This window comes from Adiantum capillus-veneris, chromosome 3 (assembly GCF_014529385.1).
Source record: "Adiantum capillus-veneris isolate H3 chromosome 3, ASM1452938v2, whole genome shotgun sequence".
Taxonomy (NCBI): Eukaryota; Viridiplantae; Streptophyta; class Polypodiopsida; order Polypodiales; family Pteridaceae; genus Adiantum; species Adiantum capillus-veneris.
The window spans coordinates 27,071,734-27,143,822 of record NC_140933.1 but is presented as its reverse complement, the minus strand read 5'-3'; the positions used below and the strand labels follow the sequence as shown (position 1 = coordinate 27,143,822).

At 42.1% G+C, this 72,089-nt stretch overlaps 1 protein-coding gene across 1 annotated transcript; it reads left to right on the top strand.

The window, feature by feature from the left end:
- Window positions 1-46,079: 46,079 nt before the first annotated feature.
- On the top strand, window positions 46,080-49,676 carry LOC147460641 (kinetochore protein SPC24 homolog). The gene is made up of 5 exons (XM_086499105.1): window positions 46,080-46,338; window positions 47,295-47,436; window positions 47,591-47,692; window positions 49,024-49,097; window positions 49,178-49,676. The coding sequence occupies exons 1-5, from the start codon at window positions 46,155-46,157 to the stop codon at window positions 49,285-49,287; spliced, it is 612 nt and encodes a 203-aa protein (XP_086355231.1). The 5' UTR covers window positions 46,080-46,154; the 3' UTR covers window positions 49,288-49,676.
- The last annotated feature ends 22,413 nt before the right edge of the window (window positions 49,677-72,089 follow it).

Here is a 72,089-nt window from a genome sequence, read left to right as displayed (position 1 = left end):
TCAGTCTCCAAGTGGGAGATTGTTAAGTATGGAGCCTGATTTACCCTTGTAATTTTCTGTGGTAAAAGCGCACATTTGTAAGGCCCCCATTATGAGGAGAAGCCATCGTGCGTGAAGGAAAATCACTCACCAGAAACCAAAATTTTCACAGACAAGAATCAAAGGCAACTTTAAAGGCCTCGGGGGCGGAGGCCCTCGAGACTTTTTTTTTCGCCGGAATATTATGGCCGGACGGCGGCTGGAAAGTGGTCGGAAAACAACCGGTCGGTTGGCCGGTAGTCAATGGCCGATGGCCGGTGGTTGGAAGTCAATGGCCGGTGGCCGGTGGTCGGAAGTCAATGGCCGGTGGCCGGTGGCTGAATTCAAAATTGGACTTGTCTTCTCAAGGGCGTCCACACATGGGCGGATTGGAGGGTCCGATTTGGACTTATTCGCACAAGGGCGGCTACACATGGCTGTCTCTCATAAGAGAGGGCAACCCTTTTGGCCTATAAAAGGAGGCCATTTCTACACACATTTCATAGTGTGAATTTGATGCAACAAGGTGAGTGTGAGGTGGTGAGAGTGAAGCAAGGTGGGAGCTCCATTAAGGGTATAATCCCTTTATAAACTACTTCTTGTTTTGAAGTACTAAAGCCATTCAGTAGCTGCTTTCCTGTGGACGTAGCCCACATTGGGTAAACCACGTATATCGTGTGTACTCTCTCTCTCTCTCTCTCTCTCTCTCTCTCTCTCTCTCTCTCTCTCTCTCTCTCTCTCTCTCTCTCTCTACTCTATAATCTCGTGTATATAAATCTGTCTCTCTCCATTAAGTAATCTACTCAATTATCTATTTAGCTACTTCTTATTTCCTAACAGTTCTCGTGGTTGCTTTGCTTCCTTTGTTTGCACTTTGGCATCATGCTCTAAGTCATAGCCATCTGTCTCAACTTTTCTGCTTTCACACTCACAAACTTCATTAGCTTCCTTCAACACCTTTATCGTAAATAAGGGAGTTATATCATACCTATCTCCATCACAAAATTTAGTCAGGGTCACCTCATTCACACACACATCAATAGTCGCCAGTATTTGATCCCATCCAAAGGGTTCAAATAAATCCTCTGGAAATGGATCTGGTACATATGCCTCGTCTTCTACTAAACGCTCTAGGATGCAATCTTCCTTTCTAAGACTTCCACTCTCAGGAGCTCCATACATCCAAATATGCACTTTGCTTTCCAAATTAGTTTTGGAGTTGAAGTCCTCCCGCGGGGTTCGCACTACATCTCTATAAATATGATCTTTGACACTGATTTTTGTAGTGACCTCTTTGTGTCTCAAGTAGATATAGTCATAGCCCCAGTCTTGTACCATTTTGAGCTGACGCATGAATGGTCTGCCCAATATGATATCAAAGTTGCTGCTCTTGTCAAAATTCATTATGGCAAATGTATGCTCATACTCGATGCCACACGAGGATACAATGATTTGTTCTAATATTCCAATCGGTTTCTCTGTGTATCCATCCACTAATTACAGTATCATTCGAGTTTTCCTAAGAGCAGGCTTTCCCAATTTTTTCCACATTTCTTTGGTTGCAATGGCAATTCGTGTCCCACTATCTAATATAGCAACCGTCTTTACTCCTTTGTACCCAAGTGGTAAGGTGGTGTTTCCTTCATCTCCTTCATAGTAGTCACCCACCTTATTTATCGGTACTGGCTTTGTTTATGGATTCTTAGGCTTGGTGTCATCCCTGTTTTCGTCCGCAAGTTGGTCATGTGAAGGGATTTTCAACCCCATCTTTTCTAGGTTTTTGCCCATTTGACCCCATAGATGCGGTCTAATTTTTTGTAGCTCTGAGAGATAAAGTGTGCATTTTATAGGAGAAGAAATCAATTCATGCAAGCTCTTGGTATCCATCATTTTTGGTGTGGCTTTCCACTGAGAAAGTACCATTTTTAACGTCAGATTTTGTCTCGTGTTCTCCTATGAAAGATGGCAAAGTCTTTAGAGAGTGTGGTTTACTATCTTCAAATGTGATAGACCCGGTGTCTAAGTTGCTCTCTTGTTTGATTCAGTTAAGTTTCCAAAGCAGCTTTCTCCTGCAGCCTCTTCAATTTCATTTTGTCTCGTCTACCTTTCCATGATCTTCTTACGAAGCTTCTCACCGGTTTGATCTCAAATTCTGTTTGAACAAACAATGTGGCTTTTTCAGCTGGTTTGTTTTTGGCAGCTTCTTGAGCTTGAGCTCGAGTCATCACGTTTAAAGGAATGGCAGGTTCTACCTCTCATCCGCTTGAAGAAGGCATTACGCCTACAACATTCATCGTTGCTTTCCCTTTGAAGTCTGGATTTTTAGCACAGTGTTGGCGTGGATGGTCTATACCACAACGTTCACAGAATACAAATAATTCAATTTGTGGACCCTTGTTTGGACAACTTTGTGCCCAATGATCACCTCCACACTCATAGCATGGACCTTCTTGTTTCACAGCTGGTGATCCAGTTAATGGTTGTTCTTGCCTTGTGAGGATGTTCTTTGAACCATACTCCTGATGATTGGCTATGAACATGAGCGTATTTGCATCCATGGAGTACTGATTTCTCATGGGTTGTGGAACATACGTTGGTTGAGTGTAGTCGACTACTACTCTCCCATCATTCAAAAGAGGTGGTTGTTGCCCTGCCACATGTTGTGGCTTTGGTTGAGTGCTACACCATGGAGTGGGATGATCCCCTCCACAAGTACTACATATCCTCAATTGAGGTTGTCGTACATCTAGGTTTTGTTGGTAGCCTTGGTTTATTCTTCTACTCACCCCTCCATAGTCAATGATTGGTTCCGAAGGAGTTTGAACATCTCTCCTTGTTGTTGATTCACTCTTCGGAGATGAGGTACTACTAGTCGTGTTGTCTATATCTTCACTCACCTCTCCGTAGGGCTTGCAATTGTCAACTAGATTTAGAGCTTCTCTAGTGACTTGCTCAAAAGTTGTGCATCCTTTCAAATGTAGGTCCTTTTTGAGAGTTGCATTCCTCAATCCCTCTATGAAGAGAATTGATAGCCTCTCATCTAGCGGTAGCTCTCGTGTAGGACATCTCTCTATGTATTGTTTGATGCGAAGCAGAGCTTCCTTCACTCTTTCATTCGCTTTTTGCTTGAAAGCGTAGATGTGTGACACCGTGTTATGTTTGATTCCCCTTTTTGAGAACTCCTCTACAAACTCTTGTAAGAGTTGTTCTATGTTGGGAAAATCATCCCTATGCAATGGTTGGAACCAACTCAAAGCAGTTCCTTCCAATGTTAACCCAAATCCCTCATACTGAGTATGAAAATCCGCAATTCGTTCAGCTCTCGACACTTGTTTGAAGAGTGAGACATGAGCATATGGATCCCCTGACCCATCGTATTTTGTCTTGACACATTGAGCCACTTGATATGGTCTTAATTGTTGGGGTTTAGTCACTAATCTAACCAATTCGTGGTCTCTTGGAAAGACATCTCTTGCTCTCTCCTCTCGTCTTGGAGAGAATCCCGGTGGAATCGTCTCTGAAGTGTACGCTGGCATCATTTCTTGCTGAAAGTAAGTAGGGATCTGAGTACCCTTGTACGTGTATCGTTCTAAGTCAATTGGATCAACAAGTTTGTACTCACATCCATACTTATCTACCATTAAAACTTGTACTCCATTGGCATCTGTATACGTGAATGCATAGAGGTTCTTATGGGTGGTCAACTCCCTGGCATTGGGCTCTACACACCTGTAGAAGATGTATGGATCCCCGTTTGTGAATCTATATAAGCCCTCATGAGCGTAATCTGTAAGCACTCTCATGGATTCATTGGCTTTAATGAATCTCACATTTGGCTTGTCGATTAGAGGATGCTTCTCCTCTATGTATTCTCTCAATCCCTCTATTGAAGGCATTGCAGCGTTTCTTGTGTTTTTCATGTCTCTGAGTGGAGTAGAGAATCCTGGAGGTGGATGATTTGTCATGGTTAAGGCTCACTCAAAGTCTCAAGATAGTCCTTGACAATCCCACTTTGGCTTAGTGCAACCTATCCCCTTTTGCCCTTGATGAGGTCTCTCAGAAGTCAGGAATTTGTGACTTTTTGGTCTCTGGAAACTGGTTTTGGGTACCCTAAAAGTTTGGATTCAGGAAACCTAGTAAAATTCAGCTCTAAAACCAAAACCAGGTGTGTGCTATTGCCTGCAAGCTTTCTTCCTAGCTATACCTGACTCAATTTGGAGTTGTCTATCAAAAGTTAGAGCACTTTTAGTGAACTGCACTTGAAACGGCACTCAAAACAGTTCCAGGACCAGAACACAGGGACTTTGGCTTGTATCTAGGTCTCTAGAAGGTATTTTTAGCTCAAACTTGAGATTTGGGATGTTCTCAAGTATGTCTACAAGATCACCAAGTCAGATACCCCCACTATGCTGAGAGGTACATGGACCACGATCCATGTTCCCTGTCAAATTTTTTTTTCCAAATTTTCCCAGATTTTGACCGTGTGTAGACAAGGTCATATGCAAGCTATATACCAAGTTTCAGCAAATTCTGAGGTTGAGGTACATGGATCGCGATCCATGTTCAACCACATCTGGACTTGTCCTCTTAGGAGTTCGTTCCTAACCATGTCCACAAGCTAATTCTCAAATCTTTTTGGATTTGGACTTGTTTTGATAGGTCAAATGGTCAATACAAGGTCTACATTGCGATTTTCAGTCTGTCACCTGTTTTGTTTCCTTTTGACCCAAATTTGCTCAATTTTGTCCAAAATTGGACTTGGGGATATGTTTTCTTGTATAAGCACTAATGATCTGGAAAGTTTCAGGTCAAGCTGTCATTATGGGTACATGGATCGCGATCCATGTTTGGAACCCAAATTGACTTTTTTTGGTACCATCAGATTCACCATGATTAGGAGGTCCTATGGCATCAAAATTTTTGAAAATGGACCTCTGGATTGAAAATTAGGTCAATTCTGACACTTGCACAAAGTACTTGGCAGTTCTGGGCTTTTGGTTTGGTTTTTGGTATCCAAATTCAATTTTGAAAAGACCAATAGATTCCTTGTGATGTCCTCTAGCTATGGTGCAAATATGGTATCAGTTTATGACAAAGGAACATGGATCGCGATCCATGTACCTATGTGTCAAATGGTAATGAAACTTGCCACACAGTTTGTCCTTGGTCTCCTGATCCCTGCTATATGGTTTCTATGTGATTTGGACTTGTTTAGGTAAGGCAAAAGTCAATTCACAGGTCTGTTTTAGGGTTTTTCCCTTTGCACTGTTTTTAGCACTTTTGACCCAATTTTTGATGTTGTTTGACAAAATTTCTTTGGGGACTTTTGTTCACAATGGTCTTTGCTATAGGCTTGAAAAGTTTCTGTTCAAAAATTCCTCTGGGGTACATGGATCGCGATCCATGTTCCACCACTTTTGGATCTGAAAGTTTGGTGTGCTAATAGCTTATGATGTTTGTAGATTGCCCACAGGTTTTTTTGGATTTGGATCAGTTTTGCCCAACCAAAACTGACTTCTACAGTCTGCTGCGACAGTTTAGAGAATGTTCTATTTATGGCTCTTTTGACCACTTTTTACAACTTTTTTGCATATGGTTCTTTTGGGAAAGTTGTTCCAAATGGCACCAGCTACCTATTGCTCAAATCTCAGCAGAAAAATATTCAACAAAATTTCATGAGGTACATGGATCGCGATCCATGTTTGACCACATTTTGACATCAAACTTGGTCAGCTTGTAGTCCATGTTATGGTGATACTCTTCCCTAAATCTTTTTGAATTTGGCCAACTTTTTTCTAATAAAAAGTGAGTTTTTATGTCTGCCCTGCGATTTTTGACTAATTTTTGTATTAGGGTATTTTGACCAACTTTTTTCAATTTTTTGACATGGTCCCTTTTGGGAAAGTTGTTCCAAATGATATTAGGGATGTACTAGTCAAATATCAACCCAAAATGTCAAAAAGGTACATGGATCGCGATCCATGTTTGGCAGCATTTTTTCATGAATTTTGTTCTGTTGGTTCTTTATGCCCTGTAGAAGCCAAATCTCACCCCTTTTTGAATTTGGATCCCAAAATCTCAAGATTTGCTCAATTTTGTGTCTACAATGCCTGTTTTACTAATTTTTCCCTGACAACCAATTCTAAAGTGATTTTTGAGTTTTTCTTTCAAGCAAACTTGATCATAGCAATATCCCAATGATGTACAGTGTCACTGATCACTTTTCACCAAAAATGATCTCTGCGGTACATGAATCACGATCCATGTTCCTCCACAGATTCTTGCCAAACTTTCCAGATTGATTCTAGCGAGTATGCTAATGCCTTTGATCCACAAATTTTTAAATTTGGATCACTTTTGAGCTCTTTGCCATCAAATTTTCAGAATTTCAGAGTTATGGTCATTTTGACCAAAATACGATTTTCACCCTTTTTTCCCTCAATCTTTTAGCCCAAATTTGATGGTTGTAGTTTCTACTTACCCTACTCCTAAGTACTGAAATGAAACATGAAACAAAAACAAACGAAACGGTACAAAATAAAGTTGAAACAGAAAACGGAACAGCACTCTGAAAGTAATGAGAAAATCAAAGAATGAAATGCTTTTGGCTATCTCACTCACAACCCTCTTTACTTCTCAAGAATAGATCTAGCAAGTCCTCGACTTCTAAACTCTATCAAGCACTAAACCACGTGTCTAGCTGTTTCACTACTAAAGTGTAATGGAATGGAGAGACAAATCTTTAGAAAAAGAACGCTCTAAATACGCACTAGGTCATTCACCATCTAAGGATCATATCCCCGGTAGCGGCGCCAATGTTAGCGGGTCGCCGTGACGGACGTCTGTAGCATAGCTTTGTGGCACTAACATAATGTCAATACTCAGGGAAAGTGACTCGGATGGGGCACGGAGTCTCTATGAGATCGTCAATCTCACGAAGTGAACCTTCACAAGCAAACACACTAGCTCAACAAGCAAACCAACACTCAATGATCAGGGAAATCTGCCTATGTCCTTTCTCACAGCTCTAGGTCATCACGCCATTTCGGCACTCGAACGGACTCAAAATGCAACGGAACTTTAGGAGGAGGTCTAGGACACCTAGGGGCACTATCCTAGCAAGTCTGGTAACAATCCGACAAGGTAGCAAAATCACAATCCATCATGAAAAAGGTCTTGAAAACTGCAACAGAACTATCCAGAACTATCGTCCTATGGTCTAAGAACACTCTCCTATGGTCAAAATGACTAAAAACAACGATTTAAGCACTCAAATCTGCAATTATAGCTCACAGACGCGTAGTCACGAACCACAACAAAACTGACAATGCTTACACTTAAATTAAAGAGCAAAGAGAGAGGAACACAATGCAACTTTTGGATTTGAAAACTGATTACCCATTCATTAGTTGCGTCGATTACAAATTGGAGCAGCTCGTAGCTTGAGCGTACGTTTTTTGAGCTCCCTTCTTCTTCTAATCATAAGCCTCCTTTCACATTAAGGTTATTGACCTTTATACCTAGGGCATTCTAAATGGCCAATGGCCAGCTCACATGGACCTTTCCATATATCATTACAGTATTACAACTCAGGGATTGACTATTACTCTGGAATTGGGATTTACACAGAGTATTACTACACTAGCTCGGAAAACTAATAGAGTACAAATGTAGCGTCTAGCTTCGTGTCCGACTAGTTAGGCATCCGTTTGATCTGTCATCAAACACACACACACAACCCTATGTTATTGTCAAGGCGGGGGGGGACTTCTACTCATAATTTCAGGTGATTGAGCTCTGCCATACTTTGTATCAAGTCCGTTGTTAGTAGTTCGGGCTTGAGGGGGGTTTGTTGGGTATTCAAGACTAGGTCTAGTTTGTGTGTCAAAACCTCTGGGAATAGTCTTTAAAACCATGCAATTATAGACCACTCTTATGGGGAGTTTGCATGGGAAAGAAGTGGTTAGATTTTATACATGGCTCATCTTCACCCACCATAACCGGGATAACCCCATCAAGAGTGCCTCCTCATAAGCCATGTATTATGACATATGGCTCAACATGTGTTTTGAGGCTACACTCTCATAGTGCTATATAAGCAGACATCTCATTGTACAAATAAAATTATATTCTTGAATAAAGAGAAACAACATCATTTGCCCAATCCAAGAAGAAGAAGCAAACACGAAGGAAGAGATCGCAAAAGGCAGCAAAGTCACAAACCCCAGTTCAATACCAACATAGGGATTGGTGATGACCCCATGTATATGAACGATAAGATGATCCTGATGACCGAATGAGGCCAAGGAGACTACAAAGGCCATTACAAAAGACAAAAACAAGGAGGATCATCATGAGCCACAATGGCCATAACCGAAGAGCCTAGAAAGAATATCGAAACTTACCAAACCCTATAGAGGAGATCGAGCGAGTCAAGCAATTAAGGAGTTTGGTAGAAGAGACACAAAGGGAGCTAGAGCCAACACCTAGGCACATCCAAATTACAAACACAGTGTTTCGTACACAAAATCAACCTCACAAGGACCATATACCACTAGCCATACCTAGTGTCATCCAAGGAGAAAGTGCATTTAATTCATCAGAAAGTTGGCATACTCCTTTCTTGTTGGAGAGAATGTTCACAGAGGGATTACCTGATCCTCTTGAAGAGATGTAGATTCCATCTTCCCCATGTCAAGGAATTGAAGCCCAAAAAGTGTCGCTAAATATTGCCAAATTGATGGATTTCATGGCACCATCATGTCTAACTTGTATGGAGACCTTGAGCTATTCCTAGCTCTTCAAGCTTTCCTCAATGGAGAACTGAAAGTTGGGTTACCACAACTTGCATAGATGGATAGTGCTAACGAAGTGCCAATAGAGGAGGAAAACTTAGATCTATGACTCAACCTAGATGAGAACTCTGTCGTTAAATTACATGTTAACAAGTTGGGACAATACTTTGAAGGTGCCGAATCCAATGCATTATGCAACCATACCAATCACTACCAAAGGATTAACTGTGAAGGGAATCCTTGATGGTGGCATTGAGGTTAGCATTGTAATTAAAATTGTTGGGAATCTATGGGGAGACCTCACCTTGGGACAACAAACATAGTGGTAAAGATGGCCAACGGGACTATCGTTAAACCTATTGGGATGCTAGAAGATCTCAAGATCAAGGTCCTTGGACACAAGGTAAGGCACACCTTCATTGTTATAGATTTTTTCAAGCACACTCTTATGTGAGATGATCTTAGGACGTCCTTTCATGAGGGAAGTGAAAATGGTGCATGACTGGTCTAAAAACCATGTTTACTTACAATTCCAAGACTCTATCATTCGAGTTGATCTTGTAACTGGTCAGCACATCCTCTAGGAAATAGATTTATAATTGACCATTGATCTGACACCACAATTCACTTAGCCCCATTGCAACATCATTACACGTGTAAAAAGGACATTGATGTTGGAAAAGATTCCCCTTGTATGGATGTTCTACCTCAAATGGCTGAGTTGGACAACGTGGACTAGGTTCACCTAGCGGCAACCATAGATACTTGAGAAAATAGAGGGACAACCTGGGTAACACATGAGGGGGACAAAGTGCCACAACTCGTACGTTTAAATATGATAAGAACAATTCTTATAGCTCTTGATGGTGTATAAGATGAAGGCTTGACTGACATTGAAACTAGTAGCATCTTAGAAGACTGTAACCCATACAATTTGGAGTCGGAATCATCACTTAAAATTGACTCCGATGATGAAGAATCTAAATTGAATATTGGTGCAAATATGGAGACGAGCCATTCAAAGCCCAATAGTACCCTAATTGTCAATCTATATTAGAGAAGAGAAGACATGAGTAGCGATTCATTTAGTGACTCTGTACTAGAGACAAGTCATAATAAAAAATTAGACAAGAGAAGTAAGAGATATAAGAGGCGACGATATTGAGCAAATGTGCGTGCTAGGATAAATGAATATAAATCTATCGTAGAATGGCTTAGTTATGTGGGGTCATGTGATACTCTTCAAAAGTTGGTAGATAATTGGGGTGAATACCTTCAAAGTGTCATGTGGTGCACCCTATGACATTGCACAATTAGAGGTTGTCAAGGAGCCAAAAGTTGAGCCATATTGTAAGGAGATGCCAAAACCGAGAGCTAGCTCAACAACAAAGGGAAGTGAAAGTGAAACCACGGTCCACAGCACAACAAGATCCCACAAACTTACACCCTACACGTGGGCATTTCAAGTCCTACACTACGAATGAGCATAAGGTTGTGTATACAAAGGCCCAAAGAACACCTACCGATGGAAGTAATGAAGTCTATGATGTGTAAAGTGTGAGCTTTGTCCTAAAGTGTGAGTCAAGGAGAGAAGAGTGGAATTATCCCACATGCTACTTAAAGCTCATTTTTATGAATGAACAAAGAACAACTCTATTTTGCACTACATGCTTGTCTTTGGTGAGCCTGTGCTAAGCTAAGTCAATACTCAAGATTGTGTTTATGAGTCCAAGATAATTCTATCTCGGAACCTAATTCACTTGAGTGATAATCTTGCTTACACACACACTCACACACTTGCACTATGTTTCTCTTTCATCCACCCTAGCTAGCACGATCCCATTCCCATCAAGTGGTATCAAAGCCAGGGGTATGCAAGCTAGGTTTCCTATTATGCATTCGCATTTTGTACAATTAGCATTCATTAATCATCATTAGCTATATCCGTTAGGCTTGCTCTTCTATTGCATAAGGCATGCCTAATTAGTATTCCATTCGCTAGGATGAGCATGTTCTTGAGGTAAAGACTCTTGGGCCACTACTCATTGGCTAATTGGAAGCTTAACTAGTGTCAAAGTTCATTAACTTGCCATTAGGAACTTGCATTTTGCATTCAAAATATGCTCCTTATTTTAGCAAAATTGTAATTCACCATTGGTCTGTGTGTGTAGCCATTCTTGAGAGCTTTCAATCAAGCCCATCCACACAAATGTTGAGCTAGACTTCATCAATAAATACCTTAAAAAAACTTCAAGCTTAACAAGCTTCATTCTCTAGTTTTTCCTACACATCTAAGGCTCAAAAGTGTGTTTGTGTGTGCCTAAAGAAGCATTTAATTCTCACCATCCTTTTGTAGAACAAGAACCCTCAAAAGCCTTCAAAAACTGCCCCTCACCGTGGTGGGACTACCCTCTTAAAGGTGGTCAAACCCTCAAAGGGGGGGGGGGGGGGGGGGGGGGGGCGTTCACACAATCTCAAAGTCGCTGCCCGGCACCCTACCTGCTGCCTGGCCATCTGCGTGCCTCTGTCCGGAGAGCTTCCTGGTGTTTGTCACCTTGTAAGCCCTTGTGCCAAGCCTCCAAGGCCACAAAAGATTATGACCCTGCGGCCCAGCTCTATTAAAGGGCATCGGTGCTAAAGCCCAAACCAAGGAATTGTTCTCGCCTATTGTAAAGCCTTAATCCAAGGGCTTATTCCCACTTTCGAACTCAAAAAAAAGAGGGGAGGGGGGGGGGGGGGGGGGGGGGGGGGCTCAAACCCTTGTAGGGGATCGTGATGTCCCAGGGCCATTGGCTCCCGACCGTCTGAAGCTCCAAGGCCTCTAAGGCAAGCTCCAAATCCGCAGCATCAAAGACATTAAAGAACCCGACCCGAGGCTACCAAGACACACCATGCAAAAACATTAAAGAGAAGGACGAGCATTCAAATATCTTTCCAAGCGGCCCTCAAAGTGTTTTGAACTTCAAACAAAAGCTTTTCCAAAGCAAAAAAGGAGTTGTGAAGAGGGGCTTCACTCCCGTGAAGAGCTGCTTCACTTTGACAAAGAAAAATCTCTCTCTCTCTCTCTCTCTCTCTCTCTCTCTCTCTCTCTCTCTCTCTCTCTCTCTCTCTCTCTCTCTCTCTCTCTCTCTCTCTCTCTTTGTTAACCCTCACGGCTCACGGACACCCCATCACCTACGACGGACGTGTATTATGTATTTGGTAGAGTCAGGTACCGGGCTTGTCGGACCAATAGGAAAAGGGTAAGAGTGATCGCCGATGAGAGGCGCACTCTAATTGGGACATTCAAGGGATTAGTTGGCTAAGCATGGGCGCCCAAGTGTGAATGGGGTGAGCTCATATAAAAGCCAACTAAACCTAAAATTCACTCATTCTCTCATTTGTGCAATAGAAGAGTGCTCTTGCTCCATCTCCGTCTCCATCTTCTTCTTCTTCACCTCCTCGTGTATGTGTGTATGTGTGAGAGAGAGAGAGGGAGAGTGTGTGTGCGATCGAGCATTACGAAGGCACGACGGCGGCGAAGCGGTTGAGCGCGGCATGACTGCAGCTTCTTCTTCATCGCGGCGAGGAATCCTCCACGGCAGAAGCATAGAGCGGTGAGTGACACACCATTGCCCTCTTTTGAGCTTGCTAGATTAGTCTTGTTGTGTGCTGGGAGCCATTTGTGGCTTGCACACGGTGTATCGGCAAGTCCCTTGCTTCGACAGTGCGGCAAGGAGCGCACATTTTTGGCGCCGCTGCCGGGGAATCGCCCTGCACTAAGCCCAAGAGGCACTTTGTGCTTCTCCTATGAGTTGGTTATAGTAGGAAAGAAGAGGAAGAGGAAGAGGAATGAGTTGTTTTTCTGTATGTTGTTAATTTCTGTGTTGTCTGCAAGTTCTGTGATTTCTGCATAATGTTGTGTTTTCTGTTTGCACACAGTCTTTGCACAATTAGTAGTCGTTAGCTTGGTTGCAGTGAATGAATAAGTAGGAAGGCAATTAGCAATTTCTGTTTGCACACAGTTCTGCACTCAGTTTTTTGTCAAGGTTTGGCTGTTTGCACAGCAGGTAGTGAGAGAGGAAGTAGGTGGACAGTTAGCTCACTGTCAGCAAGCAGTTAACAGATTAGTTAGTAGATTAGTTAGTGGTTAGCAGCACAGTTAGTAAGTAGATAAGGTAGTGAGCTATCTGTGAGCTGTTGACTGGGAGGTTAGGTAGGTGAGAGTGTGTGTGGCTAAGAAAGGGTCACCAAATCCGCGCGCGGTCGTCGCCCAAATATATATATATATATATATATATATATATATATATATATATATATATATATATATATATATATATATATATATAATTTAAAAAAACCAAAAATATTTAAGCGTGAGTGGCTGGGGGGCTACACTAAAATTTTGATCGGGATCGGGATCATTTCCCCAAGCTCAAGCCCAAGCCTAGGCCTCAGTCCTCAGTCTTATGTTATATACTAGACTCACTCTTATATATATACCCTACCCCCTCAAGAGGGAATGAGAGCATGTGGGGCAAGTCCTCCACTCTCCTCCCTTCTCTACCCACTTGCACCCTTAGACTTCCTAATTCGGGCCTAGTTCCCTACTAGAAATTGACGGTTTTAGGGATTCCGAGGGCATAAAGTGACCAAACGGAGGGCTGTAAAGCACGGCACGTCCCTCTGACCGAGACGCTCGTTTTGAGCTATCATACGTTCTATTCTATAGCTGGGTCAGAAAAAAAGGACCAAAAAATCAAAAAATAAGAAAAGACTTGGGTTGCAAAACACCCAAAATTACTAGGTGAGCAGCCTTCACGGGCCCTCACTGACACTTCTAGGGGATCCAAGTCATATGAACCTACGCTATGGACGAGTGTTAGAGCACGAGCATATTGGTAGTGCCTCCATTTACGCGGGCACCCATTATTCCTCCACCCTAGGTTCTGGACCTTCGGCCGGGACTCAAGGTAGCGCTACCCAAGATCCTCATATCGCGTCTAGTGATTCTTCCTCTGACTACGAAGTCATGGAGGGGTATCCTACACCAAACCCTGATAGTTCAAGTCAATACATGCATGCCATGGGCCCACGGCCCGGGTCCAGCGTGTTTAGCCGCTTAAAAGAGACCCTTAGTAGAGCTACTCGCTCTGAACATGCGGTTAATGAAATAAATGAAGGGAGTGGAGAAGTAAATTCGTCATTCATGCCTAAAATGGACCCTATGCTTCTTGAGAGTGTGCATGTCAATGTTCCATCCACTGTACCTCCTGATCCTTTAGGGCTATCTCCCTCTGAGGTTTTACTACCCGATGGTAGGAGTCTTGCCGAAGTGCAAGAGATCGAATGCTATATGCAAGCAACAAGGGAGAGGGAAATTGAGAACCTACGAGGGCTAGAACAAAGTCGAGCCCTGAAAGCAAAGGCTCCTATGACAACAATCATGCCAGCCGAGCAACCTCTAGCACGCCAGGCCTAGATGGGATATTCCTAAACGAAAATTGGGAGTATGACCTCATGCTTCCACTTCAAGGGAAACCTCTAGCACGCCAGGCCTAGATGGGATATTCCTAAACGAAAATTGGGAGTATGACCTACAAGCAGAAGCTTTAACTGATCGGTACACAGGACACACCTATCATGTGGGTTGGTTAGATGTTCTACAATCCACATCGAGTGCTACTAGCATAGATGAGCAACAACAGAAAGTCTGTGATATCCTCCATAGGATTGTCGAGTTAGAAAGACAGAACACAGGGATCAACATGCCTTCAACAGGCCTAATGAGATTCTTGGATACGGGAAAGGCCAACCAACCAACCCTGTCACAAATGGAGACTCCCTCAGTGAGCCCCATTGATCCTCCATATGTTGTTTCGCCAGGAGCCTCAGTACAATCTGAGCCCACAAGTGGCAGCTTTACCTTCCCAGATCTAGCTCATCTTTCTCTTAATGACACTACGGCTACCATGCATATCCCAGTGGTGAGCATGACAAGAACTACACCATGGAGTTCATTTGTTAATACTGCGCCGATGCCTAGTAGCACAGTGCCCCCAACTATACCTACATGTATGTATCAATCATGTGCACCTGTCGTACCTCAGCCTCATGTAGCTCCTACACCTCCGATTATTCCAAGAGATTACAATCCACAATGGAATTATCTAAGCTCTTATACAAGTGGAGCCATGCCATTTAATAATAACATGCCATATCAGGCACCCCCTATGCCTAGGGCCACGCCTGTAAACTTTGGACCACCGTCTGGTACACCACCATACAAAATTTGGGACCCAAGAGCCGCGCGTATGCCAAGGCCAAGGCCAACTCCCATCTCACATGTGGTTCCAGGAGCACATACACCCATTATACCTGCTCAAATAGGAGATTTGGCAGCATTTGCTCAAACTATCGGTCGCTCTATTGCGGAAAATATGCGTAGTGCACCTGATAGAGAACCTAGGAGCCAGCGGTTCAAGTAGCTAAGCTCACACAGAAATTCAATGGAGACGGAGATGCTAGAAAGCATATGGAAGTCTTTGAACATGTGTGCGATTCCTTGGAAGAGCACAATGAGCTACATAAGTGTAAGGCTTTGAGTTTGACCCTAAGTGGAAAGGCTTGAGATTGGTATAGAACCTTAAGAGTAGAAGAAAAAACGATCTACTCTACTCTTAGGATACTATTCTTAAAAGAATACATACGAGAGGGAGTACTTTGGGGCGTAGCCTCTCAGCTCCAGAAAGCCCAACGAGAAGAAGGTGAATCTGTGAGAGACTTCATTAGTCGCCTAAAGAATTTGAACTCTCGATGCAATCCAAACGAGTGATTCACCAACAACCAATTGCTCGATAGATTCATTAGGGGACTACGACATGAAAGTATCTATAATGGCCTCGTCATTAGAGGTATCACTACTTGGGAAGCAGTCACCATGAATGCAATCCAATTGGAGGATAATTTAATGATTGCAGGAGAAAGAGTGTCTGCCGAGCCGAAGTCAAGTAGCTCGCAAGCATCAGGGCATGAGCCAATGAAGATAAAGCCAATCGTTAAAGAGCAAACGATATCTGAGATGACTTTGGCAGATCTCACCAAGGCCATCCAAGAAAGCCTTAGGGGTAATCGTGCTCCACAAAACACTCATATGTATCCAAGAAGGGAGCAACAATGGTGCTCAATTTGCTTGGGCCCACATACTACGAGTGAATGCCCTACTTTCAAAGTAAAGTTCAACGGGACTTGTAACGCGTGTGGTAGGTAAGGCCATCAAGCGAAGGATTGCCTAATGCTTAAACGCATCATGGAAAATAGACCGCCTATAGCTTGGGCAGACTCACCTCGAGTTCCTGCATTGATGCCTACCCCACCCATGGAGCAACAGTTGCCATTACAACACATGGTCCCTAGAACCCAAAATGTGGTCCAAACCACACCGTTGCCACCTCCAGTGCTAGGACCGCAACCCCCTCATCCAAGAGTTACACCTATGAACCAAATAGGTTACGAGTCATCTAGTACTTATGTAGATTGCGAAGAAGACATAGACTCTAGTATCACCTATGGAGTCGACATGCTTGAGGAGTGTCCCATGTACTATATGGAAGACCATTGGGGACAAATCAAACCGGTATATCAAGCTACTGCGCTAGCAGCAAGAGGCCAAAACATTAATAGTTTTGCCAGGAGACCACCTCTTCAGTGCTACGAATGTGGTGGACCACATCGAGTAGCTGAGTGCCCCATTAGAATGCAAAAGAATGCTGCACTAATGCAAACAAGTCAAGGGAATGTATTGGCAATGCCAATACTCACTTGTAATCGTTGTGGCATAGATCATTTGATCGCACAGTGTCCTAACAATCCAAACGCACCGAAAATCACACCATTGAACATAATAGAGATTGTTGATGGGACACCACCAACTATAAACATAGCACCAGTGAATGCACTCACACGATCGATGCTCCAAAAGCAAAATTACATCCTCGAAGAGAGAGATGCTGCATCCATTGGCCGAGTGAGAAAGAAGAAAACACGAAGAAAGAAATCCCTTAATGCTTCTAGCTCAAAACCTAGTTCAAAGACTAACATAGGGACAGGAGAGGATCCCGTGTATATGAATGACCCTGAGGATGACTCAGATTCGATAGAGACCACGGAGACCAAAACTATTACTACAAAGGAAAAAGCCAGTGAGGAGGATCACGAGAGGGAATTACGATGAACACCAAAAGAGTATTCAAAGTTAAACTACCCAGTTGCGAACCCCCAAGATAAGCCCCGAGAGACAAAAAATGAGGATTGCAAGAGAAAGATTGGAACCTATCCAAACCCAACAGTGGAAATTGAACGAGTCCAACAACTGAGGGGTTTGGTGCAAGAAACTCAACGAACATTAGAACCTGAACCCAAACATATCCAGATGTCAGACACAGTGTTTCCCACACAAGTTCAACCTCACAAGAACTATAGGCCGTTAGCTATACCCAGTATCATTCGGGAAGAGAGTGAGGGTAGGACATCTGAAAGTGGACACACACCTTTCCTACTAGAGAGAATGTTTGGTGAGGGAATGTCCGACCCCCTTGAGGAAGTGGAGATTCCATCTTCACCATTCTCTTGTCAGGGTCCTACGTCCCACAAGATGCCATTAAATGTTGCCAAATTGATGGATTTCATGTCTTCAGAAGTTAGAACCATCATCATGTCCAAACTATATAAAGACCCCGAGCTAGTCTCAGCTCTTTGAGCCTTCCTCAATGGAGAATTACAGGACGGATTACCACAGTTTGCACATATGAACAAACCTAACTCGGTAATGAATGATGAGGAACATTTAGCACCACCATCTGACCTAGCGGGACATGAATCTGTAATTGAAGTACCCGTTAACAAGTTGGGGAAATACTTTGAAGGTGATGAATCTAATGCTACTTTGCCAATCACTACTAAAGGATTAACTGTAAAGGGAGTCCTTGACGGTGGTGCAAGAGTCAGCATGGTGACAAAGAGTTTTTGGGAGTCTATGGGGCAACCTCACCTTGAAGCCACAAGCGTAGTGGTAAAAATGGATAATGGATCTATTGTTACGCCTATTGGAATGCTAAAGGATCTCAGAATCAAGGTCTTGGGACACAAGGTAAGGCAAACTTTCATTGTTATGGATTTTTCCAAGCATCCTATGTCATTTGAGATGATCTTAGGGCGTCCATTCATGAGGGAAGCAAAAATGGTGCATGACTGGTCCAAAAACCATGTCTACTTACAGTTCCAAGACTCTGTTATTCAAGTTGATCTTTTAAGTGGTCGAACGCATCCTCTAGGAAATAAATTCATCATTGATAATTGATCAGACACAACACTTCACTCAGCTCCATTACAGTATTGTTACACGTGTAACGAAGACACGGATATTGGGGAGAACTCTCCTTATATGGATATCCTACCCGGAATGGCTGAGTCAGACAATGTCGATTGGGTACACCTAGCGACAACTATAGATACATGGGGAGCTAGAGGAACAACCTGGGTAACACCAGATGGGGAAGAGATACCACACATTGCACCAGTAAACATGTTAGGTGTAGCGCATGTAACATCCGATGATAAGAAAGAGGCACACTTACCTGAGAGTGAAACCGATGATTCCTCAAAGGCTTCAGGCCAATACACATCAGAAACGGAATCTCAGGGAGAAATGGATTCAGAACCTGAGGAAACATCGAGTGAGCCAAGTATAGAAAGTGAACACTCAAGGTCTAGTACGACCATCTATGGTAATTTATATGAGAGTGAAGAAGATACAAGCGAAGACCTATCAAGCGAGTCGAGTTCAAGCATTTACCAAAATCAAAACCTTAACAAGAAACAAAGGTCATATAAGAGACGACGATATCGAGCAAATGTGAGAGCTAGGATAAACAAGGAAAGATCTACTGCAGAATGGCTTAGCTTTCTAGGGCCATGTGATGCTCATCGAAAGCTAGTAGACAATTGGGGTGAACATCTCCAGAGTGTCATGTGGTGCAGCCCGCGACCCATTGACCTCGCTCAATTGGAGGTTACAGAGCCGAAATTGAGTCGAACTATAAGAAGACGTCAAAACCGAGAGTTAGCACAACAACAAAAGAAGGCAGAACTAAAAGAAAGGTCTCCGTCAGGACAAGAGCCTACTGACTTACATACGGCTCCTGAACATTTTAAATCTTATACCACGGGGGAGCGAAAGGTTGTGTATGCCAAAGCCCAACGAATACCTACCAATGGAAGCAGTGGAGTCTATGATGGTCCAGCGGTAGTTAAAGAGATAGAATTAGCAGAACCAGGTGAGGAGTCTAAACCAGTCTTTATTGCTCAAGACCTTACCGAAACTGAAGAGGCTGTACTTAAGGAGCTCCTCAAGGAATATAGGGATATCTTTGCTTGGACATATCATGACATGAAGGGCGTTCCACCTTCTGTGGTGCAACATACAATTCCCATGATCAACACTGCTAAACCCGTCCAGCAACGACCCTATCCAATGAATCCTAAGTACGCCAAAATTGTACAAGAGGAGATTGAAAAACTTATCCAATGTGGATTCATATACCCTATTGAGCACTCAGAATGGGTTTCTCCAATAGTCATTGTGCCAAAAAGGAATGGGAAACTAAGAGTGTGCGTGGACCTCAAGAAAGTTAATGCAGCCACTAGGAGAGATCATTATCCCTTGCCATATTCAGAACATGTGCTTGAAAGAGTTGTGGGCAAGGAAGCTTATAGCTTTTTAGATGGGTACTCTGGTTACAATCAAATCACAATTGCATTAGAGGACCAAGCTAAAACTGCTTTTATCACAGAGTTTGGAGTGTTTGCATTTCGTGTTATGGCTTTTGGCTTAACGAATGCCCCTGCTACATTCTAACGATTAATAAACACTGCGTTTAAAGAATTTCTAAGGGAGTTTTGTGAAGCTTTCCTAGACGACCTTTGTGTTTATTCTTCTTGGGAGAAGCATATGTTATATCTACGAAAAATATTTGAAAGGTGCAGATTTTATCGCATCTCATTGAACCCTTTCAAATGCCAATTTTGGGTTAAGCACGGAGTCATTCTAGGGCATATAGTGTCCAAGAACGGGATATCCACAGATGAGAGTAAGATTAAAGCCATTGCCGATTTGCCACCACCTACGAACTATAAAGGAGTTCAAAGATTTATGGGCCATGTTGGTTATTATCGAAGATTTATTTTAAACTTTGCCGAGATAGCGCGTCCATTGTACAAGCTTCTTATCGAGTTTCACTGGACAGAAGAATGTCATCAATCTTATGAGTTATTAAAGAAGGCCCTAACAAGTGCTCCAATCCTGCGAACACCTGATTGGAATGTACCTTTTCATGTGCATATTGATGCATCAAATTTTTCTATTGGGTGTGTTCTAACTCAACCAGGAGAACATAAATTGGACTACCCTATTAGCTTTGCAAGTCGCCAATTAAATGATGCCGAGATGAACTACACTACTACAGAGCGTGAAGGTCTAGCTATGATTTACGCAGTAAAGAAATTTCGCTATTACCTTCTTGCTACCAAGTTTGTGTTTTATGTTGATCATCAAGCATTGCTATATTTGGTAAACAAGCCGTGTTCCACAGGTCGAATTACACGATGGTTGTTAATTCTTCTTGAGTTTGACTTCACCGTTGTTGTGAGGCCTGGGAGGAAACATGTGATGGCGGATCATTTATCTTGTATCCCTAATGGCGAAGCTCCTACGGAGGTTGATGATGAATTTCCTGATACTCCTTTGTTCATTGTTGAGACAATGCCTGAATGGAGTGAAAAGATTGTTAACTTCTTAGTTAATGGTTTTCCACCCAAAGAGCTGCGAAAAGATATAGCTCAAAAATTAATCAAGGAATGCGAACCCTATTGCTTACTGGCTGGAACTCTCTATAAGAGAGGAAAAGATGACGTTCTTAGACGCTGTGCCCGCGAGGATGAGTATTTATATATTCTACAAGAGGCACACATGGGCGTAGCTGGTGGTCACTTTTCAGGAAAGTTGACTGCCCGAAAGATCTTACAGTCAGGCTATTGGTGGCCCACTCTGTTTAAGGATGCATCACTTTTTGCAAAGGGATGTGATGAATGCCAACGCTTCAAGAAGCCACAAAGAAGGGATAGGATGCCTCTACATCCCATCAAGGTAACCCAACCATTTGAAAAGTGGGGCTTAGACTTTGTAGGACCGATTAGTCCGGCTACACGTAACACGCAATCACGATATATCATTGTGGCTACTAACTATGTAACCAAATGGACTGAAGCAAAAGCAACACGAAAGGCGGATGCAAAAACAACAGCTAAGTTCCTCTTTGAGAACATTATCACACGTTTTGGATGCCCCTTTGAACTTGTGAGTGACAATGGAACTCATTTTATAAATGAAGTAATAAAAGAACTCATATCAAACTTCATGATATCTCACCACAAGTCTACACCCTATTATCCCCAAGCAAATGGCCAAGCTGAGAGTACCAACAAAACTCTCATCTCCATTTTGACAAAGACAGTTGAGGCTCATCGCACTGATTGGGACCTAAAGCTTACATCAGCTTTATGGGCTTATCATACTGCGTATAAAGTTGCTATTAATTGCACACCGTTTAAGATGGTGTATGGCCAAGAAGCAGTTATGCCATGGGAGTTTGTCATTCCTAGTCTTCGAGTAGCTTCTCAAGAAGGTTGGGATGGTAACCCCTTAGTGGAGCGATTATATATCCTGGAAAGGCTAGATGAAGAGAGGCAATTAGCTGTGCAAAATGCTCTAGTGGAGAAGGATAGGAGAAAGAAGTGGTTTGATAGCCATTTAAAGGATAAAGACATCAAGGTTGGTGATAAAGTTCTTATGTACGGGGTACGTAATGAAAAGAAGAAATTGAAATACGCTGGTAAGGGACAATATCGAGTGTGTGAAATTACCCTGCAAGGTACCATTCGTGTGGAGACTCTAGATGGAGTTGAAACCATTGGATTCCTTAATGGGAGTAAATTAAAAAGATATTATGATCCTCTAAGCCAGGAAGAGTTGCAAGCCATCCATCAAAAGAAGGCTGCCAAGAAACAAGCAGAGCTTTAAAAAATCCAAGCAAGAGTCGAGGCTCGAGAACAACAACAACGTCTTAGACGCCAACGAGAGGCTAATCTGGGAATCACGCAAGCATTTTTCGAGGACACAGATGACGACTCATTAGAATCTGAGCCACCCCTACGATACCCAATTGAGCTAAATAGCCCCTATGGAAAAGTACTATACAATGCCTTATTAGATACGGGAGCTAAACACAATTTGTTATCCTATGGAGTTTGGTGTCAATTAGGGAAACCGACCCTATCCCCGAGTACGATGCACGTCAAGGGCATTAATAAAAAGAAAACTGCTATTCTTGGAGTCCTTCAGACCCCTATTGTCTATGACAATGGAAGCATAGTGCAGAGGTTTCTAGTCATGCCCGCAAGAGCTATGGAAGGCAATGTAAACCTGGGACGCACGTGGATGTTGGCAACCAAATGGACTATTGATTGGGATACTGGTAGTGTCACGACGCGACCACCGACTCTTACCCCTATCATTCAAGCAAAGTCACCTACGTTGCAAACTCTAGAAAAGTTGAAGGATAGCCAACATTCACAAGCCAAGGTGGTTAACTCGTCTTTGCCGGCTACCCATGAATCTAGCACTTCAACACTTGTAGTTGCAGCAAGCAGTAATATTGCAAGTACTCAACCTGCACGACCTAAGAGTACATATCAATGGGTCCCCAAGGCCTTACATCCAACTACCTCAACCCTCCTATCCATTCCAAGAAAAAATTTCCTGGGAAAACCAAGAGCGCGCCCTAGGAGAGTCAAGACCAAATCACGATGGATTCCAAAACAACTATTAGAAGCCCAAGGCTACTATGATGGAAATGAACAAATTTGGGTACCTAAACGTAAAATGTGTCCTTCCCTATTGACAACAAGCCCATATGAGTCAAACAGTGTAACGCTAAAGCCAATGGCAGACCGTGGGAAGGGAAAGATCACAGAATGCTACACACCTAGTCCAGAGCTAGTTTGGGCTCCAAGGCAAAACCAATTTATTCCACCTAGCTCAGGAAGGGGGGAGTTCCATGAAGCTTCTAGCTCCTCATGTAATACATTCATAGAGGTAAAAGCTTCTACACAGCCTCCATCTATAGTAATGGACCTCCATGAAGCTACAAAAGAATCCACACCTCCCAATGTTCAAGAATCACCTGATGAACCACTTCAAGTTCGATCCTGGGAGAGTACCTTACCACCCTTGCAACTTGACGAGGCACCTAGGGTAATAGAAAACTACTGGCAAAAATCCTGACCTATTACCAACTGGAACAATTGGTTTCAAAGGGTGACGACATCATTTCAAACGGTATGATCTACCCAAGGAAGGGGGGAGTGTTTGTGGACATCCAACATTCACTTGGTTCCCTCTCAACCTTTCTCCCTGACCTCTTAATCTCCGATCTTAGGGAATGTATATATAAAGCCTTATACTCACAAAAACAAGATTAAAAAGTAAAAGAGCAAGAGCCATAACACAAATCATAAAAACAAATTATGCACAAGAACACGACCCTTCTAATATTTGCACTCTAACCATCATCTATTTGCGTGTACACATATGGCTAGTACGCTAGAGTCATCCACTCCTACCTTGGGTAAGAGGTACCCTCGTTACTTTTCACAAATATTTCACATGGTCTTTCCAGTGCTTGCATGTGAATGGGATTTGATAGGTACGCTAGCATGTGAGAGGAATTTTGAGGAGTTAGAATGGCTGATACGTCTCTTGACCACGTCTGATCCATACTTAGTAGAAAGCGTTTCTCCCATTGCACAAGCCTACCCTTTTGACCAAGATGACTCTAGGCGTCTAGTGACCTTCTTAGTAAACATGGGCACCTATGATGAAGAAGAAAATTTACACAACTACACGGATGGCACATATGGTCTCATGGATGATGACTTTGTTTATCTCGACGACGAAGATAGGGGTTTAGCCTTATGGTTTCCCCCCAACCTCTACAATATCCTATTCCCTTGACTCTCTAAGGGGAGTGCAAATAATTAGGTTAGGGTTCCTTATGTTTTTTGTTGTGTTCAATAAGTGTTGGTACCTTTTTCCACTAATGTGCCTCCTGGAGGTATTCCTTTTGTTTCCTAGTGTGTACCTTTTGTTTCCTAGTGTGTACAGGAACGTGTTGCTATTGGTAGGATTTGGACCTTCATGGAATCTTTATCTCGACTCACTCTTCAAATCAAGCGCGACCATCGACACAAACAGGTGTTTCTTGTCCATTAGCATTGCCCCTTATCTTTTTTGCATCTATAATTGTCAGGTCTAATTGTGATTGGTAGCCTAATATTCACCGCATTTGCTTAGTATCAAACATTTAATTCAATGTAATTTTTTGTCATAATCACTTGTCTAGGTTTAAAAATCAAGCAGTCCGACAAACTAGTTTAATCAAGTTAGGTGTTAGAAATCTTCTCTTAATACCATGGGGAATGCCTTCCTAATAATTAATGGTTACTTAGGTTCTTAATCCGATTTAGGCAGCATTGTGTGAAATGTACTAGGGCTTTCTAGTGGGCTTGACCCTATTGACCTTTAGCTTAAGTATTATAAAGGGAGTTTACTGGTGTGATGAGCCTGGGGAGGTGTATCAGTGTTATATGACCCCCCAAAGTTACAAAATTAAAATGTTGAAAATGAACAAACAAAATATCAAAGTGCCACACTGTAAAATCTTAAGCTGGAAGAGAAATCTCAGCCTGATTTGGTACTTCACTCACATGTATTGCCTATGGTACTAGAGCCCTAGAGGTTCTCAGTATGGGCGCTTTTACTTGAAAAGCAAAAAACCCAAGGCATACAAAATAAGCACACACATCAAAATTGAATCACTGTGAAAAGACTTTGGGGGGTCAAAGAAAACGTAATCAGTCAGGCGATGATTTCATGAGAAATTCCTTTTATGGTAGCTTAACTACAAGGTCTTCTAGATATAGCCTCTAGTCAGCCCTCGAACATGAATACTTGGCTCTCACAATTAAACAACTTAATTGACCACACAAAATTAAGAAGCTTACCCATGGTATTAATATTCGATCTCTAGTGCCTTTCGACCGTCAAATTAGCGACCCCAGACTTGTTTAATTTTTTACCTTTACATCTGTTTATGCATTTGATTACATTGCAATTTAATGTTCATTGCTGACAAATTGTTTGAAATTCTTTTACCAATCAATTTGTCTGTCTACCTAAAACTGCATATGCTTTTTAATCACTTATGAGAATGCAATTACTGTGCCAATGTTGTTTGATTTTGTAGTGACTGAAGAAGGCTAAGGACATTCATCTCAAATGCTCTTCCACCTCGACGAATGAGCTTCAACTCAAATAGCTTCCGAGGACGGAATCTACATCAGGAAGGGGGGCATGTTAACCCTCATGGCTCACGGACACCCCATCACCTAGGACGGACGTGTATTATGTATTTGGTAGAGTCAGGTACCGGGCTTGTCGGACCAATAGGAAAAGGGTAAGAGTGATCGCCGATGAGAGGCGCACTCTAACTGGGACATTCAAGGGATTAGTTGGCTAAGCATGGGCGCCCAAGTGTGAATGGGGTGAGCTCATATAAAAGCCAACTAAACCTAAAATTCACTCATTCTCTCATTTGTGCAATAGAAGAGTGCTCTTGCTCCATCTCCATCTCCATCTTCTTCTTCTTCACCTCCTCGTGTATGTGTGTATGTGTGAGAGAGAGAGAGGGAGAGTGTGTGTGAGATCGAGCATTACGAAGGCACGACGACGGCGAAGCGGTTGAGCGCGGCACGACTGCAGCTTCTTCTTCATCGCGGCGAGGAATCCTCCACGGCAGGAGCATAGAGCGGTGAGTGACACACCATTGCCCTCTTTTGAGCTTGCTAGATTAGTCTTGTTGTGTGCTGGGAGCCATTTGTGGCTCGCACACGGTGTATCGGCAAGTCCCTTGCTTCGACAGTGCGGCAAGGAGCGCACTCTCTCTCTCTCTCTCTCTCTCTCTCTCTCTCTCTCTCTCTCTCTCTCTCTCTCTCTCTCTCTCTCAACTTGCAATGAAATGAACCGAACCGAGCACAACAATTTCAAATAAATTTCAAGTTCTTGTGCACCATGTAAAGATGTAGACATTGGCTAGGAGAGTTTCCTAAGCTAAGACCCCTCTATTAGCACAAATGGGGGACAAGGGAATAGAAAAATACAACAGGGAAGGGTTTCACACCTGTCAAACAAAGTTAAGAGGTTATCTAATGAAAAAATATTTATGGTTTGTCATCAGCACTGCCTTAGAGCAACAAGCCGAACCCGATGGAGTGCACACTAGGGCATCTACACTCATAGCAGTGTGCAAAATTTGGCCAAGGACGAACAAGCATTAGGAATTATCATCACTTCCTTGCATGACAACTATGTTGGCATTTCATAGACGAATGTAAGCATGCACATGAAGCCTGGCATGTCCTAGAAAGTAATTTTGGAGCCACGGCCAAAAGAAGTAAAGTTAGCCTCAAAAGACAACTTTACAAGATCGCCATGATTGAAGGGGAGGACATTGCTAGCCTAGTAAGTAGGCTTAAGAGCATTGTCACATAGCTCACTTACATGCAGGTTGAAGTACCAGAAGACGACAAAGTGGCCATACTATTAAGTGCACTTCCACCATCTTATGACCACTTAGTCTCAATTCTTGAAGAAAAAGAACCGGCTCCACCTTTTCAAGATGTCATCAACTCAATCCAAGCAAAAGAAAGAAAGCAAAAAGGTTCATTAACATCATAAGGAGGGACTTATGTCATGACATCCTCAAGGGGAAGATATTCGCCATCAACATTATCAATTGGAAGAAAGTGTTATGAATGTGGAAGAATGGGACATGTAGCAAAAGACTGCTACACAAACAAACCTTGCAAAAAATGTGGTAAGAATGGACACCCTACTTCTCGATGCTACTCAAATGGAGGTAGTAGTAGTGGAGAAAGCAGGAGTAGTAGAAGCAACAATAGAAGCTACAAAGGGAAGAGACCTATCAAAGGGTTAGCTCACATGGTAGAAGACAAAGAAGACGAAGGCGAGAACAACCTTGTCTTTTATGAAGACGTACTTTGAAGATGCGGCCTCTCTACTTGTAGGGGAGGACTTTTATTTTCCTGTGTGGATATTTTATTTTCCTGTGTGGATATTATCATCCTGTGTGGATTTTGTCAGCCTGTGTGGATATTACCATCCTATGTGGATACCAACTTATCATCCTGTGTGGATATTTCATCTTTGGTATTTTGTCTTAGTTCAAATCTCAAGGGGAGGATTGTAAAGTGTGAGCTTTGTCCTAAAGTGTGAGTCAATGAGAGAAGAGTGGAATTAGCCCACATGATGTGGTGCAAGGCTGTAGAGCTACTTAAAACTCATTTTCATGAATGAATAAACAACAACTCTATTTTGCACTACATGCTTGCCTATGGTGAGCCTGTGCTAATCTAAGTCAATACTCAAGATTGTGTTAATGAGTCCAAGCTAGTTCTATCTTGGAACCTAATTCACTTGAGTGATAATCTTGCTTACACACACCCTCATACACTTACACTATGTTTCTCTTTCATCCACCCTAGCTAGCAGGATCCCATTCCCATCAGGATCGTCCGGTGATAGTTAAGGAGATAGAGTTAGCAGACACAGGTGAGGAGTCCAAAATTGTTTTCATTGTATAAGATCTGATAAAGACTGAGGAATATGTATTGAAGGAGCTCCTCAAGATATTCAAGGACATATTTGCTTGGACATATCATGACATAAAGGGCGCCCACCTTTTGTAGTGTAACATATAATTTTGATTATTAGCACTGCTAAATCATTCCAACAAAGACCCTACTCAATGAATCCTAAAACTATGAAAATATTGTTTAGGAAGAACTCAAAAATCTTATCAAATGTGGATTCATATACCCTATTGAGCACTCAGAATGGATGTCTCCAATAGTTATTGTATCAAAAAAGAATGAGAAACTCAAGAGTGTGCGTGGATCTCAAGAAGGTTAATGCAGCCACTAGGAGAGACCATTACCCCTTGCCATATTTGGAACATGTGCTTGAAAGAGTTGCAGGCAAGGAACCTTATAGCTTTTTAGATAGGTGCTCTGGTTGCAATCAAATCATGATTGCACTAGAGGACCAAGCTAAAACCACTTTATAACAGAATTCGGAGTCTTCGCATTTTGTGTTATGGCTTTTGGCTTAACCATTGCACTGCTACATTCCAAAGATTAATAAACACTGCTTTTAGGGAATATTTAAGGGAGTTAGCTTTTTTAGATAACCTTTGTGTCTTTTTCTTGGAAGGAACATCTATCATGTTTACGAAAAGTGTTTGAAAGGTGTAGACTGTACCGCATCTCATTAAACCCTTTCGAGTGACAATTTTGGGTTAAACATGGAGTCATTTTGAGGCATATAGTATCTAAGAATGGGATTTCCACATATGAGCGCAAAATTAAAGCTATTTCCAGTTTTCCACCACCTACAAACTATAAGGGAGTTCAAAGATTCATGGGCCATGTTGGTTATTATTGGTGGTTTATTTTAAACTTTACCGAGATAGCCCGCCCATTGTACAAGCTTCTAATCGAGTTTCACTGGACTGTGGATGTGACCATGCTTATGAGTTATTAAACAGGGCCTTGAAAAGTGTCCCAATCCTACAAGTGCTCGATTGGAATGTAATTTTCCATGTGCATACTGATGCATCAAACTTTGCTATTGCGTGTTTTCTAGCTCAACCAAGAGAACATAAATTGGACTACTCTATTAGCTTTGCAAGTCACCGATTGAATGATGCTAAAAGGAACTACACCACTACAAAGCGAGAAGGTTTAGCTTTGATTTATGCAGTAAAGAAATTTCATTATTACCTTCTTGCTAACAAGTTTGTTTTTTATGTGAATCATCAAGCGTTGTTGTATCTAGTCAACAAACCATGTTCCAAGGAAATAATTACATGATGATTATAAATTCTACTTGAGTTTGATTTTATCATTGTGGTGAGACTCGATAAAAGACATGTCATGGTTGTTCATTTCTCTCACATACCCAATGGTGAAGTCCCTACTAGAATTGATGATGAATTGCCCAATACTTCGCTATTCCTAGTCAAGACCATGCCTGAATGGAGTGAGAAGATTGTAAACTTTTTATTTAATGGTTTTCCATTGAAGGAGCTCGTAAGGATAGAGCACGGAAGCTACTAAAGGAATGTGGATCTCATTCTCTAATTGCGAGAACTCTCTACAAGCTAGGGAAGGACAATATTCTTAGATTAGGAAGGGGGGCATGTTAGCTTTGGTTATTCTTGTTGGGGTATAAAGCCCAATGTGGTCGCCCAGGTAAGTGGGCGGGTCGCCAGGTATGTACACATATTCTTTTGTAAAAACCTAATAAGAACTCACTATGCTCTATACATTACAGTAGAGCAAGTTCACCATATCGTCGTGCTCTTCTTCTCGCACTCTCTCTCGCGTCGCACTTTTGCTTGTACTCCTTCAACTGGTATCAGAGCTCAGATCGAGGCTCGGGGCAGCATTTGCAGGTAGCTAGAGTCACCTGCTCAGATGGAGTGAAATTCGACAGGCAAAGACACGGCCCCAAATCCTGTGGGAAAGCCCAATGGGCTTGGTGTTCTCAGAATTTCATTATGAGGTCATCTCGGCTACCGTTCAGCTTCGACAAAGTTCTACGTAGGCCATTTTCGACTACGTGGTCTCGGCGGGTGCAGATCCGACTCTGCAAATTTGGGGTTTCGGCCTACGACTGCAGGTGTTGAGGTTATCGACACTCCTAGAGTGTTGATTTGTGGTTGTCTACACATCGAAGGACGGCTCGCAGTTCTTGGAGGCGTGTCACATACGACACGGGCGCATCTACACACAGACTGTAGGCGGCATCCACTAGTTCATCAGGTAGCTTGTGTTTGCTGCTTGATATTCCAGATTTCATCCAGACATTGCAGGTACTTCCACATGGGATGTATTGTCAGAGATGATGTATGTTTGTTGAGGGTTTGCTGGCTGTGAGTCATGCAGCAAACAACCGCCGTAGCGGCTACAACATAGAGTGGGAAATTTGTGGATGTATGACTTTGTGGGAAGTCTATGTATTGTAAGATTTACTGCAGCCTTTGTTGAGGTTCGAGTGAGGTTTTATTGAGCTGGGGGATTCTCGAATGTTGAGATCCTTTCGGTGATACAGGTCTTGGAGCGATCCCTCGAGCACCCGTAGATAGGCAGCTAGGATGTATTGACTGTGAGTTAGATAGTTGGGATTGCATCTTTGCTTTACTATTGTTGAGGCATTGTTGCAGTCTATGCTTACAGGACAGTGAGAGTCAGTAAAGGTGCAAGACAGGTTTACCCACAGCTTACAGTGTTAGAGAGACAGTGTTTTTGAGCTGTTTTTTGGTCTGTTTTTTGAGTACACCATAGCCATTTTACAAAGGAGACTCTGCCGAAATTTATGCAGAATCTGAAGCTTTCTTGGTTCATTTGATAGGTTGATATTGGTTCAGAGGTTAGTTTACAGGGGAAACTCTGCCGAATTTTTCCCAGGAAAGTAAACTACTGTGAAGCGTAGCTATGGCTGGATCATAAGACATTGCTCTTTACAATATCAACAAGCTAGATGGAACCAATTTCCCATTGTGGAAGAAGCAGATTTGGCACGTGTTGGTACAAAAGAAGCAGATAAAACCTATAAAGCTCAAGGGGATAAAACCACAAGATATGGACGAAGATGAATGGAGCGAAATGGATGAATTGGCACTTTCTACCATTATTCTGACTTTGGCAGAAAGCGGCTTATGAAGCATGGACAAAGCTGAGTGATCTTTATGAGAAGCAGAGTGCAGCTTCACAGGTATACTGGCTTAAGAAGCTTGTTGACTTGAAGATGAAAGAAGGGACACCTATGTCCAATCATCTGAATGAATTCAACACCATCTACAGTCAGTTGTTAGCTCAAGGAGTCAAGTTTGATGAACCTGTTAGAGCTATGTTCCTGTTGATCACATTGCCGGAAAGTTGGGACACTTTTCGCACAGCTTTGAGTAATTCTACACCTCCATATGGTTTGACCATAGCAGGTGTAGAAGGCAGTCTGCTTACTGAAGAAACCAACAAAAAGACAATGGAAAAAGGCAAAGGAACAGCCTTAGTTGTCAAGGGAAGGACCAAAGAAAAGTACAAAGGTGGAAAGAGGAATCAGTCTCGTAGCAAGTCCCGCAGTGCTAAAGGCAAGAGTGACATAGAATGCTACCATTGTGGCAAGAAGGGTCACATGAAAAGAGACTGTAGAGAATGGAAAGCAGAAAAAGGCAAAGAGAAAGCTGAAGACCATGGTGAGAAGAACAAGTCCTCAATGAAGATTCAAGAAATAAATGTGACAAACACTGTTGCAGAGGATGACAGTCTAGTGTCAGGAGACATCTACTTCTTGAAGAATACAATGGACTCAGCTCTTCTCACAACATCTGATGGAAATGCACTGAGTGACTGGATTATAGACTCAGGGGCATCACTTCATGTGTCTCCAAACAAGGAGTGGTTTACCTCTTATGTGACCACTAAAGATCATGTTCGGCTAGGCAATGGGCAGACATGTGAGATCTTAGGTGTTGGAGATGTTCAATTGAAGTTTCAGAATGGCTCTTCTTTCACGCTGAAGAATGTGAGACATGTTCCCGCCATTACAAAGACCTTGATCAGCACAGGTTTACTTGATGATGCTGGCTACGTCACCACTTTTGGACAAAACATGTGGAAGATATCCAAGGGTTCTATGACAGTAGTGTTGGGGTATAAAGCCCAATGTGGTCGCCCAGGTAAGTGGGCGGGCCGCCAGGTATGTACACATATTCTTTTGTAAAAACCTAATAAGAACTCACTATGCTCTACACATTACAGTAGAGCGAGTTCACCATATCGTCGTGCTCTTCTTCTCGCACTCTCTCTCGCGTCGCACTTCCGCTCGTACTCCTTCAACTGGTATCAGAGCTCAAATCGAGGCTCGGAGCAGCACTGCAGGAGGCTAGAGTCACCAGCTCAGATTGGAGTGAAATTCGATAGGCAAAGACACGGCCTGAGGTCAGAATTTCATTCTGAGGTCATCTCGGCCACCGTTCGGCTTCAACAAAGGTCTGCGCAGGCCATTTTCGACTACGTGGTCTCGACGGGTGCAGATCCGACTCTGCAAAGTTTGGGGTTTTTGGCCTACGACTGTAGGTGCTGAGGATATCGACACTCCCAGAGTGTTGATTTGTGGTTGTCTACACATCGAAGGACGGCTCACAGTTCTTGGAGGCGTGTCACATACGACACGAGCGCATCTACACACAGACTGTAGGCGAAATCCACTAGTTCATCAGGTAGCTTGTGTTTGCTGCTTGATATTCAATATTTCATCCAGACATTGCAGGTACTTCCACATGGGATGTATTGTCAGAAATGATGTATGTCTTTTGAGGGTTTGCTGGCTGTGAGTCACGCAGCAAACAACCGCCGCAACGGTTACAGCATACAGTGGGAAATTTGTGGATGTATGACTTTGTGGGAAGTCTATGTACTGTCAAATTTACTGCAGCCTTTGTTGAGGGTCGAGTGAGGTTTTATTGAGTTGGGGGATTCTTGAATGTTGAGATCCTTTCGGTGATACAGGTCTTGGAGCAATCCCTCGAGCACCCTTAGATAGGCAGCTAGGATGTATTGACTGTGAGTTAGACAGTTGAGATTGCATCTTTGCTTTACTGCCGTTGAGGCATTGTCACAGTCTATGCTTACAGGACAGTGACAGGACAGTGAGAAACAGTACAGGTGCAGGACAGGTTTACCCGCAGCTTACAGTGTCAGAGAGACAGTGTTTTTTGAGCTGTTTTTTGGTCTGTTTTTTGAGTACACCAGAGCCATTTTACAAAGGAGACTCTGCCGAAATTTATGCAGAATCTAAAGCTTTCTTGGTTCATTTGACAGGTTAATATTGGTTCAGAGGTCAGTTTACAGGGGAAACTCTGCCGAATTTTTCCCAGGGAAGTAAACTACTATGAAGCGTAGCTATGGCTGGATCACAGGACACTGCTCTTTACAATATCAAGAAGCTGGATGGAACCAATTTCCCATTGTGGAAGCAGAAGATCTGGCACGTGTTGGTACAAAAGAAGCAGATAAAACCTATAAAGCTCAAGGGGATAAAACCAGAAGATATGGACGAAGATGAATGGAGCGAAATGGATGAATTGGCACTTTCTACCATTATGCTGACTTTGGCAGAAAGCGTTTACTTCAATGTAGCAGACGAGATGTCGGCTTATCAAGCATGGTTAAAGCTGAGTGATCTTTATGAGAAGCAAAGTGCTGCTTCACAGGTATACTGGCTTAAGAAGCTTGTTGACTTGAAGATGAAAGAAGGGACACCTATGTCCAATCATCTGAATGAATTCAACACAATCTATAGTCAGTTGTCAGCTCAAGGTGTCAAGTTTGATGAACCTGTTAGAGCTATGTTCCTGTTGATCACATTGCCGGAAATTTGGGACACTTTTCGCACAGCTTTGAGTAATTCTGCACCTCCAGATGGTTTGAACATAGAAGGTGTAGAAGGAAGCCTGCTTACTGAAGAAACCAATAGAAAGACAATGGACAAAGGCAAAGGAACAGCCTTAGTTGTCAGGGGAAGGACCAAAGAAAAGTACAAAGGTGGAAAGACGAATCAGTCTCGTAGCAAGTCCCGCAGTGCTAAAGGCAAGAGTGACATAGAATGCTACCATTGTGGCAAGAAGGGTCACATGAAAAGAGACTGCAGAGAATGGAAAGAAGAAAAAGGCAAAGAGAAAGCGGAAGACCATGGTGAGAAGAACAAGTCCTCAATGAAGATTCAAGAAATAAATGTGACAAACACTGTTGCAGAGGATGACAGTCTAGTGTCAGGAGACATCTACTTCTTGAAGAATACAATGGACTCAGCTCTTCTTACAGCATCTGATGGAAATGCACTGAGTGACTGGATTATAGACTCAAGGGCATCACTTCATGTGTCTCCAAACAAGGAGTGGTTTACCTCTTATGTGACCACTAAAGATCATGTTCGGCTAGGCAATGGGCAGACATGTGAGATCTTAGGTGTTGGAGATGTTCAATTGAAGTTTCAGAATGGCTCTTCTTTCACGCTGAAGAATGTGAGACATGTTCCCGCAATTACAAAGAGCTTGATCAGCACAGGTTTACTTGATGATGCTGGCTATGTCACCACTTTTGGACAGAACATGTGGAAGATATCCAAGGGTTCTATGACAGTAGCACATGGAGTAAAGCCTGGAGGACTTTACATGATTTATGTATCAAATGTCTCTAAAAATGTAATCAATGTAACCGAGCAGTCGAACGTTTCTTTGTGGCATAGCCGGTTAGGACATATGTCCAAGAAGGGAATGGAAATCTTGTCTCGTTCTGGTTATTTACCTGGCTTTTCATTTAATGATTTTGAATTCTATGAACATTGTGTGTATGGTAAGCAAACACAGCAGCCACATAAGCATAGAAGCAGTAGAAGAGATACACAGTTGGCACTTGTTCATAGTGATTTGTGTGGACCTATGCCTAACCTATCGCTAGGGGGAGCTTCTTACTTTATGACATTTATAGATGATTACTCGAGGAAAGTATGGGTTTACTTTCTCAAGCACAAGGATGAAGCGTTTAGTGTTTTCAAAACGTTTGTGACACTTGTGGAGAATCGGAGTGGCAAGAAGCTTAAATGCTTACACACTGACAATGGTGGAGAGTATGTTTCAAAAGCCTTTCAGGACTTTTGTGAGTCAAAAGGTATAAAACATGAACTTACTTCTCCTTACAATCCTCCTCAAAATGGTGTTGCTGAGAGGATGAATAGGACCATACAAGAGAAGGTCAGAAGTATGTTGTCTAATGCACAATTGCCAAATGGGTTTTGGGCTGAAGCTATATCAACAGCTGTTCATCTTATAAATAGATCTCCTAGCAAGGTTTTGCAGAAGGATTCAGTGCCAGAGATGGTATGGTCAGGCAAAATGCCCTCATACAAGCATCTCAGAGTCTTTGGCTGTGAGGCATATACTCACGTTCCAAAGGAATTTAGGAACAAACTTGAGCCAAAGAGTAGAAAGTGCATCTTTCTAGGCTATGGTAATTCTGGTGAGATGGGGTACAGACTTTGGGATCCCGAATCTAGAAAGGTTATCCGCAGCAATGATGTTCACTTTAATGAAGCCAAATATCATTCTAAACCAGAGAGGGTTGAGGAGATTAGAAGAGTTGTCTTCCAAGAAGATGGACCTGCATGTGCAAGACAAAATTTTAGGGATGAAGAGGAGCAAGGACAAGATAGATTGGAACCACAGGTTGTGGCTGAGCCTGAGCCACCTATTTTGCGTAGATCTGGACGTATCCTACGACCTCCTGATCAGTTTGTTCCATCTATGAACTATGTCATGCTGACTGATTGTAATGAGCCTTCATGTTACAAGGAAGCAGTGCAAATGAAGGACTCCGGGAATTGGCAATTGGCCATGCAGTCAGAGATGACAGCTCTGCATAAAAACCAGACATGGAAGCTAGTTAAATTACCACGGGGCAAAAAGGCTCTACCCTGTAAATGGGTTTACAGGTATAAGATCACCGCTCATGATAGTCAGCCAAAGTACAAAGCAAGGCTTGTTGCCAAGGGCTTTAAGCAAGAACAAGGCATTGACTTTGATGAAGTCTTCTCTCCGGTGGTCAAGATGACTACATTGAGATGCTTTCTAGCATTGGTTGCCACATTAGATTTGGTGTTGCACCAAATGGATGTCAAGACAGCGTTCTTGCATGGTGATTTAGATGTGAAAATTTACATGCAGCAGCCAGAAGGGTTTGTTGAGAAAGGCAAGGAAGATTGGGTATGCCAGTTGTTAAAGAGTCTTTATGGCTTAAAACAATCACCGAGGGCATGGTACCATAAATTCCACAAGTTTATGCTTTCTCAAGGCTACAAACGTAGTGAGTTCGATCACTGTCTATATACAAAGAAGGCTAAGGATGGCAGTTGGTTGATCCTTATTTTGTATGTGGATGACATGTTGATTGCTGGCAAGCACTTGGAAGAAATTTCAGCTTTGAAGTCAAAGATGGCAAAATCGTTTGACATGAAAGACATGGGGGAGGCAAGTCATATACTTGGTTGCGCATTGAGAGAGACAGATCAAAGAAGTTGATTTGGTTATCTCAAACAGAGTATATTGACAAGGTTTTGCAACGTTTCAATATGGAGAAGGGAAAGGCATTGAGTGTTCCACTGCCACCATATGTGAAACTTAGCAAACAAGATTGTCCTGTGTCTGAGGAAGAACATGCTGAAATGGATAAGATTCCATATGCGTTGCAGTCGGTAGTTTGATGTATGCAATGATTGCTACTCGCCCAGACATTGCATTTGCAGTGGGAGTAGTAAGTCGATACATGTCAAACGTAGGCAAGAAACATTGGGAGGCAGTGAAAGGAATATTGAGATACCTGAAAGCTACAAAGAGTATGCGTATATGCTATGGGAGTCAGGAGCTAAGTGTAAAGGGTTTTACAGACTCAGATTATGCAGGTGACTTAGACAACCGAAGGTCTACGTCAGGGTATGTCTTTACATTGGCTGGTGGAGCAGTATCATGGTGTTCTAGATTACAAGATTGTGTTACTCAGTCTACTACAGAGGCTGAATATGTTGCAGCATCAGAGGCATGCAAAGAATCAATTTGGCTTAATCGACTAGTAACAGATTTGGGAATCAAAGAAGAGATGCCTGTGTTATATTGTGATAGTCAGAGTGCTATACAATTGGCTCGCAATCCAATTTATCACTCAAAGACAAAGCATGTGGATGTGAAGTATCATTTCATCAGGGAAATGCTCGAGGAGAAGCAAATTCAGCTTGTCAAAGTTCACACCACAGAAAATCCTACTGATCTACTTACAAAAGGACTTCCCTCAGAGAGCTTTGCGCATTTTCGCAAGCAGTTAGGTGTAGGGTAGTACATCACTTCTCTACATCTCTTGTATATTAGCTTGCATAGTAGCTTCTCTCACAGTTAAAGTACCACATTGGACTTTAAGTGGGAGGTTGTTGGGGTATAAATCCCAATGTGGTCGCCCAGGTAAGTGGGCGGGCGCCAAGTATGTACACATATTCTTTTGTAAAAACCTAATAAGAACTCACTATGCTCTATACATTACAGTAGAGCGAGTTCACCATATCGTCGTGCTCTTCTTCTCGCACTCTCTCTTGCGTCACACTTCCGCTCGTACTCCTTCAATTCTTGTTATTAATATTTGTATTGAGTTATGGGTTGGGCTTGTTGGGCTCCACATGGGTAGTCATTGGCTGATCATCGATAATAGGCGCACACCAGATTTAATAGAGAGAGAGAGAGAGAGAGAGAGAGAGCATGCTTCAATGTCGGCCAAGTGTGGGTGCTCATATGTGGATGGGATGACCCACATAGGTGGCTTGTAACCCTAACTTTTAGTTCTTCTTGAATGTATGGTTTTGCTTTGCTTCTCTCCGACGTGATCTCTGGTGGTGTGTGAGTGTGAGAGAGAGTGTGTGTATGCAAGCAAGTGACGATACAGTAGCTCTGAGGCTATTGAGTAGGAGAAGCAAGCTCCCTCTTCACAACAACACGAGTTTCCTACATTGATAGCTACACAGAGGTGAGTGACACACCCGACTGTGTTCGTGAGCTTACCTGCTCCTAGGTTGTGTATTTGCAGCCTTAGTGGCTCACACACGATGCACATCAAGTCCCTGCAATCCAAAAAATGGTGGCAACAAAGGCATTGTTTGTGGCACGAACAAGCTAGTGTGGATGGGGCTTGGCTCCCCCTTAAAGACTATTTTTCGTATGCATCCCTTTGGAGGTGTGGGTGCTACTTGCCATTCATGTGCACATCCCGAGTGCTTTGGTAGACTTTGTGAGCAAGAGTTTGGCTCTCCTTTAACAGCCTAATCCACTAGTTTCTCTCTCTGTTTTGGAGCTTGGGGACATGTTTGGTGGTAGGGAGGACATGGTGCCACCTTCACCCTCCTCGAGTCCTATTCAGATGGTGATGGAGACCCCTGATTTGTGACAATATGATCTTCTTAATCTATGTCTTGTATGGTTGTAATTCTATTGGCTTTGATGAATCCTTGTAATTATTTTCTATGGATTTATGATAGACCTTGTAATACTTTTTGAAGGTTAATGCTCCTACACAACACAGACCCATTGTGGGGAGCTTGTAAGGTTGTCTTTATGCTAATATATTCTCTCCTTACATGTGTGAGTATGGAAAAAAGAAGCATTTTAAAAAGGGCTCACCCCATAAACAATGCTTACGTAGGTCCAAAAGAGTTTTACCAACATTAGAAGGCCTTTTAGTGTGATTCAAAAAAAAAGTTCCAATATCATTCATAGCCACTTGTATGCACAAGAGAGAAAATGGTCCATTAACTTGCGTGTAAGTATCACGGTTGACTTAGAGAATAATAAGACCCATTAACTTTTCTCATTAAAGGATGGATTCAATATTGCATTGTTCACAAATATACATGTTGATCAATTTAGTAAATAAGCCCATTATTTTCTTATGAAAAAGACTATTAAATCACATCATATGGCTACTTTGTTCATTTTCCAAGATTTAAAGTAACATGGTATGTAAAGTGAGATAGTCTATGATAGAGATGAAGGTATGACAAGTCTTTTTTGGAGGGGCCTACTCAAAAACATGGACACACATCTTGATTTCTCTTTAGTATATCATCCTCAAAATAAATAATCAAAGTGAAATTGTAAATTTGACTATTCTTTATCTTCTCAAAAACTATGCTGGTGAGAAAGACCAAAGTAATTAATGGGAGAAATACTTACCTTTGGTAGAATTTGCATACAATAACACGGTGCATACTTCTACAAGAGAGTCTCCATTTGAGATAATGAAGGCTGCCCCAAGCCTCCACCTAGTGATATGCCCCAAGCCTCCACCTAGTGATAGTTCTTTTTTGGTCTACCCATCATGGAAGAAGAAACAATAAAGTTCCTAAACGTAGCCCTAAATAAACCAAATGTGTATATGTATATAGCTCTCAGAAACTTATTTAGCACAGGTGACCGGCCAAGATGCACTATCAACTTTTCTCCTTGGAATCGCCACTTTTTGCACTATACTTTCCATTAGGTGTGCGTTTATTATAAGTTAAGGATGAGTTTGCATATATAAGTTATGGTTGAGGGGTTATTTGCATATATAAATAAAGTATTTTCATCTATGCTTAATTATTATACCCATTTAAACTTCTACTTGCAAATATATGTTAGTGCGATAGATGTATGTAGCATAGCTATTTGACACTAACATAATATGTCAATCCTCAAAGAAGTGACTCGGATGGGGCACGAAAACTCTTTGAGGTTGTCAGTCGTCAAGAAGTGAACCTAACAATCAAACACATCAACTCAGCAAGCAAACCACCACTCAATGATTAAAAAAATTGGCCTATATCCTTTCTCACTTCTTTCGGTCATCACGCCATTTTGGCACTCGAACAGACTCAAAATGCAACGAAACTTTAAGAGGAGGTTTGCAAGGCCTAGGGACACTATCCTACCAAGTCTGGTTGCAATCCAACAAGGTTCCAAAATCAAAATTTGTCATGATCAAGGTCCTTAAAACTGCAACAAAACCATCCAGAAAGGTCACCCTATGGTCTAGGAACACTTTCTTATGGTCGTTTTCGTCAAAAAAGAGTGATTTAAGCACTCAAATATGAAGATTAAGCTCATTAACGTTGTGAGCGGGATGGAAACACACAGAACGCCTCTATAACGACCCCCGACACACACTCTTGGAAAGATACACACACACACACACACACACACACTATGGGGCACCACTCGGCTTACACAACACACCTAGCCGAGACAGGGAACACACCTCTGGAGTGAGAGGAGAGAGACTATCCACTTGCCCACTCCACACAAACACACACACACACACACACACACACACACACACACACACACACGCACGCACCCAAAAAACTCAGCTCAAAAGAGGAGAATTTTTTATGTTTAGATACAATTGAGCATGGGCCAACACCAATGGGGCAAATAGCTCACACAATATGGGTAAAATAAGCCAGATACAATCACAAATTGGAGCAGAAGCTTCGCTCATAGGAGAAACTTACACAGCAAAAACAACAGAAAAAGAGTGAGGAATTTAGCAAAATGGACAGTGCCATCGCGTCCGGAATGGCCCAAAACCCCAGTCTACAATGTCAAAGTGCTCAAATCCGACCTCGGATGAGCAGTTTACGGCCAAAACGGGCTCCAAAAACCCCAAAAACACACCTGTGGCTGTTCCTTCTCTCTTCTCCACGTTTTTTCTGGTCTTCCCTCAGTTTTTTTAGTTCCCACACTTAGCTCTATTACTTGGGCACCCTTGGCCTTTTAGATGACCTCAAACGACCCCGAACAGGCCAAAAACTGACCTCGCACTGCATAGTTGTCACCTTTTTGCATCATCCGCACACCTGGCACTTAGCTTTTTCCAATAATGCGTCTCGCAACCACGTAAAGTGGCCCCAAAATATGGTCATCATGATGACCTTTCTGCATAATTATCACAAAGAAACACCCACGTTGTGTCCGTACTTCTCCACGTGCAAGTATTGACCCCATTCGCCCTCCTGACGCCACTAGATGCCATTTGACGCACATGCTTACCTCATGTCGTCGGCCCGCGGATAGCTTCCTCGAGAAGTTTTACGCGCTACCAACTCCTCATTATTGTAGAAAAAACACACTAGTACTGGTAACGATGAAAATCGATGCACTATGTACATGCTATCCTACCTGTACACATGTGGGCCCCACGTAACCACCTGGCTCTGTAAAATGGGCAATTCTTTATTTGATGCACCATGCATGTGTATGTACATATGCGCAATCCCTTGCTCCAAAAAACTCTTGACAACGCATAGTTGAGAACCACAACAGAATTGAAAATTTTTATACTTGAATGGAAGAGCATGGAAAGAGGAACACCATGCAAGTTTCAAAATTAAAAACGGGTTAACCAATCATTAGTTATGCTGATTATAAATCTAAGCTTTGTGGTCGCTTGAGCGTACGTACCGCAAAATTCTTTGTGTTGCATACGTACCGTGGAATTCTTTCTTCTTTAAAAGATAAGCCTCCTTTCACATTAAGGTTATTGACTTTTATACCTAGGTCTTTCTAAATGGACAGCTCACATAGGTCTTTACACATATCATGACAGAATATCATGACCTAATTACAACTCAAATAATCAACCTGCTACTCTAGAATTGGGATCTACACACAATGTAGCTATACTAAATAACAGGCTTTTCTAATTGCTTGAAAAGGCTAGAAGAAAGAAAATTAAGAAAACAAATGTATAAGGTGCATTGGACCACCTCTATGTATATGTGCACACAAAAATACTTTGGCTTTCCACTGCCATGGTCTTTTCATTTCCTAAACTCACCCTTCACTTATGCACTTGAGATGTTTTGAAAGGATTTTTAATTTTTCGAGATTGGGGAGACCTAATAGCTTGAAAAAATAATAAAGTACAAATGTGGTGTCCAGCTAGGTGTCCAACTAGGTGGATGCCCGTTCAATGAGTTCTGAGCTTGTGTCATCCCTTGACACGACCATGTTGTGCAATCTTGTTTCTAAGGTTGTCATCAGCTTTGTCTTCAAGGCTGGTGTTTAGCTTTGTAATTGCTTTGTAGTCGACAATGCTCCCCCTTCCTTGAGTGATTCTTATCTATTGTGTTGTGGTTGATACATGAGTTGGGCTTCATTATCCAGACAATGTTGCATTTGGTTGTGTATTCTCCTCTTTGTTGCCACTTTGGGCAATGAATTTGTGTTGCTTGCCTTTTTGGGAACTGAGTTTCTTTGGGTCATGGACTTGATGAAGAATTTGCTCTCGAGTTCCAACTTCCAAACCACTTCTTTATGTCTTGTATCCATCCCGTGTTGCTCAAGATTTTTCTTTTATGCGTCTTATGAACTTTTTTGCTTGCTTCCCATGAAATTGTAGCAAGTCGATGTGAAGGGTTTTGACACATCTTTATTATGTACTCCACAACCATTATTATGTACTCCACAACCCTTTCCATGCCCATGACCTCAATTAGAAGAGATTGCAACTTAAGAAGTAGGAGTATATATGGTGTTTGTGTCTTAACTTGGAGAAATTTTGTAAGAAAACACTTTTGGACATTCTCCAATTCTTTCCAAGGAGATTTTGAGATGCTCCCACTCTACACTTCAACTCCATAAATAAGAACTGATGTCACCAATGTGACAAAAAGTTACTTCTTGAGAACCCAACACTTTATGCGTCCCGCATTACACATATTCTCAAATACATAGTACGCTCTCTTTCCCGCTTCCAAACGACACATAGCACAGTCATGCCACTTGTGATTGGCCGAAAACTCAAGGCTGGTACTAAAAATCTCTCAACAACTTCAAGTGTGACAGTCTTATTGTTGTACACAATGCATGGCTTCTCCTTATGGTTGGTTTTCACAAGCATAACCTTTGTTTTGGATTCATTCACAAACAATCCACTATGCAAGAAAAAGTGATGAAGGACAAACCATAAGCTTTTGTGCATCCTCCAAAGTGTGTGCTAGAAGCACTACATCATCCGCATACAACAAAAGCATGATTACCGCATTGAAAATATTGACCTCTTCAATGCCTTCTTCTTGCATAAAGTCAAGTACCATTTGTTCCAATTGATCGATGCATAGACCAAAGAGAGTTGGTGACAACGGACATCCTTGTTTGACCCCAATAGTGCTTGCAAAAATTCTCAAAATTCCTCTTCCCATGTGCAATTGACACATCAACTTCTCATAGATTCGAGAAACCGCAAGCATAAACTCACTTGCAATTTGGAATTCTTCCATCCTTCTCCACAAATTGTTACTTGGAATCATATCGAAGGCTTTCTTAAAATCCACAAAGCAACAATACAATCGCTTGCCTTTCAATCAACTTTTCTCCATGTGAACATGCAGAGTGACAAGATGATCAATGGTGCTATGGCGTCGATGAAAACTCACTTGTCCTTTTGTAAACTTGCCATTCTCTTCAGCTCAATCACTCAATTTTATCTCCACTATGCACCCAAACAACATTGCCATAAGAGACCCAATCATTATAGTATGGTAGTTATTTATATTCTTTAAATCCCCTCTTTTATGCAAAGGCTTGACCCAATTAATACTCCAATCATAAGGCATACCATATTGAAGTGCAAGGTTTGACATATCACACATCGACTCTTGTGTAAAATCTCCCATCCATTTAATCATTTTTGGCTTGATACCTTGAAGATCTCCCGCTTTGCGAGAGACCAACTTTTCGAGCCCGCCGCATACATCTTCAATAGTAAAAAAAGAGGGCATACATGGGAGTGAACCATAAAATGACATTGTCTAGCATTTGGTTGCTCATATAGTTGCCTACAATGTGTGTACATATCCACAAGACTCAAGTTACCAAAAATCTTAACCCGCTTGCCCCTCAAGTTTCTCCAAAATCTTCCACTTGCACGTGTTGGACTTGAAAAATTATTGCTTTACTTCCGAGCTTCTTCTCTTCTTTTGAATCAATCCCTTGTATGTGTGCAAATGACTTTGATAGTTGCTTTTGTCCATAGTTGCATCAAGCTTTATCAAGGACTTTCAAGCATCTTGATATTCTTTATCAAACCATCTTTTGCGCGATCTATCTTTGTTGATACCATGGACATGCTTTATGGCAAAGCATTCTTCGGCACAAGAACAAATAACTTTCGTGAATGCTTCCCATTTCGTTTCCAATGGTGCGTCATATTGAAGCTTTGTCATCCATAACTTTTGCTCAACCATTGCAATATACATAGGTGCTTGTTTCAAATCCATACATAGTGATAAATTCTCTTCCCTTTGGGTGAGACTATCATGCTTAGTTGCTTCTCCACATGCAAGGTCAATACATAAGGTTCGGTGGTCTAATTCCGGGGTCCATTGGCCAAACGTAAAACTCTTTATGTGATACATGATGGCTTCGGAGAGTAGCATGTCATTCACAATATCCCCAGTATGTTTTCTATATGCAAATCCATTGGTTCCACTCCACAAAGCTACACCATTGGCAATGAGTATACCTGTGCTATTATGTATATGTAAAAGTAACTTTCCATAGTGATCAGGCTCTTTCTCATCCATTGAAGTACGATCATACAAGTAAACTTCCTCCAATTGCCTTGAAATGTATGGCATATCAAATTGTTGCGTATCATGTTGCAATGTTTTTATACGAGTAGTCATATCACCTTCGCCTTTAAAATAAGCAATGTCCTCCTCTAAATAAAAAAATGCCTGATCTCTATCCATGCAAGCATAAAAGGGAGAATCATGACGAGGAATTTAGCAATTGGCTACAAAAATGGGTGCTCTTTTTGGTGTCATAATTTAGCCATACATAATGTTTGTGCTTGTCATCTTTCACAATTGATACAAAATCTTCCAATTCTTTCTTAACCATACATGCTACCCCTCCTTGCCCTCTTAGTTGCTTGAGATTCTTTGGCCACATCAATGAATGTACATTGTAATCCTCCAACCCGTTAATCCTTTGTGTATCATGCTCCCAAGTTTCAACAAGAAGTACAACATCGGCTTTGCTTGTTACTTCATCAATGCCAACCCCCGCATTCCATGGGTATCCATTGCAATTCCAAAAGCATATTGTCAATTGTAACTTTGCCTCATAGGTCGTGCATTCCTATTTTCTCGATGGATTTGCCTTCTCCTTGGACACATTTTCTTCATGAGAGATCTCCTTGTTTTTCTTATTCCACTTTTGTGACATATAATATTTTGTTGTTTAATAGTGCGATCTTCACATACAAAACATTTTGTATCCCTCAAATGGATTCAACTATTATCAAGGATAATCTTTCGTTTGGTCTCATCCGGCATGGTGAATACAATTGGCCGTTCTCCCGAGCGAGGAGCTCCTTGCTTACCCACTCTATGTGCTCCGTAAACCATAACTCCTGACACGCCAAAGTGGGTTTTGAAGAAATCATCGATAACAATGGCAAAAGAAGGAGGTGTCTCTAACTTCTCTTTGGGAATTCCATAAATAAAAATGTTCTTGGAACGTCAGCTCTTTCAACTCTTCTACATCCACATTCTCAACATTCTTTGTTTGAACCATAGCTTGCATGAGGGAGGAATTAGGAACCACATTGCTACAACATATATCAACCCAAGACTTGTTGTGCATACATTTTTCATGTCGCATAAATCTTGGCTCATGGTGTCAAATTTCTCCCCTTTCAATACACAGTCATGCTCCACTTTGCTCATGTGTTCTTTCAAAGCATTCAAGTCCACAAGAGAGCGTTTACATTCCTTGACTTCCTCTTCAAGTTGCATCAAATGTGTTGTTTGCATCTCAAGTGTCCTCTTGAGATTCTCATCCTCAACCACAAGAACCCTTAGCGTGCCATTCTCCATTGCAAGTGCCCGTAAGTCTTCACCTGGTTTGTTTACGATCTCTCGCAATGATACCAAGTATGTCATGTTCATGGTTTTTGATGTTGTTGGTTGAGCGGTTGTGTTGCTATCTCCACACTTAAGAGATTTTAAATCATTTTCTACAATGGTTGTGGACCTTGTTGAAGAAGAATTCTTGCGAGAGAGGGAGGGAGGGAGAGAAATGCAAATAAAAAGGTTTGTGGCGTGCAAGGTTTTCCTTTTATCAGAAATTGAGACTTCTCATTTTATCTCCTCCTCTAAGATATATTCAATCAAAATGAATTTGGGAGACTTACTAGTAGAGTAAAAGTCTAAAAACAAGAAACGTACCTTCTACCACAACCAAGCCTTGCTGGTTTTTTTTAATTTTTTTTTTTTGCCTTTTGACTTATTGTTAAAGCCAATACAAAAATTTCACAATTCTTAATTTAATCTTATAAACTAGCTCCAAGAGCCAATTGATCTTGTCCTACGAGCCGAAGCGAGGCGGGCGTCTTTTTTAGTGTGAAAGAGTTCAGAGATTTTGGCGCTTCTCTGTGAGAGAGAGAGAGAGAGAGAGAGAGAGAGAGATGGAAGGAGAGAGGGTAGAGCACGATCCAGAGGAGGTGCTGCGGTTCGCTGAAGAATGGGTCGCCGAAGTGGAACAGAGAGCTGCCGACGAGGCTGCGTTTCTTGACGAGATCCGTGCAGACCTCTTTCAAACCTCTCTCTGCTGCCAGGAAGACCAGGTCGAGCTTCTTACTGTCCTTGAAGGTAATTCACACACACACACACACACACACACACACACACACACACACACACAGAGAGAGAGAGAGAGAGAGAGAGAGAGAGAGAGAGAGAGAGAGACGATTGATGTCTTGTCTTGGTTCCATTATCCGTGGATGTAACATGCCAGTCGGGAAGGGGTTAGATGGCTGCCCTTACCTGTTGGTTATGAGAAGTGGTGCATGCAAAATGTGGCTGTTGTTAGGACTTGATTTTACTTATTACTGATGCAAAACGAGACAACCTTCCAATATTTGTAGCTTTGGTTTCCCGGACCTGGGAGCATGTGATTGGGCTCGGAAGAGGGCTTGCAAAGAACACCTGAAACTTTCATGAGCACATGTCCTTTTATGAATACATTTATGATGCTTGTAAGCTCCTGTAGATAACCATGTCAAGACTATAATGCCCAATGTAATGATTCATAGATTTCATGATACAGCTAACGGATTCATGTTTCACTGCACTCTAGAAATGCAATTTTTAAGCAATAGTTCATGCCATCATTAAGCAGATACTAGCAAACTCAAGTTGCATGTATAATTCTGAGCGCATATGCGTTTTGGATGAGGTTTTTCTGTGGATTTGAGATAAAGTAAGAAGATGAAAAGCTTCAAAATTTCATTTGGCCTTGTTTACAAGGCGCTGCCTGTTATTTTGTGTTCTATAAGGTCATGGCTGATGGCTTGGGTTGTGGGTCAAGCAGAATCTTGGTGCCAAGATCAGCAATGCTTTTGGTTTGTGTCTTTATGCAGTGGAAGTAACTCCCTAGAGAAACACAAGGAGTCCCCCTTGCTTAGAAGAAGGGAAGAAACCATAAAGCTGAAGGTTTGACTGCACAATAGGTCGAGGAAACCGAGAGGGAAAATGACCTGTCTGATCTAGAGTGTAAATTTCTACTGGTCATGTCATGAAGATTTAAGATGCCTTCTTTGATGTAGATTTGCAGAAAAAAATTACAGCAGCTGAGGATGCTTTGCAAGATGTTCAAAATATAGATCAGTCCAGTTTGTCTTGTTCAGATCTTGAGAAACAAAGAGCTGATCTTCTGCATCATGAAAGGTCTCTCAAACTGCAAGAAAGATAAGTTTTATGAAAATTCTGACTTTAGTTTTCCTCTTAAATTACATAATGCTACCTCCTCCGAATTACACCAATGCTTGTGATTTCTGTGAAGAATTTTGGTTTAGGGTAGAGTGATTGGAGTTTTTGTTTAACAAGCTTGTTTGTTTAACACGTCTCTTCAGGACACGCTGGAGAACTTGAGCAAGCAAAGAAAGACCTTGCAGTCTCAAAAAGAGTTGTTGAAGAAACTTACAACAGAAATTCAACGTAATCAGTATGTACTCTTGGACCTTCTATGGTGTTTGTTTATATGGTGGTGTTGCTTGTGAGTTCATGTCCAATCGAAAACATACCCAGGGAGAGATTCACATGTCTGCAGGGGTGAAAGTTGAACCACACCTCGATACAAATATAACTCTGTTTTGTGGAACAGGTTGATCCACATGTACTGCGTGACATATGATTGTAATAGGGCTAGTGTCAAGCTGGTCACAACGGCACATGTCTACAAAAGAGATGTGCACCATCTACTCCATTTCGCTGCATCTTTGACTAGAATAACAGCTAGAATAATTGTTGAATGATTAGCCCTGTTAAAAGAATGAAATGCTCAGAAGGGAAAGTCTTTAGCTGCAAGCTCTTAAAAAACAAGGATCAGTGGAAGAACACTTTTACACAACTCTAGTGAAAGTGCTGCCTGAAGAATGCACTACCATAAACCACCCCCCCCCCCCCCCCCCCCCCCCCCCCCCCCCCCCCCCCCCCCCCCCCACCCCCCCCCCCCCCCCCCCCCCCCCCCCCCCCCCCCCCCCCCCCCCCCCCCCACCCCCCCCCCCCCCCCCCCCCCCCCCCCCCCCCCCCCCCCCCCCCCCCTCCCCCCCCCCCCCCCCCCCCCTCCTCCCACCAAAAGTCCCTGCCCCTTCTCCTGCGGGTACACATAATCACACACAGATATCCTCTCCCATTTTTTTTTTCCCCGTGCCTCCCCCAGCCCAGCCTGCAACTTTTTCCCAATCAGTCATCATATTTCGACTCTCTGGCACGACATGACTTTGTCGTTCATGGAGGATCTTGAAGGTGGCTACTTTCGATTACATTTTGATGCCATTCTACCAGCTTCGCACTTCCCGATAGGTCAGGAGGAGAGATGCCTTCACACTAGCAGGAGGACGAGTTGAGGTAGTGGACTCCTATGTATACTGGGACTTACTTTTACTGGTGGTACAGGCTGCTTTTCTATGGTGAGTGCAGCCACTCATTATTGCAGCATATGTGATGCTAGAGTGGCGGGGCCATCAGGGGTATTTTCAGGAGCCCCCAACAAATTGTTGCTAACACATTAGCCACATTGCTATGGTATATGCAGTAACAGTTTGGGAATGTAACATTGGAATAGCAACAGCATCTCAAAGCCTGTCATTATCTATGTTTTGGCTCTGTCATCATCTATGTTTATGTCCAGCATTGGATGATTGCACTTTGTGTTTTATGCACTTCGCCATTTTTTGGCATTCTTGTATGGCTAGTTGTCTGCCAAAGGTACAGAGTACAGCTCCACAATTGCATATCTCATATATAAAATTCGTATCGATTGTTTGTTTGCAGGATGGTTTTGGCATTATGCGCTTCAACATTTCACATGATTGCCTGTGACGGGGGGGACAATGGCATTGCTGGAAGTATCCTTTTATTTTGCTTGTGTGATAATCTTCAAAGCTTTTGCCAAAACAGTTATTGTTTAAATCTTAATCCAAAACAGGTCTGGTTGATTCAAAGGGGTGTGTTGTTGATAACTTCGAGTTCAACAGAGAGAACATGGATGCTTTTGATGTCTGTGAGAAGCTGTGGAACCTGTGTATGACAAGTTAGGGTATTTTTATCTACCATTGCACACAACAGGGATCATCAGCACTCACTTTTCCTGGCTAACACTGACATTCAGCCTTCTCACATGGTCATAACTGGGGCTTGACACGAGTTAACGTAATCGATTGAGAGCTGTGCATGTACAAATTTACAAGCTGTCCTTCAGAGGTTTGAAGTTCATGAAGAAATACATGCGACATTGAACTTGACTGTTGGGATCAATCCTTAGAACCTGGAATTTTAGATTTCTAATGTGGAAAAACCTTGGACTCTGCAAGGGAGTTAAACTTTGTACTATACAGCTGAGACTTTTTAGAGGGTTAGAACCTTGTCTATCTAAACCTTTTATGTTTTTCCAAATTTATGGAAAAGTTGTGTGGTGACACTATAAATACTTTTTCCTCTATTGTTTTTGTTGATGGATGTTGGTTCAATGCTGATCCTCATAAAACTAAAGAGTTGTGCTTTGTAAGACAGCATTTTGCTTATCTTCCCTCGCAACTCCACAGGACAAAGTTCTTTGTGGGTAGCATAGTTGATAATTATGCCTTTGAAGCATAAATGGGCATAATGCAGCATCACTTATGACTAGTTGCAAGAAATTGCATATAACCATTACTGTGTGAGTTTTGTTGATGGTGTAGGGTGTCCTCTCGTAGAACGTGCTCCTGCCATGGCTCTCGGCCTCCCCTTTCCCTGTAAAACGGGTGACCATGGCGATTGGCGGAGGCCGGGAGCCATGGCAGGAGCATGTTCTACGAGGGAAAGGACATTGCAGGTCCTTTCCCAGGCCGTCACAGTCGGGGGGAGTGGGGCCAGTAATTCTGAACGAGTGCATGCAATGTTTTGTGGCCCGCAGTGCTGCGGTGTATTTTGAATGTCGAACGTCAGCAGTGGTTGACATTCTGCATGCTGACATGTCAGTACCTCATGCGATTCCACATGCTATTGTGGCAATGCCTTAGGCCATTCCGTACGCTCGCTCATCTATTCTCTATTCTATATATTAAGCAGACAGAAATTCAGGGCGCCATGTGTTGCAATTTGCTTCATCCGGCAGTGTGTCCTTGCATCTCCGGCAACAGTGAGGATAGTGGACGCTATAGAGAGAGAGGTGGCCAAGTGCTGAGGTGTCTGCAATCGGAGAGCTGCAGCCTATTTTCTGGCTAGGAATGCAGCCTAGATGGATGGCGTGGATGCATTGTCCCACCCGGATTGTGAGGTGTAGGGAATGGCCCTGCAGTGGCCATTCCTTGAAATAATGGGTGACCCCATGGCGACGACGGGAGCCAAGCGCATTCTTTCAGGAATGGTCATTACAGGGCCATTCTCGGCCTTCACAGTCGGGGGAGAGGGGCAATAATTTATTCCTGCTGTTGACGTGTGATGAAGAGGCTGGTTGTGAGCGCACAAATTCTGCGTGTTGATTTGTCACAGTGGCAATGTTCCCGACGTTGAGGTGGTGCTGATTGATAGGTTACAGACCGTCAAGTGATTTCTGACATTCCCTAGGCTGAGCTGGCAACCATCTGATGGCTTGAGCAGGGGATTCTGGCTAGGAAAGAGGAGATGGGCGGCGTTGATCCCTTGCCCCTCGACCCCCCATTGTGAAGTTAGAGAGAGAGAGAGAGAGAGAGAGAGAAATGACATGATATATTAACGTCTACAAAAGGCCAAAATGACCTATGAGACCAAACTGATTACAATGGTGAGTCTAGTACCAAGTCTGGGTACAAACAAAAACAACTACAAACTAGAAACTGAGATAGGAGTGCTACCTACTCCTATGGGTGGTTGGTAAAAGCTGAGCAATGGTATAATGCCACAAAGTACAAAGTGGGGATAAGTGTCATCATGATACAATATAGCAATAGCATGAAGCTTATCTTGATTGACACTCTGGGTGTCGTGCTAGAATCTTGTGGATCCTTTGCTGCAATCTCTGTCGGTGTTGCGTGGCTCCTCTCCTTAGTCGTGGTCGTCTCGATCTCCCCAACTCTATAAGTTCGGTCAATGAGAGTACCATTGGTGTGTGTATGGGTGGGAACAGAGCTCTGTGGTGGTGGTGGCCCGTCTGCGTCTGTGGTACTTGGATTGAAGAAATTTGAGATGCATCTCTGGGACTGAGAGAGAGATGCTTACTTACAAGTGTAAAAGGCACAGTAGAACTGATTTAATATCTAATACAAAAGACCCAAAAAAAAAGATCACAAATGTAAAGATTGAGAAATGAGGAATAAGTAGAGCCAGCGTGTAGCATATCTCCTAAAGTCTCTTCTCTTGAGTAGGTTGTGACTGGCACTTCATATGATTGCAGATTTCAAATACAGCTTGAGTTACAAATTCTGCACACAAGAGACAAGTTCTCTCTAAGAAGAGTTGGCTCCTAAGCTGCAATTGCTATCTTCTCAAGAGACTACATCTAAAGACAATTTGCACATGTCCTTGATTTGTAGAAAAGAAGCTCATAAGGCATTTTGCCTCATGCAATAAAAACAAGGGAAAATCACCAAAATACCCTTGTATTTGTGGAAATTTCCAAAATATCCCTCAGATTTGAAAAATTCCCAATATATCCTTACATCAGTTTGGGCTGTATTTGCCCCAATTTTTGCATAGTTTGATATTTATGGCAATGGAGAACTATCTTTTAGCGTTTCATACAAAATTATTCGTGAATGAGCTTACATCATCTTCTATTGAGGAGAACCAATCTTCCTATAAAGAGTTGGAAAAGAATAGTTCCATCATCTTCTATTGAGGAGAAGCATCTATTGAGGAGAACCAATCTTCCTATAAAGAGTTGGAAAAGAAATTGTTTTTTAGAGATGTTTGCCAGGTCAATTAGGGGTATTTTGGGAATTTTGGCCAAATATGAGGGGTATATTGGAAATTTTTGAAATTAGTGGGGGATTTTGGGCATTTTCACAAATTACAGGGGTATTTTGGTAACTTTCCCTAAAAACAATAGGTACACTCACTAGGGGATGATGTAAAATGCATCCGTCATAAAATTGCCTCATCATAGCCAAATCACCAATGCATCGGTGCAACAATAGTATATCATCAATGCATTTGTACAATTGTGCCACATCATCATTCCATCATAGGGGCTCTAGCCTCTCCCAACGTCCTAGTTGTTACTACGAGTATGCCATGTAATCTCTTTTGACATACCCCTTGTGGTAGAATAGACATCACCCTCGATAAATTGCAAAATAGAGATATTGTTTCGCGTTTCTCTTTGTCAACTACGCATCATGGAATCCATGTAAATGTAAGTCATCATGAAGCATAGAAGTTGCATACCACTCACACTCCATAGTTTGAGCCAAAAGGTGTTCACATGAATGTCTCCATCCATCTTTGCAAGACATAAGGAATTGAAGCAACCCACCTAAATTTATTCAAGCTTCCTAGTGTAAAATGCCATTTGTGTGAAATGTCTAGTATTGATGGTGTTGAGCATGTTTAGCCCATGGGATTCATTCTTAGTACTAGAGAGATGTCAATTGCGTACACCAAGACCATGTTTTTGAACCCTATATATGGGACCATCTTTTGTAAAATCTACCGTTGTAGCCTTATAAAATCCCTCTATCGTATACTCACGTGACACCATACCTTAAACCTTAGAGAAGACCCTGGGATATCTACATGGTGTTGATATCTATTGATCTTCTATACTATGTATGTTTTGACAAGTGAGGTATTGTCAAAATCATGATTTGCATATTGATTGATCAAACTCAAGGTAGAAAATAACAATAACAGCTACTACAACATGTGGTTTGTGTGATAAAGCATCAACAACCACATTCTTCTTTGCCCGCTCATGAACAATGTGGACAAAGACCAACAAAAGAAAGTTGGGCCATGCCATCTGGTTACATGACAACCGTGCTTGACTTTGAAAATACTTGAAGCTACGATTTTCGGTGTGTACAACATAGTTTACACCTAGCAACAAGTGCTTCCATGAACTCAAAGCATGTATAGTTGCTAAAAGCTCTTCCTTATTTATCTATAATACGCTTTTGCATTTTGGAGTAGCTTTCTCTTATAAGCAACAACATGTCCTTCCTTGTGTGAAGTACTACTTCTTAGGTTCAACTTTAGTTGGAACAGACAACAATTTCATCAATAAAAGTGCTCACAAATCTCTTGTATCCACCACAAATTTTGTCCAACATTTTGTTGAAAGTTGCTAGAGCCAACAGACGTCAATAAAAACTCAATTGTCCTCTCGAACTCGGTTTTTTGTACATGTCTAAGTGCAATTGTGATCTCAGGATATCCACCTTTGATATCGATCTTGCTAAAGAGAGTAGCTTATTGCAACCTATCTAACTATTCGGGAAAATTTGGACTCTCAAAGGGGCCCTATAAGGATGTTGACTTTTTCTCCCTTCTCCAAAACGGACACATGTTTGCAAATGAACTCAAAATTTTTGGGACTTTTGGAACTAGAAGACATTCTTTTTATCGATATATAGCGTGTCATGAGATTCTTCATACTCTAGAAAATTCTGTTTCTTACTCTGTCTTATAAATGGGAATCTTCTTGTTTTAGTAAAGAGGCCATAACTTCTATAAATTACCTTTCTAGATCTAAGACTTACTTTCTAAAATCTTTCCAATGACATGTCTCTTAATGGGGTTTTGATGAAGAGGTGCCCACAGAAAGAGAGAGAGAGTCAAACATTCTTATAGGGTTCTTTGAGAGGCCAAATCTTTCCTAGTCATCAATGCATGGTCTAAGAACCCAAGGAACTGCCATCGATGTTCTCCATCTCATGCCATGCCTAGGGAGAGCTTCTTCAAAGTCTCCGGCTGAGCTCAAATTGTGCTTTGTAACCTCACATGAGGTGCCCTTTGCAAACATTGAAATTGCTTATCGTGTCTTTGTTCTTGTGGACTCTTAGGTGAGCGTTGGATCTCAAAGCTGATAAGCCCTCCTAATCTTGTTGCACCCTTGCCGAATCGGCCAAACCTGCCAACCAATGATGTTGCAAAAATCCGCCACCGTCGTAGCTATGCCTTGCATTAATAGGCCGTGCAAACCTGTTGTCGAAAGCTCATGATATCCTAATTTGTTGAAATTGTTGTGCACCCCGCTGCTGGCATGCCTTGTATGTTCTTCATAGCCGGTGTATGCGGCCTGGAGCGCCTCCATGGATGACCCTTGCTGTGGGAGAGGCACCTTTCGTGCGCCCATTAACTTCACAAAAGAAACAAAACAGTGTGAACCGTTTCACACAGGCCATGGCGGCAACGAAGTGGCACAGGGCTTCGCATCGCTCGTCTCGCAGCCGCCCATAAGCGATTATTGCTCCCCTGCCCGGCGCAAATCTCCCAAGCCCGAGCTCTTCCCGTTTGGTGCAGGTCGCGGTCGAGGGTTTCCCGCCTCAAGAGGTTGTGCCCACAGTCTTGCCCTCGGTTGGACTCGCCATGGAAGGGCTGTTTTTCCTGCGGCTCTACTTTAACCGTGAGAGAGAGAGAGAGAGAGAGAGAGAGAGAGAGAAGAGTATTTTTACGTCCTAGGAAACTATCGAGAGAGAGAGAGAGAGAGAGAGAGAGAGAGAGAGAGAGAGAGAACATCTTCCCTCCAGTAAGCTCTGTTACCAATCTAAGAACCCAGGGAATTGCCATTGATGTTCTCCATCTCATGCCATGCCTACTAGTGCAAGGTGTAGCTACGACGGTGGCGGATTTTGGCAACATCATTAGTTGGCAAGTTTGGCCGATTCGACAAGGGTGCAATAAGATTAGGAGGGCTTATTAGCTTTGAGATCCAACACTCACGTAAGACTCCACAAGAACGACGACACGATAAGCGGTTTCAATGCTTGCAAAAGACACCTCATGTGAGGTTACAAAGCACAATTTGAGCTCAACCCGAGACTTCAAAGAAGCACGACTTCTCCCTAGGCATGGCATGAGATGGAGAACATCAATGGCAGTTCCTTGGGTTCTTAGACATGCTACATGGAAGTAGTTTCTAATGGTCATATTCTTCTGGGTCCCATACTCAATTATACATTCTCCAAGACCCATCTTTCTTTCGAACACGAGGAAACTAGTGAACAAAATGGTGAAGGACTAGGTTTGATCAAGCTTTGACCAGTAAGTCATTGAATGACTCATAATATCTTTCCATTGTGCTACACTGGCTCTGTAAGCTAGAGCTAGGAAAAGCTTCATACGAAGCATAAGGGAAAGGATATTGTACTTGTCATAAAACTCAAAGGGGATTATGTGCCATTTCAGACATTGATCAACATTGGCATGCATAGCTTTCCTAATGCCATGCATAGCTTTGGAAACATCCTATTGCTGGACTCTAAAAATACCAGACATTGATCAACATTGGCCCTTTTCTTATTTCCCTTTCTCTCCTTTGCAATGTTTGAAGTCTTGGTTCTATCTATGTCCCACCCCCCACATGTGAAACATTTTTTTTGCTTAAACCATTCCATAATTTTCTACTGAATTTTCATTTGCAACGATCACCTCCTTATTACCTTGCTTCCAATCCTTGGACTTTTACTGTTTTTGGGATTGGGGTTTCTCCTTGTTACTTCCTATAAGGAAAGGCATATTTATGCTATGCATACACCATCATGCCCTGGATGCTAAGGCCATACCACTTTAAAATAAGAGAAATACCACACTATGCTTCTCCATTCGCTCATTCAAGGTATGATTCTAAAAGAGGTCCTACTAGATGTAGGGAAATCACAATACTCCTAAATCCATAATGTTTTTATGGTATAGGTGTCATTAGAATACCTTGAACCCCCCTTCTCATGTATATACAAAGTGTATGTTAACCCATGATGCCGCCATTATTCTTTTGTGCATATGTTTAGTCATGGGCCGGGCTTGTCGGTCCAAGAGGTTTATAATAAAAGGCTGGTGATCGCCGATGAAAGATGCACCAGACCCATTTAACATTGACTGACAAAATATTGGCGTCCGTATGTGAAAAGGACGACAAGCCCTAGATAAAGCTGTAAACTAGGGTTTTCAAGGGATTCTAAGTGCATACGCTTTGCTCTAGCTTCACCTCTTCTTGCTTGTCTAAGTCACACACACACACACACACACACACACACACACACAGAGAGAGAGAGAGAGAGAGAGAGAGAGAGAGAGAGAGAGAGAGAGATTTTATTATCGTCCTCGGAGGTCAAATATGACCTATGGGACCAAAGTTACATGTGATGTAGTATGTGTATGGCTGATGAGTGACTCTCGATGCTCCAAAATTGTAGTGATGAGAGTCGCAATGGAGAGCCCACACTTTGGCTGGGAGAGGAAAGTGTGTAGGTCTAAGTTATGGCTGAAAATGTGAGAGAAGCAAGTTCGGATGTGATCAAAATCTGAGCACTCTAGTAGTGTGTGGTACTCAGACTCTCGAACTTGCAGTGAGCATAATGTGCACAATCGATTTGACTCTTCTCCATTGCCCCAACGCCCTATCTCGCATCAAAGGAAATGGGAGCTAAGCCAAATTGCTATGATAGTGCGTATCGCGGACAAGGGAATAGGCTCAAGCATGTAAGTGTGAGTACGGTTTCCTCTCTCAGCGAAGAACATGGTTTTGTAGTTGGGGGCAATATAGGTGGTGCAATGTATGAAGCGTGACCCACCGGATTTCTCCCAAGCCGTAATACATTGGCGTTGTAGAAAAACTTCATTCACTTGAGAGTCAATTGAAGCATCATGTAGCAAGTGTAATGCATCCCATCTCCCAAACCACTTCTTTATGTCTTGCATCCATCCCGTGCTCAAGATCTTGCTTTTATGCGTCTTTTGAACTTTTTTGCTTGCTTCCCATGCAATTGTAGGAAGTCGATGTGAGGGGTTTTGACGCATCTTTATCATGTACTCCACAACCCTTTCCATGCCCATAACCTCAATTGGAAGAGATCCCGACTCAAGAAGTAGGAGCATATATGGTGTTTGTGTCTTAACTTGGAGAAAGTTTGTAAGAAAACGCTTTTGGACATTCTCAAACTCTTTCCAAGTAGACTTTGAGATGCTCCCGCCCCACACTTCAACTCCATAAAGAAGAACCGGTGTCACCAATGCATCAAAAAGATACTTCTTGAGAACCCAACACTTGATGTTTCCCGCATTACACATGTTCTCAAATGCATAATATGCTCTCTTTCCCGCTTCCAAACGACGCATAGCACATTCATGCCACTTGTGATTGGATGGAACCTCAAGGCCAAGGTACTTAAAGCTCTCAACAACTTCAAGTGTCTCGTTCTTGTACACAATGCATGGCTTCTCCTTATGGTTGGTTTTCACAAGCATAACCTTTGTTTTGGATTCATTTACAATCAGCCCACTATGCAAGCAAAAGTTCTCAAGGACAACCATAAGCTTTTGTGCATCTTCTAAAGTGTGTGCTAGAAGCACTACATCATCCGCATACAACAAAAGCATGATTACCGCATTGCAAATAGTGACCTCTTCAATGCCTTCTTCTTGTATAAAGTCAAGTACCATTTGTTCCAATTGATCGATGCATAGACCAAAGAGAGTTGGTGACAATGGACATCCTTGTTTAACCCCAATAGTGCTTACAAAAATTTCTGAAATTTCTCTTCCCATGCGCAATTGACAAATCACCTTCTCATAGATTCGAGAAACTGCAAGCATAAACTCACTTGGCACTTGGAGTTCTTCCATCCTTCTCCACAAATTGTTACGTGGAATAATATCAAAGGCTTTCTTAAAGTCCACAAAACAACAATACAATCGCTTGCCTTTTAACTGACTTTCCTCCATGAGAACACGAAGAGTGACAAGATGATCAATGGTGCTATGGCATCGACGAAAACCCGCTTGTCCCTTTGCACGCTTGTCTTTCTCTTCAGCCTAGTCACTCAATTTCATCTCCATTATGCACCCAAACAACTTTGCCATAAGAGACCCAATCATTATAGTCCGGTAGTTGCTTACATTCTTTACATCCCCTCCTTTATGGAAGGCTTAACCCAATTAGTACTCCAATCATAAGGCATACCATGTTGAAGTGCAAGGTTGAGCATATCACACATCCACTCATGGGTAAAATCTCCTGTCCATTTGATCATCTCCGGCTTGATACCTTGAAGATCTCCCGCTTTGCGAGTGGCCAACTTTTCAAGCCCACCGCATACATCTTCAATAGTAAAAAAAGACGGTATACATGGGAGTGAACCATAAAATGGTATTTTTTCAGTATTTTCTTGCTCATATAATTGCCTACAATGTGTGTACATATCCACTAGACTCAAGTTACCAAAATTCTCAACCCGCTTGCCTCTCAAGTTTCTCCAAAATCTTCCACATGCATGTGCCTTTTCTTGGACTTGAAATTCTTGTTGCTTTACTTCCCATCTTCTTCTCTTCTTTTGAATCAATGCCTTGTATGTATGCAAATGACTTTGATAGTTGTCTTTGTCCATAGTTGCATCAAGCTTTATCAAAGACCTCCAGAGCTTCTTCTCAAGTGAAGAAACAGAATACCTCATGCTATATATATACCCCAAGTCTAGAGGTAAAAAAGAAGCATGTGGGATTTAGGCTTCACCCTTTCCTTCCACTAGCTTCCTTGGACTTTCCCCTTTTTGCCCACACGTCCTACTAAAATTCGACTATTGCCTACACGTCCAACTAAAATTTGACTATTTTGGGGGTCATGAGAGTTTTTGGTAGCTGAATCGTGTGTTGTAAAGCACGCCAAATTTCTTTGAACGATACACTCGTTTTGAGCTATCATAGAACCTATTCTGTCTCACGTTCATTGAAAGAGGTTTTAAAATTTTTTATAACAAAAATACAAAACAAACAAAACAAAGTAAACTAACCAAAATCTCTAGTGGCAAGACCTCTTAGTGTATTCATCACTCAATGCTTTTGGGATACACGCCTCACATGTATTTGCGCTCTAGACGAGTGATATAGTCCGATCCATTAGAGAGTGCCTCGAATTGCATGGGAACCAATTACCCACACATGTCAGGTTCCGTGCCTTTGATTGGAACCCAAGGTAGTGCAACTCAAGACCCTCATATCGTATATAGTGACTCTTCCTTTGACTACGTCATCATGGAGTGATATCTTACACAAAACCCTGAAATGTCAAGTCAATACATGCATGCCTTTGCCCCATGGCACGGGTCTAACATGTTTAGCCACTTAAAAGAGATCTTTAGTTGAGCCACCCGTTTGGAGCCCACAACTAGTGAACTGAATGAGGGGAGTAGAGAGGTAGGTTCGCCTTTCACTTCTCATGTAGAACCTGTACTCCGGAAGGGTGCCCATGTTGACATCCTACCTACTCCATTCATTAAAGACCCTACTGAGCCATCACCCCCTGAGGTTCTACTACCCGATGGTAGGAGTCTTGTTGAAATGCAAGAGATAGAACAATATATACAAGCAACGAGGGAGAGGGAAATTGAGAACCTACGAATGCTAGAACAAAGTCGAGCCATGAAAGCGAAGACCCCTATGACAACAACCATGCCAGCCAAGCAATCGAGTGCTCCCCAGATAGCAGTCACGGAGGGTCAGGCGATGGGGAGCCATAATGCTTCCACTTCAAGGGGAACCTCCAGTACGCCAAACTTAGAGGGAATATTTCTCACAAAAAATTGAGAGTATGACCTACAAATTGAGACGTTGATTGACCTGTACATAGGCTGCACATACCTTGTGGGGTGGTTAGAGGTGGTATAATCCACGTTTGGGGCCACAAGTTTAGAGGAGCAACAATGGATGATCTGTGATGTCATCCATAGTGCCGTCCAATTAGGGAGGCAAGACCAGGGAGTTAACATTCCTTTGATGAGTCCTATGAGATTCTTGGATACGGGAAAGGCCAAACGACCAACCCTATCACAAAGGGAGACTCCTTTAGTGAGTCCCATCGATCCTTCATATGTTGTTTCGCCTGGAGTCTCGATACCCTCGAAACCCACAAGCAATAGTTTCACATTCCCAAATTTAGTTCATCTATCCCTTGAAGAATCTACGGCTACTATGCCTGTCCCACCAAAAAGTACACCTTGGACCTCATTCGTGAGTAAAACACCTCTACATAGTAGCACAATGCCCACAATAATACCTACAAATGTACATCAATCATACGTACCTATGGGTCCTCATACCCATGTAGCTCCCACACCCTCGATTGTTTTGACAACCTACACTCCACAACCACCCTATCCGAGTACTCATTTTGGTGGGGCTAACCAGCTAGTATTAACATGTCATATTCTATGCCTGCTATGCCTAGGGCCACACATATAAACTTTGGGCCACCACATGGCACAACATTGTACCCAGCTTGGGACCCGAGGATCACCCCTATGCCTAACCTGATACCAACCCCCATTCCACATGCAGTCCCGAGAGCGTCTGTCCCCACTATACTTGCCCACTTGGGTGACTTGGCAACATTTTCTCAAGCTATCAATCGATCTATTGCTGAAAATATGCGTAATGTGCCTGATAGAGAGCGTAAGAGTAAGGTAGTACAAGTGGCCAAGCTCACACAAAAATACAGTGGGGACGGGGATGCTAGAAAGCCTATCGAAGTATTTGAACAAATATGCGATTCCCTAGGAGAACACAATGAACTACATAAGAGCAATTATTTAAGCCTCACTTTGAGTGGGAAGGATGGGGATTGGTATAGGACCTTAAGGATGGAAGAGAAAAAGATTTACCCTACTCTTCGAAGATTGTTCTTAAAGGAGTATATATGAGAAGGTGTGCTTTGGGGTGTAGCATCTCAGCTCTAGAAAACCCAACGAACGAAAGGGGAGTCGGTGAGAGATTTTATTAGTCACTTGAAGCATTTGAATTCTTGTTGTAATCCAAATGAAACCTTCAATAATAACGAATTGCTCAATAGATTCATTAGGGGACTACGACATGAGGATATCTATAATAGCCTAGTCATTAGAGGTATCACCAACTTGGGAAGCAGTCACCACCAATGTAATCCAATTGGAGGACAATTTAATGATTCAAGGAGAAAGAGTGACTATTGAGCCTAAATCTACTAGCTCGCAAGCATCGGGGCATGAGCCAATAACCATAAATCCTATTTTTCAAAGAGCCAAAGATATCTAAGATGACATTAGTAGATCTCACCAAGGCCATTCAAGAAAGTCTTAGAGATAATCGTGCCTCATAAAACAATCATATGTATCCAAGAATGGAACAACAATGGTGCTCAGTTTGCTTTGGTCCACATAGCACTAGTGAATGCCCTACATCTAGAGTAAAACTCAATAGGAATTGCAATGTATGGGGTAGGTATAGTCACCAAGCTAAGGATTGTATAATGTTCAAACGTGTGATGGCGAATAGACCACCCTTGGTCTGGAAGGATTCACCTCACGTTCCTGCATTGATGCTTGCCCCACTGTTGAACAACTATCACAACACATGGTTCCCAGAGCCCAAAAATGTTGCTCAAGCTACACCGCTACCACCTCCAGTGCTAGGACCGCAGCCCCCACATCCAAGAGTCACCCCTGTGAATCATATGGGTTGCAAGCCATCTAGTGCTTGTTTGGATGGCTGTGAGGAAGAAATAGACACTAGTGTTACCTAGGAGATGGATGCATTTGAAGAGTGCCCACAATACTACATGGAGGACTGCTCGAGAAAAGTCAAACCTGCTTATCAAGTAGCTGCTCTTCAGCAAGAGGCCAAAATAACAATCTCATTGCCAAGAGACCACCTCTTTAATCCTATGAGTATGGAGGTCTACATCGTGTAGCTGAGTGTCCTATTAGACTACAAAAGAATGCCACACTAGTGCATACCAATCAAGGGAGCACATCTACAATGTCGATACTCATGTGTAATCGATGTGGCATAGATCACATTAGAAAAAGTTTGGACTCAAATTTGGGCCTTGTAAGAAATGCATGTCAGCGTAGAGAGAGATAATAGAAAATTCATTTTAACCCTTTTTATACATGTTTTCTGAAATTTGAATATCTTATTCATGCAAGGTACGTTTATTAAAAAATCCAAAAAGTATTCCAATCATGATAACACTTCACTGTGTGCGACGGCTACTGAATTTAATGTCGAATATCTCAATCTTCTGCATTGTTAAAAACTAAGCTCTGTTTCCTCGCCTCCTTCTTCCCCCCCATTCCCTCCCGCGTTCTCTCACGCGTGCGTGATATCAAATTTCCATTCTTCTATCATGCGTGTGATATTCAAGTTGCCATTCTTCTATCGTCCCCACCTCCTTCTGCACATAGTTTCGATCAGTCATGTCTCAGTCGACAATTGTAGCTTCTCCACGAAAAACTTCTACAAGGAGTAGGATAGATGTGTATCACAGGCACATAGAGCTCTCACGAGAGTATGAACCCCTCTGCAAGAAAAACAAACAACAGACGCTTTCTGAAGCTTCGAAGGAGAACTTAAGATCCTAGGACATGAGAAATGTGGACCTTTGGCTGGACGACAGAATGTATCCAAAACATCCTGTCACAAACTCCACTCCACCTTTTAAGGATATTACATCCTTAGTGAATTATGTCGGAGATGGCCACCCTGGCTTGTATGGCTACACTAAGCAGTTGACTGCAAGAAATGATGTTCTGCAACAAGAGAGAGATATTGTATACAGCAAGAATGTCCGCTTACACAAAAAGTCGTGCAATGTGCTCAGTAGGTTGAAGGCAACAAGAAAACCATCAAGGAGCTTACACAACAACTTAGAGAAAAAAAAAAGCGCTAGGTCTTCACCAAAGAGAAAGAAACCTAAGAGACATCGAGGACTTGAAAGTTGGCGCGGGAGGAATCAAGAGAAGAGTGCAAGCTATCAAGTGAGTGCATCTATCCTTCTTAGGTTTATATTCATAAACTCTCACATCTCTTACTGCTAACATGCTTGGGCAGATCTTTGCTTCACCCTGACAAGGAAGTGGAGCGCAACACAACCACCTCCTCGGCCCATCACGGGCTCATATTGAATTGCAAAAATGTAGCTGGCCTCTTGGATGATAAGCACTATGGTAAGATCGTTGCTAAATAGATTGACAGCCTTTTACAGGAGAACCAAATCTCTACACGGGACGTTCAATCAATTTTGGATGAAGCTGGTATATCCAATAAGGGATATGCTACCATTTTCAAGTATGTAGCATCATTTCATTTGCAATGCTGTTCCACTAGAAAAGGGTTTTGCATCATTTGCAATGCTATTCCACTAGAAAAGGGTTTTGATTCCTAACTTCTCTTACTCAGGTCTGTGCAAAGATAAGTCAAAAAGTTCCACATCAAGCACATGCTACTTCCAAACCCTTTCTCTATTCAAAAAACAAGACGGGAAGTCAACGAGGAGGTGCTTCAAAAGCTAGGAAGTCCTTTACACATCGAATCGACATACAAATTGCTAAAAGGAGAAGAAATGGTTTATGACAATTATAACAATATTTTTTATGATATGATCGCGATGCAATGATACATTGTGCAGTTGTTCGATGTTACTCCTGAAGAGTGCAACATCGTCCTGAAGTTTTTTATCAAGCTAGATGAGTGCGAGCTTGTAAAGGAGACAAAGGTTGAGCGAGTCACAATCACACTTATGAATAGAGCTCTGGATGTAAGCATTGGACCAGATGATCCTCGAAACTTTAGTGTGCAATCTGAGCACGACATTTTCCTTCTTGCGACGTTCAAGGTGCATAGAAGTTATGTTTAAGATAATTTATTGTTATGTTTCAGTTGAATGCTTTCGAATGTGCATTATAAAAAGTTTAAAATTATCCTTTCAGGTGCCCACTGAGAACTTCAATATATTGAATTGGGTTTCTCATCAAATAAACATACCAGAAACAATAAGCAAACATAGAAATGGAAAGAAATTGGATGTGGAGGGCATGGGATCCTACAATGTAGAGTGGCACATGGCTGGAAACCTAAAAACCTTGAAATGCATGTACAATGTTTTCAAAGGAGCAACAAGAAAAAGCCCTTGCTCGTATTTCATGGGAGGGGTTCACATCCTTGACAAACCATTTTGGAGAAGGGCTCCGGATAGGCATCTGCGTGACCTTAACTTTCCACCCATTTTGGATATCCTCCTATCTAGAGTACACATATGCACAATGCATGCACTTTGTAGAATAATAGAAAAACTAATGTTTCTCTACATTTGTTTTGCCTGGACCACTCAACCTCTCTCTACAAAGCAAAGGGCAATCTCAGCCTTAGAGATGGCCTTCTCAAAAATGGGTTTGCACGAAGGACATGTTAAGATAGAGCAGGATGAGAAGAGATAAAAAAATTGCACGGATCTTCCAAAAAAGCTGTCCATTGGTGGTGTGAAAGCCCGACTCTTCCTTTTAGTGCCCACAATTGGACGACAACGCAAAAGCCACAGTGCACAAGAAAGACAAGCATTACGATACAACAGGTGGAAAAATCTGCACAATGCTGTAGTTGACCATGCAAACAATGGTGCAGCAAGGACTCGCAAAGCGAAGGTATGGAAAACCTTGGATGCAATATTCAAGTTCTGCAAATTAAACTCATGGACCGACGGCGACTATACAAAATTCCAAGAAGATGTGGAGACCTTCCACAAGACATTCATAAGTACATGGACAAATCAACATATTACTCACTACATGGTACTGTAATTGGTTTGATGACATGATAATCTTTTGAATTGCAAATACTCATCCTTATAATGTTTGCATGCTTTGTGTGTAGCACACGATCTTTAATCACATGCCTTGGTTTGCAAGGAAATATGGCAGCTTGGGTGTTTGGTCTACACAAGGCATGGAAAAAACCCACTACCAAGCTCATACTGGTTATTTCAATCACACTCCAGATGGAGGTGGTGCGGACAAAGCAAATAGCTTAGAGGAGCTACACCAATGGACGTATCGGAAACTAATGCACATGTCACATCACAAGGAACAAGTCAAACAAAGTCCGATTGTCCATGCGATGAGATTAGCCAAAAAACGGCAAAGAAAGAAGATATGGGAGTTATCGTCTGCGGGGCTAGACAACATGCGGATTGGTGGCTACAAAAATAGCGCGTGGGAAGGGTTTGGACAACACCGTTGCAAGTTATGCCATAACTCTCAACCATAGCAAGATCCAAACACCAGACTTAATGTATCTAGAAGAATCGACTTTTCATATTGTGAATGATGGTTGTAACAAAATTAATTTATGCAACTAAAAAATGTTTTTAAAAAATGATGTAATTTGAGATAAAAAAAAGGAAAATCCGAGCTACTGTTATGATAGCCCGCCAACCATTGGTTGCGTTGCATTCTCTCTCTAGCGCTAAAAGGACCAAATTTGAGTCCAAACTTTCTCTGATGTTTGATTGCCCAATGTCCTAATAATCCGAATGCACCAAGGCTCATGCCATTGAACTTAATTGAGATTATTGAGGCGCCATCACAAAGTACACTGGTGGTACCAGTAAATGTACTCATACTATCGATGCTCCAAAACCAAAATTATATTCTTGAAGAAAGAGACATGGCATCAATTGCCGAATCCAAGAAGAAGAAGAAAACATGAAGGAAGAGATCACAAAAGGTAACAAAGTCAAACCCCAGTTCAAAGACTAACATAGGGACTGGTGACGACCCCGTGTATATGAACGACACTCAAGATGATTCTGATTTAGGTGAGACCACGGAGACTAAAATGACCATTAGAGAAGGAAAAACCAAGGAGGATCATGATGAGACACAATGGACACAACCCATGGAACATAAGGAGAAGATCTAAACTTACTCAAACCCTATAGAGGAGATTGAGCGAGTCAAGCAATTAAGGAGTTTGGTAGATGAGACCCAAAGGGAGCTAGAACCAACACTTAGGAAGATCCAAATTATAGACACAATGTTTCCTACACAAAATCAACCTCACAAAGACAATAGACCACTTGCCATAGTCATCCAAGAAGAAAGTGACTTTAAATCATTGGGAAGTGGGAATACTTCCTTCTCTTGGTTTTACAATCTTCTCACTCCATTCATGCATGGTCTCGACTAGGAATAAGAAAGTATCGGGCAATTCATCATCAATTCCAATAGGGGCTTCACCATTGGGTATGCGAGACAAATGATTAGCCATGACATGCATTTTATCAGATCTCACCACGACGATAAAATCATTAAACTCAAGAAGAATTAATAACCATCATGTAATTCTTCCGTGGAACATGGTTTGTTTACTAGATACAACAACGCTTGATGATCCACATAAAAGACAAACTTGTTGGCAAGAAGGTAATATCAAAATTTCTTTATTGCATAAATCATAGTTAAACCTTCCCTCTCTTTAGTGGTGTAGTTCCTCTCAGCATCATTCAATTGGAGACTTAAAAAACCAATGGGATAGTCCAATTTATGTTCTCTTGGTTGAGCTAAAACACACCCAATAGCAAAGTTTGATGCATATGCACATGAAAAATTACAATCCAATTGGGAACTCGTAGGATTGGAGCACTTGTCAGGGTCCTTTTTAATAATTCATAGGCATGGTTACCTCCTCGGTCCAGTGAAACTCAATAAGAAGCTTGTACAATGGACGAGATATCTTAGCAAAGTTTAAAATAAACCATCGATAATAACCAACATGCCCATGAATCTTTGAACTCCCTTATAGTTTGTAGGTGGTGGTAAATTAGCAATGGATTTAATTTTGCTTTTAGATGTGAAAATCCCATTCTTGGACACAATATGTCCTAAAATGACTCCATGCGTAACCCAAAATTGGCATTTGAAAGGGTTCAATGAGATACGATACAATCTGCATCTTTCCAACACTTTTTGTAAACATGATAGATGTTCTTTCCATGAAGAATAAATACAAAGTTCATTTAAAAGAGCTTGAAAAAAATAACTAAAATATTCCCTAAAAGCAGTGTTTATTAATCTTTGGAATGTTCCAGGGGCATTAGTTAAGCCAAAATCCATAATATGAAATGCGAACACTCTAAATTCACTTATAAAAGTGGTTTTAGCTTGGTCCTCTAGCACAATCGTGATTTGATTGTAACCAGAGTACCCATCTAAAAAGCTATAAGCTTCCTTTCTTGGAGCTCTCTCAAGCACATGCTTTGAATATGGCAAGGGGTAATGGTCTCTCCTAGTGGCCGCATTAATCTTCTTGAGATCCACACACACTCTGAGTTTCTCATTCTTTTTTGGCACAATAACTATTGGAAACACCCATTCTGAGTGCTCAATAAGGTTTATGAATCCACGTTTGATAAACTTTTTGAGTTCTTCCTGAATAATCTTTGTATACATAGGATTCATTGGGTAGGGTCTTTGTTGGATTGGTTTAGTAGTGCTAATCATTGGAATTGTATGTTGCACTACGAAATGTGGAATGCCCTTCATGTCATGATATGTTCAAGCAAATAAATCCTTGAATTCCTTGAGGACCTCCTTAAGTACATATTCCTCAGTCTCTGCTAGGTCTTAGGCAATGAAAACAGGTTTGAAGTCCTCACCTGTGTCTGCTAACTCTATTTCTTTAACTATCACCGGGACCGTCATAGACTCCATTACTTCCATTAGTAGGTGTTCTTTGGGCCTTTGTATACACAACCTTATGCTCCTCCATGGTGTAGGATTTGAAATGATTAGGTGCAGGGTGTAAGTCCATGAGATCTTATTGTGTTGTGGATTGTGATTTTGCTTCCTCTTCCCTTAGCTTCTTGAGTAACTCTTGGTTTGGCGTCTCCTTACAATATGGCTCAACTTTGGCTTCTCTATGGCCTCTAATTGTGCAATATCAATGGCTTGTGGGCTGCACCACATGATGCTTTGAAGGTATTCACCCAATTATCTACCAACTTTCCGATGAGCATCACATGCCACCATATAGCTGAGCCATTCCGCCGTAGATTTCTTTTCATTGCCTCTTATATTGCTTACTCCTCTTGTCTAATGTTTTTTTATGGACGGTCTCTAGTGCAAAGTCACTAGATGAATCTCTACTCGTGTCTTCTTCTCTCCAGGATAGATTGTCATCTAGGGCACCACTAGGCCTTGAATGGTTTGTCCCCACATTTGCACCAATATTTAACTCAGATTCTTCTTCCTCAAAGTCAGTTTCAATTGATGATTTCGACTCCAAATCGTGTGGGCTATAGTCTTCAGAGACTCTATTGGTTCCAATGTCAGTCAAGCCTTCATCTCGTAGGTCATCAGAAGCTATATGCATTGCTCCTATCATATTTAAAGGTACAAGTTGTGGCACTTCATCCCCCTCAGGTGTTACCCAAGTCGTCCCTCTATTTTTCCAAGTGTCTATGGTTACCGCTAGATGGACCCAGTCCATGTTGTCAGACTCAACCATTCCAAGTAGAACATCCATGTAAGAGGAATCTCTCCCAACATCAGTGTCCCTTTTACACGTGTAACAATACTACAATGGGGACGAGTGAATTGTGGTGTCAGACCGATGGTCAATTATAAACTTGTTTCCTAGAGTATGTGCTCGACTAGTCACAAGATCAACTCGAATGACAGAGTCTTGGAATTGTAAGTAGACATGGTTTTTAGACCAGTCATGCACCATTTTTGCTTCCCTCATGAAAGGACGTCCTAAGATCATTTCAGATGACATAGTGTGCTTGGAAAAATCCATAATAATGAAGGTGTGCCTTACCTTGTGTCCAAGGACCTTGATCTTGAGATCTTCTAGGATCTCAATAGGTTTAATGATGGTCCCATTGGCCATCTTTACCACTATGTTTGTAGTCACAAGGTGATGTCTCCCCATAGATTCCAACAATTTTTAGTTACAATGCTAACCCCAGCACCACCATCAAGGATTTCCTTCATAGTTAATCCTTTGGTAGTGCTTGGTAGGGTCTTACCAGACTTTTGCTAGTACTTGAAGACTTAAGACCCAAGGAAATCCAGAAGTTGTCAAGTTTGATGTATTATGCACATTACTATTGCAAGAGTCACTTTCGAGAAAAAACAGGACTAGACAGTGTCCAGTTGAACAGGCTTTTATTGCTTCCCAAAGAAAGGGTGGTAACAGCAATGCAGCCACTTCTTATGGTTCTGCTACGAGGAGTGGCAAAAATTCTGTTCCTAATAGTTCTACAAGCAGCACTTCGTCTGGCAATTCTGGTGATAAGGGCAAAAACAAGATGAGTTGCCATCATTGTAAAGCTAATGATCACTTGATCAAGCCGTGTCCTAAGTTGAAGGCCAAAGAAGCTAAGAAGAAAGAGGGTTGTTCCATTGCAAATGCTGCTTCCACTACAAATGCAGCCATTGTTGAGTCTTCTGTGAAAGGAGACTGTGATGCTGATGTCGATGCAGAATGGGCTTTTAGCGAAGAGTGCACTTACAATCCTGTTGTCCATGATGCATGCTTGTTAGTTGCTGCAGATTCACATGTGTGGTATTTCGACAGCGGTGCTGCAAATCACATTACCTCACATCGTGAATTGTTCACCTCTCTCGAGTCTGTTTCCTCATGGGAATTCTATCACTTGTGCCAACAATGCCTCCTATCCAGTTCAGGGAGTTGGAAAGATTGTGCTTACTGCTGCTAATGGCAGTTCTTTCACACTTGTTGATGCACTTTATGTACCTGGGATCAAGAAGAATCTTTTGTCTGTATTTGCACTTGATAGACTTGGACTTGTAGTCAAATTTGCGGATGACAGATGTACAGTTCATGATCTCAATTTTGGTGATGAAATTGTTGCATCTGGGCTTTTGTGTGGTGGGCTGTATAAGCTCACTTTGTCATTTGAATTTTGCCAGTTTGCTGCGTTTGCAGAAATCTGATATGGTTGCTTCTTTGCCACCTCTTGAAGCACCTGTCAAACATGTTGTGAAGGCTGTATTTTGGGTAAGATGCAGCGTTCTAAATTTCCAAAGGATGGTTCAGTTCGGGCCACATACAGGTTTCAGCTTGTGCATAGTGATGTTTGTGGGCCCATGCAAACTCCGTCCTTGGGCAATTACCTTTACTTCATGACTTTCATTGATGATTACTCCAGGCATGCATAGGTATTTTCGCTTAAAGAAAAGTCCGAAGTTTATATGTGCTTCAAACAATTTTTGGCTATGGCTGAAAATGTCTCAAAATGTACTATGGGCACCCTCCATTCCGATCGAGGGGGGGAGTATATGTCTCATAATTTCAATGCATTTCTGGCTAGTCATGGGATAAAACACCAATGTACAGTGTCTTATACACCTTAGAAAAATGGTGTTGCTGAGAGGAAAAATAGGTCACTTACGGAAATGGCACGATGTATGGTCCAAAGTCAAGCTTTGCCGCATTCTTTTTGGCTTGAGTCCATCATGTGTGCCACTTATGTACTAAAGAGGTGTCCTACAAAAGATTTGCCGTCTATTACTCCATATGAAGCATGGCATGATGGAAAGCCTTGTATTGAGCACATGCGTGTTTTCGGCTGTTTGGCATATGCTTTGGTGCCACAAACACAACGCAGAAAATTGGATGATAAGGCTGTCAAATGTATTTTTTTTGGTTATAGTGCTGAAAGCAAAGGTTACGGGTTGTATCATCTGCAAACAAAACGTATTTTGGTTTCACGGGATGTAGTGTTTGCGGAAGATTCTGTTCAGCCCTTGCTGTCATGTACTAGAGATAGTAATGTAAGCTCACAGGACATTTATGACACTTTGTTGCCTCTTTTCGGTGGTGGAAATACAAATGTAAGTTCCAATGAGGCAAATGTACAGCCTATGGGGGTTTTTGAAAATGTTATAGATCAGCCTATTACTGATGCAGATGTACATGATGTACTTGATGAGGAAAGGGTTGAAAATGAGCAGGCTAGAGGTATGCCAAAATGGCTGGTGCACAGTTTGAGTGACAGTAAATTGGATGCACCTTTGTCTAGTCGTACTCGTTCAGGTTCTCACTATGCATCTTATGCATCAGATTGTTATTCTTTGGCTGTGTCTAGCTTACCTGATGTGGAGGAGCCTCTGTCTTTTGATGAAGCACAGAATTCAGTAAATTGGATGGCTGCCATACAATCAAAATATGATGCACTTATAGAAAATGACACACGGACTTTATGTGATTTGCCTTCTGGCAAAAAGGCCATTGGTATGAAGTGGGTTTACAAGTTGAAACGCAAGCCAGATGGTGAGATCGATTGCCATAAGGCTCGACTTGTTGCAAAGGGTTATGCACAGCAAAAAGGCTTTGATGATGAAGAGACTTTTGCTCCCACTTGTCGTATGACTACTGTGCATTTTCTATGTGCATTGGCAGCTCATTTTGGTTGGGATGTACATCAATTAGACATTGTTACTGCTTTCTTCAATGGTGACATATTTGAGGAAGTTTATGTAACGCAGCCTCGCGGTTTTGTCATAAAAGGACAGAGGACAAAGTGTGCAGATGTAAGAAGGCTTTGTATGGGTTGAAGCAATCTCCTGGTGCTTGGTTTGAGAAAGCTGACATTCATTTGGCCAAACGAGGCTTTTGTAACAGTCCAACAAAAAGCACATTGTATGTAAAACGTGAGGGTGATATACTTCTCATTGTGGTTCTTTATGTCGATGATTTGCGGATCAATGGACCAAATGAGAGACATATTGCTGAATTTAAGGCCGATTTGAATGCTACTTTCAAGATGAAAGATTTGGGGCTGTTGCATCATTACTTGGGTATACAGTTTAAGCAGTGTGATGGTGGTATTGCCTTGTGTCAGAAAAGTTACATAGAGCCATTGCTATGTAAGTTTGGACTTGAGGATTGCA

Excerpts from the sequence above, each read along its gene's own strand:
- LOC147460641 (XM_086499105.1), top strand. The coding sequence starts at position 46,155 with ATGGAAGGAGAGAGGGTAGAGCACGATCCAGAGGAGGTGCTGCGGTTC. Across the intron at positions 46,339-47,294 it reads GCTTCTTACTGTCCTTGAAG|ATTTGCAGAAAAAAATTACA; the intron begins GTAATTCACACA and ends TCTTTGATGTAG. Across the intron at positions 49,098-49,177 it reads GGACAATGGCATTGCTGGAA|GTCTGGTTGATTCAAAGGGG; the intron begins GTATCCTTTTAT and ends AATCCAAAACAG.